The 72,089-nt window shown below is 35.5% G+C and overlaps 2 protein-coding genes across 4 annotated transcripts in view; both read left to right on the forward strand.

The window, feature by feature from the left end:
* Window positions 1–34,355: 34,355 nt before the first annotated feature.
* Window positions 34,356–52,420, forward strand: LOC142336775 (uncharacterized). 3 transcript variants are annotated; one of them, XM_075385692.1, is made up of 5 exons: window positions 34,356–34,469; window positions 37,614–37,986; window positions 44,326–44,475; window positions 49,643–49,974; window positions 52,083–52,420. In XM_075385692.1, the coding sequence occupies exons 2-5, from the start codon at window positions 37,737–37,739 to the stop codon at window positions 52,242–52,244; spliced, it is 894 nt and encodes a 297-aa protein (XP_075241807.1). In that variant the 5' UTR covers window positions 34,356–34,469; window positions 37,614–37,736; the 3' UTR covers window positions 52,245–52,420. The 3 variants fall into 3 exon arrangements, with proteins under 3 accessions (XP_075241807.1, XP_075241805.1, XP_075241806.1); XM_075385690.1 differs by lacking the exon at window positions 34,356–34,469 and adding an exon at window positions 37,044–37,301 and having other exon boundaries at window positions 37,564–37,986; XM_075385691.1 differs by lacking the exon at window positions 34,356–34,469 and adding an exon at window positions 37,044–37,186 and having other exon boundaries at window positions 37,564–37,986.
* Window positions 52,421–62,784: 10,364 nt separating this feature from the next.
* Window positions 62,785–72,089, forward strand: part of LOC142335830 (uncharacterized) — a 24,379-nt gene continuing 15,074 nt past the window's right edge. Inside the window, exons 1-4 of the mRNA XM_075384158.1 lie at window positions 62,785–62,953; window positions 66,451–66,611; window positions 68,844–69,238; window positions 71,225–71,449. Of these exons, the coding sequence (XP_075240273.1) occupies window positions 62,877–62,953; window positions 66,451–66,611; window positions 68,844–69,238; window positions 71,225–71,449 (858 nt within the window). The 5' untranslated portion in view covers window positions 62,785–62,876. The remainder of the gene's footprint in view (window positions 62,954–66,450; window positions 66,612–68,843; window positions 69,239–71,224; window positions 71,450–72,089) is intronic.

Below are 72,089 nucleotides of genomic sequence, written 5' to 3' on the forward strand. Positions count from 1 at the left end.
ACTGTCGCATTTTGAGTTGCAGACTTGAGTATACAGTTCGCGTTAACTGTGGATTTCGTATTGCCAACGTACATTGGTACGTACTAAGATGGGAATTTTTGGTGCTGATAACCATTTCTGACCAGGAAAACGCAGAGCAATTGACTAAATCATTTATTCAACTGAAAATGAGCGATTAAAATGAGAAAAAACTATTTACAGAATGTCAACAGCAATCATATCTGATAAATTTTTTTTGATAACACAACAGCAGAACCAACCTAAAAGGAAGTTGACGTGAAGAATTGTTTATAACGTGATCCGATCAATACTGCAGATTTTTTTGCAGTTAGGGATAAGGATGTCCAAAAAGGATGTCCGAAAACTAGAAGTTAAATTAAATTAGATTATACTGCATGAAATCAAGATTGAAAACATGACATCAATGAGAAGCCGTGTGAGAGTATGTGTTTTAAGTGAAAAAAGTAGATCATTTCTAGAATTAGAGTATTATTGCACTAAATCAAGAAACATAGTCTTCCAAGATTTGTTGACGTTTTGCATTAGAACTACTTTTGGAATTTTGTGAATTGTTTTGTATATAATAAGGAAGACAGCATCAACTAAAAGCCACATTGAGAAACTACTAATTTTTTCAGGTACGTTAAGTTTTCGAGGGGCATACCAAGCAGTAAAGAATCAAAATTCTACTGGCAGGTGTTGGATTCATTTTAATTTTTTCAAAATTTGTTATGTAGTACCTCTTTCAATTTCCGAATCTGGGTGTTTGCTAATAAAGATGCGTCTCCGTTCGGTACCGATTGTGAGACGCAGAACTGTCACGTTTCTTTTATCGCAGATCAACCAGAGATTGCTTCCGAAAAGGATTCAAATTTTATCTACTTTTTTCCTTTGTTTTTTCATGTGACCTTTAACTGAGCGTTTCGTTCGGATTGTTGTGTATAGTTGTTTACCTGTTCGTCGTAGACGGGCGCGTCCTGATAGACTACTCATGTTTTGTAGAAATTCGTTTAGATCAACATTTTCTTTCGTAGGATGGGACAATTTCCATTTGACAAACCCCTGTTCCAACAACAATGGGGGAGTAGCTTTATGTTTTTCCCAGAATGCATTTATAAGCAATAGAGCTTTTTGTAATTTTTTTTTGCTTACTGCGTCATGTGAAGTGCTGTTAGTTTTTAGTGGATTTCGTGTTGCCAACGTACTTTGATATGTACTAAGACGGGGAATTTTTGGCGAGAATAACCAATTAGGACTTGGAAAAAGCAATGCAATAGACTAATTAAATTGGTCTACTGAAATTGAGCAATATAAATGAGAAGTAAAAATTTTTACAGATTGTTCACAGCAATTTAATCTGATCACAATTTTTGATAACGCTAATTGAGAATTTAAATGGAAGTTGACTGAAGATTTGTTAATTACGTGATCTGACAAATCCTGCTGAAATTTTTTTCCAGTTAGGGATATTGATGTCCAAATGAGGCGTGAAACTTAAAAATTAAACTGAACTAGCTTATACTGCGTTTGAAATTAAGATTAGAAACATGACATTAAGGAATTGCCGGGTGACAGGATTTATTTTAAGTGTAACAAAGTAGAGTTTTTCTAGAAATAAACTATTATTGCACTAAGTCAAGAGGCACTTTCTCTCATAACTGCTTCATAGAACAACTTCTGAGTTTTGTGAATTGTTCTGTACATAATGTAGAAGATAGCTTAAGCTATTAGTCACATTGAAAATTTATTAATTTTTTTAAGTACGTAAAATTTAGAAGGGGCATACCAATCAGTAAGGAATCAAAAGTCTACTGGCAGGTGTTGGATTCGTTTTAAATTTTTCGATATTTCTTTTGTAGTATATCTTTCAATTTCCAAATCCGGGTGTTTGCTAATAAAGATGCGTCTCACTTCGGTACTGATTGCAAGACGCAGCATTGTCATGTTTTTTTTATCGCAGATCAACCAGAGTTTGCTTCCGAAGAAGATTTCAATTTCATCTATTTTTTGCATTGTTTTCTCCAAAGGACCTTTAATTGAGCGCTTCGTGTACTTTTTCACGTTGGGATTGTTGGGTATAGCCTTCTACCTGCTCGTCGAAAACGGGCGTGTCCGGGTAGACAACTGATGTTTGTGGGTTTTGTAGAAGTTCATCCATATTGACGCTTTTTTCCCAGGAGGGAACAATTTCTTTTGGACAAACCGCTGATCCAACAACAATTGAACAGTAGCTGTATGTTGGACAGTAGCTGTATATGAGTGCATTTCAATGCAATACAGCTTTTCGTGGTTTTTTTGCTGACTGAGCCATGTGATGTTCTCTTAGTTAGATATAGTAGATTTCGTGATGGGATTGCTTACTTTGTTGTTTAAGTTGGAAATCGTTGTGCTCATAACGACACATTCGCACTACAAAAAAGCAGTGCAAGTGACTAATTCAATTAGCAACTGAAATTGAGCAAGTAAAATGAGAAGAAAAAATTGTTTATTGGATGTTAACAGCAATATAATCTGATCACAGTTTTTGATTACGCAAAATGACTACTCAAAAGGAAGGTTGACGTGAACATTTGTTTATAACGTTATAACGTGAACTGACAAGTCCTGTAGAGTTTTTATCCAGTTAGTGATAAGGGTGTCCAAATAAAGTGTGAGAATTAAAAGCTAAATTGAATAAGATTATAATGCGTTTAAAATCAAGATTAGAATAATGACATCGAAGACTAGCCGTGTGAGAAGATGTATTTTAATTGTAAAAATATAGTATTTACAGAATTAGAATATTATTGCACTAAATTTAGAGGCACGGTCTTCAATGATATGTTGACTTTATACATTAGAACGACTTTTGCAACTTTGTGAATTGTTTTGCATACAATGTTGAAGATAGCATAAGCTATCACCCACATTGACAATTTATTAATTTCCTTAAAAACGTAAATTTGTCGAGGAGCATACCAAACATTCAGGCCTCAAAATTCTTCTTCTTCCAAATCCAGGTGTTTGCTATTAAAGATGCATCTACTTTCGGTACCAATTGAGAGGCGCAGAATTGTGACGTTTGCTCTATCGCAAATCAAACTGAGTCTGCTTCCGAGGAAAATTCCAAGTTCATCTATCTTTCTTCACTGCTTTTTACAAGTGACCTTTAAATGAGCGTTTCGTGTTAATCTTTCACGTTCGGATTGTTGGGTAATGCCTTCTTCCTGTTCCTAGTAGACGGGCGCTTCCGGGTAGACAACTAATATTGCCAGGTTTTGTATAAGTTCAACCAAATCGTAATTTTCTTTCGCAAGAAGGAACAAATTTCCTTGGACAAACATCTGCTCCAACAAAAATGGGGCAGTAGCTGTATTTTTTTCGGGAAGGCATTTTAATACAATACAGCTTTTCGTGGTTTTTTTTGGCTGACTGAGCCATGTGATGTTCTGTTAGTTAGATATAGTAGATTTTGTGATGGGATCGCTGACTTTGTTGTTAAAGTTGGAATTCGCTGTACCCATAACCAATTCTCACTACGAAAATGCAGCGCAATGGACTATTTCAAATGGCAACTTAAATTGGCAACTTTGTTGTTCAAGTTGGAATTAGCGGTGCTCATAACCAACTCTGACTAGAAAAACCTACCACAATTGACTAATTAAACTTGTCGTCTGAAATTGAGCAATTAAAATGAGAAGAGGGAAATTATTTACAAGAAATTAGAAGCAATTTAATCTGATCGCAATTTTCGATTACGCAACATCAGAAATTAAATGAAGTTGACGTGAAAATTTTTTTATAGCGTGGTCTGACAATTTTTGCAGTTTTTTTCCAAGTTACGGATAAGGATGTCCAAATAAAGCGTAAAATTTATATATTTATACATTAAAACTAAATTTGGAATTTTATGAGTTTTTTCTGTATACAATGTGGAAGAAAGCAGAAGCTATTAGCCACATTGACAAAATATTAATTTCTTTAAAAAAGTAAAATTTTTTAGGGCATACCAAACAGTCAGGTCTCAAAAGTCTCATTTCAGATGTTGGTTTTACTTTAATTTTTTCAATATTTGTTTTGTAGTGTACCTTTCGATTTCCAAATCTGGGTATTTGCTATTAAAGATGCGTATCCTTTGGGTACCGATTGAGAGACTCAGCATTGTGACGGTTATTATATCGCAGATCAACCAGAGCTTGCTTCGGAAGAGGATTCCAAGTTTTTCTATCCTTTTGCATTTTTTTCCAAGTGACCTTGAACTGAGCATTTCGTGTCAATCTTTCACGTTCGGATTGCTGGGTATAGCCTTCTACATGTTCTTCTTATACGGGCTCATCCGGGTAGACAAATGATGTCGGTGGGTTTAGTAGAAATTAATCCAAGTCGACCTTTTTTCGCAGGAAGGGCCAATTTCTATTGAACAATCCTTTGTTCCAACGATAATTGGGGATCGGATGTATGTTTTTCCCAGAATGCATTTCTATGCAAAAGAGCTTTTCATAATATTTTTTGCTGACTGCGCCATGTGATGGTCTGAAAGTAAGATTTAGTAGATTTCGTGTTGGGATCGGTTATTTTTTTGTTCAAGTTGGAATTAGCTGTGGTCATAACCAATTCTGACTAGAATAACGCACCGCAATTGAATAACGCACCGCAATTGATTAACGCACCCCGAGTAAACTAGTCATCTGAAAATGAGCGATTATTTTGAGAAGAGAAAAAATATTTACAGGAAGTTAACAGCAGTTTGATCTGATCGCAATTTTTGATTAGGCAACATCAGAACTTAAAATGAAGTTGACGTGAAGATTTGTTTATAGCGTGATCTGACAAATTGTGCAGTGTTTTTTTTCCAGTTAGGGATAAAGATGTCCAAATAAAGCGTGAAAATTAGATGTTGAATTGAACTAGATTATACTGTATTTCAAATCAAGATTAGAAACATGAACATGACATCGAGGACTGGCAGCGTGACAGGATGTGTTTCAATTGAAAAAAAATAGGGTATTTCTGGACTTAAAGTATTTTTGCACTAAATTTAGAGGCACCGTCTTCAATGATTTGTTGACTTTTAACATTAGAACGACTTTTGAAACTTTGTGAATTGTTTTGTATACAATGTGGAAGATAACATAAGCTATTAGCCGCATTGAAAATTTATTAATTTCTTTAAGTACGTAAATTTTTGGAGGGGCAAACAGTCAGGACTCAAAAGTCTACTGGCAGGTGTTGGATTCAATTTAATTTTTTCAATATTTGTTTTGTAGTACACCTTTCAATTTCCAAATCTGGGTGTTTGCTAATAGAGATGCGTCTCCCTTCGGTACCATTGGTAACAAGTTTTTGCTCTAGCTTTGATATCATCTAGTAAGTGGAACATCAATATATCCCGAGTTGTTTAAATCATTTTCCATTAGACGTGATAAGGCTATGTAAATGCTTCAAGTGCTTCAAAAATAATGGCTTGCGCTCGTTATCCATCACTGGTATAGGCTTATCTTGGGTATATTTGACCAAATATTGAGGGGGGTGGGGGTTGGGATTCTACAATGCTGCCGATGACTTTGCAGACTTAGTCTTTGTTTGTGACTCTATGGATGCAACTCAGACCAAATTCAGGGCAGCAGTTTTTCCTGTTTCCTACCTTTTCCGATGTCATGATGATGAAACGTCATGTTCTCCCAGAGACATGACTAATATGACCTTCTAAATCTTTTGCATATATTTTGCTTTTGCAAACTGAGTGATAACAAACTGAGTTTTGCAAACTGAGTGATAACAAACTGAGATTCGCAAACTGAGTTTTGTAACTGCACCATCATCATGTTGATTGACCCGCTATCGCAGAAGGGGACGACTAGGGGACGTTCATTATTTAACTACAAAGAAACTGTGTTCTTGGTGATTTTATGTGTATATTCAGTACCTGAGCTGCATTTCTCCACTAATAATTTGGTTTTTCATTTATGAATTGAGCTGCTTGTTTAGAAGGGCCAATGGGCTTAGTGTTTTGTGCTATGATTGTGCGTGACGTCATCAGCATTATGTCTTAATTATATTTTTTGAATACGCATGTTTCCTGTGGCTCAATTGTTGAAATACGGAATCATTTTTGTCTGAGTAAGTAATGAAATTTGGAGAAGACAATTCAGTCATTAATAGTTGAGTCAAGGAATGTTCTGGAACATTATCACGGGATAAGTAGTTGATGACAATGAACAATAACAAAATATGGATAATCAACAATAACAAACATAGCTGGCAGATTGCCAGAAAATAGCCGCAATAGATTCGTAGATCGGCAGTCTAAAGAAAAACAGTAAAAAAGACACCAAAAAAATTTGTCTTTTCATTGAAGGCTGATCTGTTATATTTTGATTAAAAATCTATAAGTTATTGCTGCCTCTATTAGCTGATCTCAAATAACCTTCATTTAGAGTGACACACACCCATTTGACCTTATCTCTTTGAATTAAAGTAAATAAAAGTCAATTTCAAAGTGAGGAAGTCATTTTTGAGAGTGAGGTAAGTCAAGTGTGACCAAAAATTTAATCACGCGAATGAACAAAAAAACTCGCTCCACTAAGAGCAAAAAATGACGTCACGCATGCAATTCAGTTGAAATTGCATGAACGAATGAACAAAAAGTGGCTGTGACGTCATATGGTCGTAACAAAAATCATGACGACGAAATAAAAAACATAGCCGGAAGAATTCCGGAAGCGACTCGAAGCGTCAGAACTTCACTAACAAAACCGTAATTGCAACGGAAGCCACTACCTTTTGTATTAAACCATTAACTCACTACCTCCCCAGGTCTGCTCTAAAAATTGGTGAAACTTAAACCACTGTCAACAAGAGAAACAAAATGCAGCAAAATTTTATATTATTGAAAACGTTTGGTAACGTTAAAAAATCCAAAATAATTAAGGCGGTCGAAAAACCTGATGGTCTGAAAAATCCTACAAGGTTATCAATAGCCCTCAAATAATTCAATATTCTAATCTGAAAAAGATCGTGAAAGCAAACGGCAGATAATAATCTTAGAAACTAATTTTAATATTTTCACAAAAGAAAGCTCAAATTTAAGAATCAGAAAACACCTATAATTACACTTCTAATCACTGCGATTAAGACAAAAAACAACACACCTGTTCCTTCTTGTACATAAGCTAGACAACATGATTTCATACTAAATCAAAAATAAAATTGATCACAGAAAAGACACAAGCAGCATAATATTCAAAGGCAAAAAATCGTTTTAATTAATACCAAGGCCGAAAGAAAGCTGTAGTAATTAGTCAGAAGTGGAAATTTTGGAAAAAGCGTGCTATCAAACTCTCAGTACTGCCTTATGTTGAATGAAATCAATTGCAAACCAAAGAAATGACGAAAATCTAAAGAAAAGCTGAAATCATTGATTTTTTACAACTGAAAAAATCAATATACCGAAAATAAATGTAGGTGCCAGGACAAAGCTAGAACGATACTAACTAGAATAATAATATGGGCACAATGTAATGAACACCGTAACAAAAAGTCATTCTTGATTTTTGAAAGTTGAAAGTCAATTTAAAAAACTCAAGAAAAACGAATACATTTCATTGTTCAGCATTCAAGACATAGAAAAGATAACTAGTCATCCGATACAAAGATCTATCCTCCTGAAGAGAACAAAAAGCAGGAAAAAGCAGAATTCATGAACACGAAACATTGAAACATTTTGCAAAAAAATGGTCAAAGAACTTTTAAGTTAAGACTGCATTTATGAAAAAGTTTTAACTGTTTTTTCAAAACTTAACGCCAAAAAATGAATGAATTTTTATTGAAACGAAATTAAAGTCCCTCATATTGCACAAAAAAAAACTATTTCTAGCAATTACAACCAAAATACAAACGAAAAACTGACGAAAATCGGAAAAAAAACTACCAAAATCGGATTAGCATATGTACAATTTTATGAAACAATATTACATCGAGGTAAAAAGTGGCATCGAGTATATGAATTGTCAACGAAAAGTTGTCATATTGACTGATTTTTGACAAAAAGACGGCTAAAATATCCAAAAATGAAGAAAATAATAGGAAAAAAGCCAAAAATTAATTAAAAAATCAAGAAATTTATGCCAATTTTGAACTTGAAACGCGTTTTCAGGCTCTGCAAAGCGCTGTGTTATTAATTTCCAAGGTTTACATTTCAATATAGCATCAAATAAAAATCATTGCTTCAAAAAACCAAATTACAAGCAAAAAATCGGCCACTTAGACGAAAAAACGGCTAAAAACGGTTATCTATATGTGCCATTCAGTCAAAAACTACTTTTCAAAGTCAAAAGTCATTCACTAAACGCAGCGCATGATCAAAAAACTTCTCTCGCTCAGAAAAAATTAGTTCACACGGCAATTTTTCTCACTTTCGCTTTTAGGTCAAAACAGCGTCTGAACGAATAGTACTTCCGGTAAAAAAAAAAACCTTAAGAAAACCAATACTCCTCTTCGAGTCGTAAAAAACCAAGAGAAGGCCAATAATAGCCCCAGCTATCGCTGTGCGGCTATTAATAAATGAATTGATGAGCACTTATTTAGACTTCAGCAAATTCTGCACTTTGATGAAAATTGTGATAATAGCAATTGTAAAATTGTTAAAAATTCGTTACCAGGAAAAAAAAACTAACAAAACATTCACGGACTGACTTGTTTAGCTACCATATCACAGAAATATATTGAGAAAAGTCTTTAGCAAGATCTTCATAACTAATCAAGGAAAACTACCAGATTTGATCCTGGACATGGTAGCCAAATTCCATCAACAGATCATGAGCACTAGGAAATGAAGAAAAAAGATGATAAGCGTAAACATCTTGTCACCTTGATGCAGATATCGTTCAGTTGAGAGTTCAATTTGCAATGTAATCATTCTCTTCAGGTCTCAAATTATTGCTCTGGGCATGATTCCTGCTTTCGTTGTACCCTCCCTTGAGCTGACTGTACTCACTGCCCCCTCTCCTGCCCCCTTGCCCCCCTTCGTATGTGACTGCTCCATTGTGGTGTCTGGAGTAGTCGTGTTCGGGGGAGGTGGCCTGTATGACCACCCGGATGACAGCGAGTAGAAGAGCCAGACAGGAGAATGAGAAGGAGATCCATGCCATGTGGTGAGAGTGACCGAGTCTCTCGTATCTGAAGGTGTGTTTGAAGTAGTTCAACACCACTGTTGTCGCCGTCAGTAACATCACAGCTGAAACACATGCACCCTTTGTCATGCGGATTGGGACCTTTTGAAGATTCTCAAATAATTAAACTAGGAATCCATTTTTCGAGGAAAGTCACTGTGCTGTGCGTCAGATTGCAGTGTTCTGATCAATACGTCCCAGACCTAAGTCCATTTAAATTCTAATGTGGCGGGCAATTTATTCGCGAAAACTTAATTACCACACTAGCGCTAAAAATATATAATTTAGGCGACCTTATTTGAGTGCTAGAATAAGTCTCACTATTTGCTCACCATATACTTACTAATAGCCAAACCTTTCTGTCATATGATAAGATTAAAATGATTAGGTAAAAAGATGAATTAAGACAAAATTGAGAGATGATAGAGCACAATTTGGATCTGATAACTACCTGAAAACACGGTGCCAATAATTAGATCCATCTTACTGCTGGATGTTGTTATAATTTTCAGTTTAGTTGCTGATGAACGGCTGACTTACAATTGCTGCTTGAATTCCCGCTAAGCGGAGATTGCAGAAGAGGCTTCTTTAGAGCAAAAAAGTTAGTGAAAATTAAGCGGCTTAGAATCGTGCTAGCTTGAGACGTCTAATTTCCTTCAATAGCAACTTCTAGACTCGTACGTGTACTAAACTTAGTCAGCAGGAATATTAATCACGAGTCTTATGTCCAGCTTCGAATCAAATCCTAGGTCATTCGTGGAGCCGACTGATTTTCGCGTTTTAGTCATCTCTTCGTTTTGTTGCTTTTGTGAAGAGAGGCCTGGATAGCTGCATTATCTTTCACTTAGCTACGCATATTAATAGCGGCAGTGAACTAACCGCCATGGCCTAGTCAACAGTGTTTTAAATAATAAACAGCAGCATTGCAAATGAATAATATTTTCTGTTGCTCTAATATGTTACGCAGCACAGTTTGCTTTTAATATTCCCGTCATTTTGGACTAGGTTTAAAGTGTTCACAAAGTTGAGGTGTTAATAATTATATTGATTCTGCAGTATCAGTAATTGCGTGCGGCGGCAATCATCCAATTAGCAATAAATCATCATCTAAGATCGAATATCGGCATTTTGAGTTTTGAAATAATCTCTGGACATAACTGACTAACATCAGACGAATTACTTTCAAATGCTGAACGGGAGTAATGGGACATAAAAAATCAAGATATCAAACCTGAAAAAGTTGCCTTATTTCAATTCAAGGCACGATGAAAAAGACTACATTTTGTTGCAACAGGAGAGATGCTGGTCAACAATGAAGAAAATAGTAAGATATTTTCCAGACTGCAACATGCTAGTCTTCAAATAATATTGCATTTCAGTTTTCAACAAAATTTCTTAATTTCTTTCACCTGATTCTCATAGTGCCCTCATAATGAAAAACACGGCCGTTAAAATTGTAGGACTGCTTTTATTTATACTTCAAATACTTCAAGACGTCATAATGCTGTAATACACAAATAGAGAGACAAATGCAAGAAGTCATGAAGATTCAGGAAAACATTATATGAAAAGTAAGGAATTTAAATAAAAACAAAAAAAATCAAACTAACATTTCAAAAGCCATATCAGAATTTTGTATTCGTATTTTAAGTAGTTGTTTACCTTGGAAGAAAACAGTCCAGAAAGCGGCGAGAGCGACAACCGGAGCTGCTAATCTGTGATGTTTCGTAACGCCAAACATCTGGTAAGACACCAGAACAATACACAGACAACCGAACACCAAAGCCAGAGTGAAGCATGTAGTCCCAATTAACACTTCCGGGTCTGAAACCGAATTTCAGTGGAAAATACCTCAAAAATGCGCATCCCATGAACTTGTAAGAGGACGGGGTAATAGTGGGTTATCTAGGGTAACATTTTTAGAAATCAGTTCTAGCCCAAATAAAACCATTCTATCATTTACTACAAGAATATTTAGGTGAAAGGAGATGGGCGGGTTTATGAAACTAGTTGGGGTAATAAATTTACCTCTCAAATTAAACCACAAAATATTTAAGGGTAAATACATTCTACATTTTCTACAGAGCAGCTATAACGAGATTTCTCCACTTTGAAAATGGAACTGAAAATTAAGAGCCAAGTAGATTTTTGCAGAATTTCACAAGATTGATTTGCACCCCCGTCGAGACCGAAGCGTTATCTTACAAGATCTTACAAGAGTCTGGCGAAAAATGGTTTACTTACAAGATAACTCGCATGATAACTATCTATGCAATTTTGGCCTGGGCATTTAGTTATATCTAGGTGTAGCTTCATTCATGTAGACTATTTGTAATTTTTTAGAGAATGTGCTATGCTATCAATTTTTGAATAAAGGTCTCGATATAATGACACGAATTTCTGCAATGATGGCGCAGCAACAGACTAATAAGTTTCTATTCTCTTTTAAATACCAAATACTTTTTTATATAGCGAGTCTAATGGATATTTAGATACCATGTGTGTACCCTAGACTCCAGCGACATATATACTTATTATAGTTACAATGTAAGTTTATCTTCAGTGTTTTAATTGAGTCAGGTAGCCTTTTAGAAAAAATTACACTGTATTTCTCTAATTATCTCTAAAATTACAGTCATAGCAAAATTCACAGAGATAGAAATTGTAGATAACCAATTAATTATAAACAAAGAAAACAGTTATAAAATATACAAATTGAGAGATGACATTTAACGGGCTGGAGGGAGGGCAATTCTTGCTTAGAGATAGGAAAGTTTACTTCGCGCGAAAAAATATAAAACTCTCTCTATAGATTCCTTAAGGCTATGAAATCAGCACACATCGGGTGTGCCCTAATGGCCTGTTCACATTGAGGTTGAATAAAAAAAACATAACAGGACAAACCCTGAAATACAATTCAAAGAATTGTATTAATTAATTGTAATAATTGTATTGTTGACAAACCCTGAAATACAATTCAAAGAATTGTATTAATTGAATTGACCTGACAATCATTTAGTCCGCTTTAAAATGCAAACGAGAGCTGTTAGTAATCAAGTAATGAGACTAAGCAATAAAACAACAAGAAAAACAAAAACAAGCCGTACTAAAAATTCAACTTTTGTTTTTTGAAAAGACAGAATCAACATCAAAAAACAACCGCTATGAACTCATGCTGACAACTATATTCGTCTATTTCCCATTAGCAATTTGTCTTTAAATGCGATGAGTCCTCTCACTAATAATGTTAAATGATAAAAAAATAATAACCAAAAACCGCAACAGAACTCGCTGAAACTTTTTAAAAACACATAAAAGTCACTGAACACAACAGCTACTGAAGGATACAATAACATCTATAAATTGAGTTCAGCGGTGAAACCTGTCATCAATGAGCTTAGGTGATAAAACAGCAATGAGCACAACAAAAACTATCAAAACTAAAAGAAGGCATTAAGAATTTTTTTAAAACAAACAAGCGTATAAGTCACAAAAACCAAAACTAAGAATTGAAATCACTCGCTTTAGTTGAAGCTTTTTTAGCAACCAAAGAGTCTTTTCAATAATGAGTCTAAGAGTTAAAATGACAAAGTTGAAACGAAAAACTCAAAAAAGTTTGATAATTTTTATTGAAAACAATTAGTGTCAAAGTCATATAGAAAGCACTAATTTTGAAAAAAAAGCGATTATATCGATAAACTGAACCCCTACTAGCAGCATGAGACACCTTTCTCTAATCAGATTAAATGAAATGGCATCAGGAAGTACAATTACTATTTGCCGAACTCAAATATTCACTCAAAATTGCAAAAAATTAGCGTCAAAGTCATGAAAACCACTAGCTTTTAACTGAAGCTGTTAATAAGGTTTTTAATGCCTCATTATAAACTGATCAGACTTGTTATTGATGAAGCTAAGTGATAAGAGAACAGTTATTTTTTAAAAAAAGGAGGCAAAAACTAAAATTCACTAATATTTTATTACAATAAATAGTGGCAAAGTCATAAAAAGTTTCAGCTATCCCTTGATGAAATCAGGCAAAAGCAAATAGGCATAATTATAACTCATAAGTACCGTCCTAAAAGCACTGAATTAGAGGAAACACTGAAAACAGAAGTCAAACTGACGCACCTGAAAAAAATTCATCTCAAAAGCTGCCAAATTCTTCAAACACGAATTTCTCACTTCATTTTAAAGGTGTTTTGAAAAAAGTCAGGCAACAAACCTACTCCATTTTTCGCTCCCTTAACTGTTTCGGTGTGACCACAATCACCACTCTAATTTGACTCCTCACTGACGTGAAAAAGCCGAAAAGAGCGTGAACAGATCTTAAAAAAAAGACAGCGCACCAATACAATTCAGTTTCTTTGAATTGTAATCAAAAATATCACTTGTAGTTCAAGTCGAAGCACAAACAAATTTTGTTTCATACACATTTTTTCAACAGGACACCTTCACAACCTGTCGTTATGATCTTGCAGTGATTACTTTTGTAAGTTATAGTCTTTGCACAATTACTAGAACTTCATAATTATTAGAACTAGATGTTAGAAATGAAGTTCTACTAAAAACTCTGCTCGCTTTAAAAAACATTTACATTGTTAATTTTTAATTTTATGATGGGTTGCTTCTTTATGGTAACTTTAAACAAAAACACAATAAAATCGTCTTCCTTATTTTTTATTGCAGAAAACCAGGATAAAAATAAACTAATTGTTTGCTTCGCAGTATTTATTCAATTGCTGCATAAACGCTGTTTGATTGTTTTGGCTGATGATAAATGCTATTACTGCAAAGGTTACATGACAATTTATCCAAATCCATTTTAGCCAATGCCATTTTGCCCTACGCCATTTTATCCAACCTGCCATTTTACCCAATACCAACTTACCCAATGCTCTTTGATCTTTTCGTTCAATTATCGGATTACAAATAAACAATCGCTATTACAAGGATGATTCAAAATATTTGTGGACAATATAATCCCATGTTCAGTTGTGATAGTTTCATATCAAGTCCCACGGGCCATTTATTTTATAGTCGGCTAAATAGTCGTTCTGGTTAATTTAGGGTAAATTGGTTAGGTTGGCATTGATTAAATGGCAGGTAGGGTAAAATGGAATTGGGTAAATTGTCCTGACACTACTGCGAAAAATAACAGCCAAATTGTTCATTTCAGAATCCTATTTCAGAATCCGAAAATATTCATAAGCACAGAAAGGTAGGACTAAGAGATATGTAGGAGCTTCCACTGATTTGAAACTGATTTTTTGGGAGATTGATGAAAATTAAATATATTTTAACTGTTATTAGTCCGACAAACCGCGCTATAGGGGGTAATGATGGAAAAGATTCCTAATTGAGATATGCTATCTGACTATAGGAAAATTGCAAGAACGTACCTCTAATGGGAAGAGGACTTGAACCGCGTCCTGAATTTCCCACATACCTCCATAACCCAAAACTCTGGCACTGAGGCCCTGGGTTAAAGTAGCCACTGTAACCCTTGCTGTACTGCACTCTTGTGAAGAAGCTGCCCTTAAAACATAAGAACAAATTAGCTGACAGGGTAATCGGATCTGTTTTCTACTGAGCTCCGACAACCCACCACCAACAAAAATTGTTTTTTTTTCTGCCAAAACGTGTGAAAAAACAAATCTGTGCGTTTTGCATTGATGATGATTTGTGTATAGTATTAAGAGGTTATTTAAAATGTACAACAATATTTATAAAAATAACTAACTATTACCGAGAGGTCCCATTCTAACGGTGGGGGGGGGGGGGGTGAGTTTTAAATTTCCAAATTGGACATTATATGTATTTGTATGCTTCTTATGATTTACGAACATGATTGTAGGTAAGTAACATCTTGAGAACGTATTGGTTAAAATAGCGGGCAAAAATAAAATTTTTATTGTGAAATTGTTTATTAAGAACTATAGAAAACTTAGTGACTGATTTTTGTTTGATTATACTACTGTGCCAATTTGGGGCACAATGCAATGTCAACATTTAGCCAGCTAATGATAAAAACAGACTCAACTAACTTCAAAATAAAACAGTTTTGAGTCTGAAGGAAAAACTTTGCACTTCACGTTCTTTGACTATAAATAATGTATGTTTACTTGCTTTGAGCTATGAACTAATAGAATAATTTGAAAACTAAAGGAGAGGTAACTTTAGAATTATTTACCTTAGTCGCGACCGGATAGTTATCTTGTAAGATTTGTAAGATCTTACAAGATTCATGCAAGAAATGGTTATCCTTCAAAATTCTTGCAATACAAATGGATTTCTTGCACGATCGTTCGGAAGGAAATGTAGCTGAGAAGTAAAACAGTCTACCGTTTTGGAGTTTCAATTCAATCTTTTCGTATTATGTAGCAAACGATCAAAATCGACTATAAATCATCATGAAGCAACGTTTAAGTATTGGCGAACACAGCCACGTATAAGTATCGTACGTACATAGCAACGTAATAACATTGGTACGATAATAGCCACAAGTGAGAGTTTAGACGGCAAAGTCTTTTTGCTCATTTAACTGGTATCAGTCTGTTTTTGATAATTGTGATCAACGCTGGTCACCATTCTATTCGAAACCGTGCAAAAAACCGAAAACTATTAAGTTCAAACGATTCTTACTTGATAGGTTTATTTATTAGGTTTAACGAAATTATGTTATTTGCACTTTTTCCGAGCTTTGTACGTAAATTGGAACGATTTCTATGCGTATTTAAATACTCGATTCTGATTGGCTAATAAAATGACGCATTTTGATATATTACACGCTTTAAATCTATTTAGTTACTAACATCCGCCGGCCCAGAAGAAGATGCTGGGAGAACGGGTACTAATTTTACAAGCGGGCGAACGAGCGATCCAGAGGACGTGCGCAATACGGCGGAGCGTGCGACGCTGTCGGAACCGTAACGGAGTTCAGTGATCCGAGCAGTGGGGTAGTAACCCCTCGGGTTGGTTTCTTCAACTACCCAAACCAAATCACCGGTCTTAAGGTGATGGTCGGCAGGCGTCTGCCACTTGGAACGTCGGTTCAGCGCCGGAACGTATTCTTTGATCCAACGAGACCAAATAGCGTTAGCGTAGGACTGCGCGCGGGCGTAACGTTTACGGTGATCAAACTCGTCTACGCCAATGATGGAAGGGAGACTACGTGCTTGGTTACCGAGGAGAAAGTGATTAGGTGTTAATGCGCCTAGGTCGGACGGGTCGGCGCTTACGGGCGTTAACGGGCGTGAATTAAGGGCATGTTCGACTAGACAAAAGGTGGTACTTAAAACTTCATCTGTGAGGCGACGTGTTCCAAGGATTGTGTAAAGTACGCGCTTGAAACTACGCACTAGCCTCTCCCAGATGCCACCTTGGTGTGGCGCACTGGGCGGGTTGAACCTCCACTTAATGCCTTTGTGGGCAAGTTCCACGGCGATGTTGATGGTGTTCCACTTCTCGATATTCTCGCGTAGCTCTTTTTCCGCGCCAACAAAGTTAGTGCCATTGTCTGACCAAATAAAGGCCGGTGTACCTCGACGTGAGACGAAATGCTCCACTCCCATTACACACGAACTGGCGTCCATGGACGGAACAATTTCAACATGAACGGCACGAGTGGTTAAGCATGTGAAGAGGAAACCCCACCTCTTCTCGGTTGTCCTACGCACAGTAACGTAAAACGGGCCAAAGTAGTCGACCCCAGTGTTCGCGAAGGGAGGAGACTGGTATGCGAGTCTTCCTACTGGGAGGTCAGCCATGATTGGTTGGATAGTGGCAGCTCGAAATTTTCTGCACGTAAGGCAGTTAGATTTAATGGAACGTAGTGAGGAACGTAATTTAAGGATGGTATAACGTTCTTGTACTTTAGCCCGCAGGTAGTCAATACCTCGATGATGATGTTTAACGTGGGTGTGCCTAAGGAACAACTTTACAAAGAAATGGCGCGCGTCGAGAACGATAGGGTGTTTTACATCAAAATCAACTTCAACCAACCGTTTGATGCGGCCAGCCGAACGAATTAGACCATTTGGTCCGACGAAGGGTGAAAACGGGGCAATACGGCTACTCCGTTTAACGTGTTTGTTTTCCAGGAGATCTTTCCTTTCGGAAGTAAAAGATTCTCCTTGAACGAGATACTGAAGATGACGCTCGGCTTCGTCAAGCTCAGTGGGATCTATGATGCTACCATCGGCATTACGGTAACATTCGTGTGAGGGTAACAGCCGGAGTATGTATGCTGTTATTCGAAGCAACTTCTGATAAGAACTGTACTTATCGAAGTGAATTAAATGCGGGGTGGTTCCTTAGTTGACTTGGTTACGGATGCGGCCAATGATGTATTGGTTTCGTCAGTTTCCTTAGTTACTATACCAAGTTTGATGTTTTTAACTACTTCGATGCTTGGTTCGAACGGCAATTCCTTGGTTCTTAAGAAATCTGGACCCCTCACCCAGCTACTTGATTGCAAAACCTCAGCGGACATACCACGAGTACCGGCATCTGCTGGATTATCGTTTGAGGTGACGTGGTTCCATTCGTCAACGCTAGTGTGTTCTAAAATCTCGCATACGCGGTTTGCAACAAATATTGGCTGCTTGCTTGTGGAGTTGAGCCACTGCAAGACAGTAGTGCTGTCAGTCCACATATAAACTTTGTTGACATGCACCGTAAGGGCTCGACAGATATCTTGTTTCAACCGAGCGGCCAGTAAAGCAGCTTGCAGCTCTAGCTTTGGAATTGTCATCACCTTCATAGGTGCTACGCGAGCTTTACCCAGGACAAATGCAAGCTCTGTTTTTTGGCCCACTAGAAGTGTTTACTTGAGCTCGGAGGAATGCAACAGCGCTGAAGACCTCTTGGGAACTATCGCCAAACATGTGTAGTTCCAGGTGTTTAAAGTTTCCCGAAAAGTAGCTCCTTGGTATAGTGATTTCTGCAAGCTTGGGTAGTTCTACACTCCATTCGAGGAACCTTTCAACAGTGTCTTTTGGTAATTCTTCATCTCAGTGCTGCCCGCTGACACGCCAGATGTCCTTTAGTAACAATCGGGCACCAACAGTAAATGGTGCCACTAGGCCGATGGGATCAAACACCTTAGACACTAGGCTCAAAACCAAGCGTTGTGTTAAAGACTTAGTTACAGTACTGGAGGTACCCCGACTCACAACTAGAGTATCATTGTTGTGATCCCATTTCAACCCAAGCACGTGCGAAGAATCCTCCTTAGATGAGGCAATTACTTTTGGTTCGGTAGACTGAGTTGACCCATCAATTCGATCAGCCAGATTTGGTACATTGCTTACAAACTTAGTAAGCTTGAACCCACCTAGATGGAGAAGTTGCACCAACTCCTTCGATCTTTTGAGAGCCCTCTCAGGTGACTCCACCGAATCCAAGTAATCGTCCATGTAGAAGTTTTCTAGGACGGCTTTGGTTGCTTCCGGGTACTGAATAAAATTGTCTCGGGCCGTGCGTTGCAGTGCATAGTTAGCGCATGTGGGCGAGTCTTTAGCCCCGAATATATGGCGCGTGTATTGATACACTACAACATTTGTTGTGGGGTCCTCCCGCCACAAAAAACGCAGTGATGGCTGGTCACAGTCAGGGACACCCACTTGGAGGAACATACCCTCAACATCTGCGGACACGGCGAATTGATGTTGACGGAACCTAAGTAGTACGTGGATTAGGTTTTGGAGCAGGTCGGGGCCAGTGAGCAAAGAGTTATTCAAAGAAGTACCGTGGAACTTTGCTGCACCATTTAATACCCTACGCACTTTCCCCGGTTTGTTCGGATTGATTACGGGATGATGTGGTAGGTACCACTCTTTATTCGACCGCTGCTCAACTTTGTGAGAATCAGGGACTGTAATCAAGTAACCTTTTTCCAAGTCTTCACGGATGGTACTAGCATAATTTTCTTTCAATGATGTATCTCTCGAGAGCCGCTTTTCGAGAGACTTGAGTTGTACCAGTGATGAAAAGTAGTTATTCGGGAGTTGGATGTTGTCATCAGCCCATAACATACCGACATCGTATCTTTGGCCGTTATGGAAGGTTGTTGTTTCAAGTATTTCCTGCGCGCGAGCATCCGCTGCGGATCGTGGGTCAACTTGCTTGAACGCGCCGTACGATTCCATATCATACCAAGATTTAACCTGACAAGCTAATTCAAAATCCTGTTCAATACTGGCTTAGAAACACAACGAGACTAAACTTGAACTTGACGGGAGTGGGCCACTTAAAACCCAACCTATGGGTAAGCGGACGGCGAACGGTGAGCACTTTTCGTCGGCTGAAAAATACTCTAACGGGCGGATGGCATGGTAGACATCCTGTCCAAGTATCATCTCAATTTCTCCATAGCTATATCTTACTGGATCTAGAACTGCCAAATGTGGGTAAGTTTCTTGCATGGACTTGACGTCAATGATGTCGGAACCTACGTTTAATGTTTCCCTCACGTAGGGACGCACAGTGAATGCTTCGAAGTCTTGGTCTTTATGAGGTGTCACAGTCAATTGAACCACCTTTGTGTCTATGAGTTCTTCCGTGTTTATACCCTTGACGGTCAGTTTTAATGCGGTACCCTGCAAACCGAGTCTAGCTGCGAGACTATCGGACACCCAAGAGTTACTGCAAGCGGTATCGCATAAAACCAACGCCGTAGTACTAGTACCAGAAGGATTAGTAACTTTCAGTTCCGTGACCTGAAGGAGGCCTTTGACATCCGTCACGGAAGACAAAGTGGTTGTTTTGCTTGGTTGCTGTTGACCAGTAGATGGCCTACTTGTACCTGCGTTCGACTTCGAAGTATCGAAGTTGTTTTTTGTTGAGGGTTTAGCTGGAAAAACCCTTTCAGCTCCATGAAGTAAGGTGTTATGGGAGCTGTTGCAACCATCTTTTCTACATTTACGGGGACTTGGGCATTGCCTAAACATGTGTTTATCACGCAAACAAGAGAAACAGAGCTTTGCCTCAGCCACGACCTTGGTTCTCTGCGTGGGGGTCTTTTCCTTAAAGACACGGCATTCCCACAACCGGTGGCTGCCTTTGCATACAATGCAACTAGAAATTGGTGTTGACGGAGATCTCTGTTGCCGCTTAGGGTTACTCTTCTGTTGCGTATTTGCAGCAAATGCCTTTGAAGCAACTTTTGATCTTTTTCTGAGTTGTTGGTATCCTCAGTCCTTGCTTTAGTTGCGGTATTCTTCATTAAATCGTGCGCTTCGGCCTTCTCTTTCAACCAATCGTTGAAATCGAGAAGGTTAGGTTTCACCCAATGCTTTTTGACCGTGAAGAGTGACCATGACTCCTTCATGTTGGGTGGTAGCTTCTGTACGGCAGTGTTGAGAAGCGCAGCACTCTTTAAATCCGAATCATATGACAGCGATTTAAATACCCCGACAAGTCTTGAAATGCACCCCGAGTAGTTAATGATGTTATCGCTATTATGCATCTTCAGTGGTGGAAAGCTGTTGAGTTTGTCCAAATGTGCACTTACAACCGCCTGTGGTTGGCCAAATTTACGTTCTAAGGTCCTCAGTGCGTCTTTGTACATTGCGCCGCAGTAGGCGAACTCAGCTATAGCTGTTTTAGCATTACCTGTTACGAGGGTCTTAAGTATGTCAATTTTACATCATCAGTTAAGGACTGAGAGTCAATTGCGCTTTTAAACTGACCATACCATTCGTGCCACTGTAGAGGATCCCCACTGTATTGTGACAACTTCCATTCGGGTAGTGGGTCATTCCTCTTGCTAGATAAGGCGTCAGTGAAAGCCTTAATCAAGCTTGCATTTTCAGATGCTGGCGCTGGAGGCGTGGGATGCGGTGGGCCACCCCAACACAATGGTATCGGAGCTGTATGCCCGTATGTTGGATGTATAACCGGCGTGACGAAAGGTGGCGCGATGTTAGTAGTTGTACTAAAGGGGTTAACGGGGATGCTACAGTTAGCTGCGTAGTTGCTTTTTGGATTATGTTGTGCACTCATTTGCAAGATGGGATGGCTGATGGTGGGGTTAGCTGTGCTTGGGGGTAAGTTAGATTGAACGTTGTTATAGACGGTTGCATTATTTTTCGCCTGGTTTACGTTTGGGAGAATATTCTGAGGGAAACGCCACAAATTTAAATCGGGGTTACGGTTAAGGGGAAGTTTGGGTGCGGAAGGGCATGGTAACAGGCGGGCTTGAGGTGAACGGACAATGTTTTGTTGTGGAATGTTGGGGACGGGTAAGTATGTTGCTGTGCTCGCTGGAGAGGGCGACGGAATCACGGGAGGTTGAGGAATAAATAGATTTTGAGATGGGAACACGGGAGGCGGGTTCACGAGTGGGTTTAGAGGTGGAGGGACCTTATGCGGGGAATGGGCAATAGGGACTTGTGTTTGGTGTGGAATGTTACTTTGAGTTAGATTCTGTCGTTGTTGAACATGAGGCATTGACATATGTAATTGGCGAGGCACACTGGAGCTTTTCGGACCCAGGAACTGATTTACTTGTGGGTTTGTTGAAAAATTAGGTACAAAGATGGAGTTCGTTGGTGCCATAACGGGTGTCGGTGGCCGGGGAGGTTGCATAGGTGGTTGAGGTGGTGGGAGTGCGACATTTTGTACGTCGACTGGTACTTGGTTCACTTCACCACTGCCTGAGGGACTATGTGCCCTTTGATCAATGGGTGATTGCTGCAGTTGAGCCTGGAGATATTCTCGATACAAAGCTTCCTGCTGGGCAACAGAAATTGCAACTCCTGGCCGTGTGTACTGAGAAAACATTTCAAGATTATGTAAGTTATCGGCAACATTACTTGGGTTTTCTGGAGGATTACTAGGGGAAGTATCTTTAACAGGAGGGTCGGCGGTTGCTGAACCAGGACGAGAAAAGTTTAACTCACTTGAATTACCTGCTGGAAACGAATTTACCCAATCCTGAACAAGTCCCTGACTTCTATCTGATCCCCTATCTTTAAACAAATTCAGTTCACTTGAGTGGTGACTAAACAATGAATGACTATCCATTAAATCAGCCTCATCTAATTTAGCTGCTGCAACACGCTGGCGGTGGTCTTCCTCCAATTCTTGAAGTGCCAACTGTTCCATTTGTATTTCAAGCTCCTTTTTTCTCATGGCAATTTCGTGTTTTTGTTTAGCGAGGCGCATGGCAGCTTGTTCTTGTTTCTCGGCTTCTTCGCGTTTTAGTTTTGCCATGAGAAATTCATGTTTACGCTGGCTAGACATTGATGATGTTGTTCGGCGTGAACTTTTCTTAGATTGGCCTTGAGGATTAACGCCCTCACATACGGTGTCTCGGTCAGCAACTGAGTCAATATAGTTTCTAGCCGCAAGCAAGAATTTATCATTGTTCTTGGTTTTATCATCCAACCATTGCTCAAGGACAGGGTAAATTGAATCTGGGTTCTCCGCTTTACTGGCTAAGTCAAATAGTTCTTCATTTTTCTGCACCAGTTTACTGAAGACATCCTTCAACTTAGAAACCAAGCGTTCAACTTTAACCTTCCTGTCTTGACGATCTATGGCATCTCTGATGTCCTTATGGATGTTACATAACTCATATTCTAGATTAGATCTTGCATTAAAGAGCTTTTTCAATTTTTCTTGATGTTCGGCCATGATTTTGAAATGGCTAATTTATCAATGTAGAGTAACTTTCAACCAAACACGTGGAATGAGGGTTATACCGAACCCAAATGACAACGACTTGATAATCAAGACGTCGAAGAGCAGAAAAGAAGTTACCGAGTAATGAATTACTCGGCGAAAGTGAGTAAGAAATTATAGAGTGCGTCTAACGTGCTTGAAAGCAACGTGAGACTAAACAGGAACACAGGCAACCGGGGGAAGAGGACTGGGTGGACGAAGCACGACGAAACGGGAAACGAAGCGGACGGGGCGGGAAGGACGGGCGAACGGCGCGCAACGCAACAGGGAACGGAACGGAACTGGCGAAAACGCGGGTAGTAAACGGGCGACGCAACGGACGGGACGGAAACGCTGAACAAGCGACGCACGAAGAAACGAGACGGGCAGAACGGAGGCGTTGAGCGAGTAACGCGCAACGAAGCGGGAAGGCGGTACGGAACGGGCGGGAGACGATTAAACAGCGAACGGGGAGGTCGGGAAACACTATGCTAGCAGACCCCAGCAGCAGACTCAACCAAACAAACTAGCCGTAACTCCAGAACAAACTTAAGTCACACCCTAGGGAGGAGGAGAGATGCTACTGCAAGAGACAAACTAGCACAAGTCATTATGGATCTTAATATAAACAAATAACGAACTAATTTACGGCAAATGGTAATATACTAAAAGGATGAAAAGAGCAAGAAAATTACTAGCCGTATTTCCAGAACAAACTTAAGTCACACCCTAGCAATAATCAAACCTAAACAACCGATCAGCATACCAACAATATTAAACAAACTACAGCAAATGTTAAGTAATATGCAGTGCTTTTGTAGTCAATGAAAGCTGGAAAAGTTAAGAAACAATCTAGCCGTAACTCCAGAATAAACTTAAGTCACACCCTAGAAGGCAAAAACCTAAACCAACTAACAATCACACAGTTACACGCAAACATACAGCAGCAAAAATCAATATAATACAACAGGGGTGCTAGTAAATTAGTAAATTGGAGAAGTCCAGAAACCAACTAGCCGTAACTCTAGAACAAACTTAAGTCACACCCTAGAAAGCAACAAGACCAAAGCAACTAACCAGCATGCTAGCTTAATCAACATACTGCAACAAAACAACAACATACTTCATCACATATAACATACTACATCGAAAATGGGAAAAGTAGCGAAGAAAACGAAAAGCGAAGTTTTGGGAGAGCGACGTTATTGAAAAAAAAAACGGAACACGGAGAATTGGAAACTTAAAGAACGAAAAGAACGCGGACGAAAAACGGTATATAAACGATTGACGAGAAAATTTATGGGGATTCGATAATTTTTTGTAGGCCGGAGGTTGTGAAAATTTTCACAACTTTTTGTGTTTAATGAGTTTCACTCAATTAACGAACCTTCTATTTGAAAATAATAATTTTGACGAGTTTGTCAAAATTTTATGCTTTTTGTCAGTTTTTTCAAAATTTTGGTCATTTTTTTTGAAAATTCTTAGGTACGGAACGGTAATCCAGTAAACTGGACGGATTTAAGCTCGAAAATACGGTTTATCAATATTCGGTATTGATTTTCTAAATTTTTTTAGAATTGCATCAAAATTGACCAAAATTTTTCAAAATTGAACAATTTAGCATAATGTTTTCACATTTTTATCTCATATCTGAGGTCGAATTTTTGCTATGCAGCCATAATGGACCAATTTATCTGAATTTCCCAACTTTCGACAAAAAATTTTCAAAATCGATGTTTTTTTTTCTCTTAAAAAAGTTTCTCAGCTCCCTTCTCCAAAAATGTTTGTATTTCGGTGAGACTTGTCAAGATAGTACAACTTGCTTTTCTTTACAATCTGGCGGAAAAATATTTGTAATACTTTCAGTCTAAGTATATATAAAGGTTTCTCAGCTCCCTTTTCTAAAAAATATTCTATTTCGCTGAGACTTGTCAAGATAGTACTACTTGCTTTTCTTTACAATCTGGCGGAAAAAGATATGTGATTTTCAGAGGCTTTGCTCTAACTCTGAGCCTCAGGGTTTTTAAACTCAAAAAAAAATCAACTGTGAGGGTTATTGGTGACCGATTATCCACAAATTAAGCCAATACCGTTAGAGATCTTGTTAACGCACTATATCTCTAAATATTTATCAAAGTTTCCGTTAGGGGTTGGGTTTCTTTTTTGCCGTCTGAATTCACATTAATTTACTGCAGAATTGAAACTAACAAACGTTTCATTTTTGTTCATCAAACTCTCATCAACTCTGCTGTACTTGACCTAGCTCTCTGGTCCAATGTAGGTATCATGGCCTCTGCTCATTCTCCGTGTTCTCTTTGGGCGATTTCGCTCTATCCTCGTTGCTCGATATCAGCACCCAATCTCCAGCTGCCAGCTTCTGTTGTTCCTCTCCTGATGCAGGCAACACTCCCCCACTGCGCCCCTGAGGAGTCTATTCTGCCACTGTCTCTCTCGTTGTGTTGGCGGCGCTCAATCGGTGAAAATGAGGAAAGATAAAATAATGAGGGACAACTTCGCTCGCTTCAGAACTGCTGGGATGAAAGTGCGCTTGTTTCAAATGGGATACGAGACCACAACGTCATTGTCTTGCACTCACTTTTCAACAATAAATCTCGACATCGTGTCGATAGCTTTGACTAGTAATTCGCTTTCGCTCTATAGACAGCAAGGAGATTAGCCGGTGTAGCCGCAGTTCGCTGTAGTATCTCTGTGTAGGTTGATTAACACACACAAACTTTGCTACGGTTTACAAATTGAACGGAAATCTTTGCACAAATGTTTAGTAGAAAGTGTTCGTAATCGGGAGCGGCACCAAAATGTAGCTGAGAAGTAAAACAGTCTACCGTTTTGGAGATTCAATTCAATCTTTTCGTATTATGTAGCAAACGATCAAAATCGACTATAAATCATCATGAAGCAACGTTTAAGTATTGGCGAACACAGCCACGTATAAGTATCGTACGTACATAGCAACGTAATAACATTGGTACGATAATAGCCACAAGTGAGAGTTTAGACGGCAAAGTCTTTTTGCTCATTTAACTGGTATCAGTCTGTTTTTGATAATTGTGATCAACGCTGGTCACCATTCTATTCGAAACCGTGCAAAAAACCGAAAACTATTAAGTTCAAACGATTCTTACTTGATAGGTTTATTTATTAGGTTTAACGAAATTATGTTATTTGCACTTTTTCCGAGCTTTGTACGTAAATTGGAACGATTTCTATGCGTATTTAAATACTCGATTCCGATTGGCTAATAAAATGACGCATTTTGAAATATTACACGCTTTAAATCTATTTAGTTACTAACAGGAAATCTTGCAAGATAACAATTCAGAGCCGACTAGGGTATCTTCTTCAGTTTTTTGTATATTGCTCGGGAAGTTTGTTCGGGGTCATCAACTTTTGATTGATTTATTGGATTCAATTGTAAATAAAAGTCACACTTCTTAATGTTTTATAAAGCTTAAACCTTCCTCGAGTACTTTGCGTTTTTCAACTCCCTTGAAACCTTTCAACCACTTTAAATAAAAATTCAGTTAAGCTTCGAACGCAAAAAAAACGAATTGATGAAAAGGCAATTTTGGATAAAAAATATTTACGAAAACATTTAGCAACAGCAATTTATTTTAATTTTGATTATTTTATTTGTGCATTTATACTAGCATACCAATTATTTTACCAGCAAGCATTGAGAGCATGATGTGTAGTCCTTCAGCACGTCTTGTCAATATAAAAATGGAGCTAATTCACAAATAGAATTAAAATCTGAACAAGGATTATGAAATTAACAGTTAGAAAAACTTTTAATTTTTAATTCAGCTTAGACCAGTTCTCAGTTCCTCCATTTCCGATCAATATGAAAAATTTCGCAGAAATGAAAACTTTGTTGAGAATAATTGATTATTTTATTGTTTGAGAATATTATGTCAAAAGTCAAAACCATCGTAAACTGGACCGAAATTTCGAACATCAATAATTGCACAAAAAATGCAGAACTCTGAGTTTTGTTACTGATATTAAAGTATTCGACTCTTTTTACTCAGTAGATTAACCAGTCAAGATTTTATGCAGGAAAATATTAACTGGTCGAAACTGAAAACCTAAAACAAAATTTTCTGACCAACCAATGTAAACAACAAAAAACAACAACAGTCAATATGTTCTGAGAAAGACATTGATTGAAGTACAAAAGAGTTTGCAAGCAACGAAACCAATATGATTACAGCAGAAAAACAAAGTGAAAGATTTTTCAAAAGCCATTGATAATTTTATTTCCATTGCTCCTTCCAAAACCCAAAATTTGAACTTCTAAAAGTCCAATGGTTATGAAAAGATGTGTGTGTTACCAGCAAGCAATTGCACGTTTGCACGGATTGAACATCAAGGTTTTTGGCTAAGATAAAAAGGAAATTAGTCACTTTAAAAAGTCCAGAAAAAGAAAAGATAACAGCTACCGTTTTAAGAACTTTTAGACCAATTTTTGGATTTGTCCCAGAAAAAGAAAAGTACTTGCTTGCGAACTAATGATTACCATCACCAGGAAAAAAAGTAAAAGAAGATATAATCTCCCGACAAGATTTAAAAAGAAAAAAGGCAATCCAAGTGTATGTGGGAAAAATTGTATTGTTTTTTTTTCGTTCATGATCGAAGTTAAGATATTGATAAGTAAAACTTGATTTTTTTTCATGGTTTAACACTGCAACATTTTGGCTTCGATGTATAACATCCAAACCTGCTAAATGTCTAAACGAGATTAAATAGGTCAAAAGGGTTGTTGAACGAACTGCGTGCAGAATTGCAAAACAAAATATTAAACTAAAACATTGTTTTTTTTGCTACTGTTATCGTACAAAATTGGATTAAATGTTGGTATGCAATTATGGTTAAAACTAGCTTCAGCAACATAGTGGAAGTGCTTTTGAATTTAAGACGAAACTCTGAAGAAGTCTCGGGAAATGACGAAAATAATTGTTTGATTTTATCATTCATTTTATTTCATTTATCAATTGAGTCGGTCAATTTGAACAGATAAAACAATGTTTTGTGAAAACTGAATTGTCGGTTTGAATGCTAAACTATAAAGCCTGCTTTTAATCATTTTTTTTGCAGTTGCTCAATTTAGCAGTTGAGAGAATCAAAGTTCTAAAAAAAGTAGAAATGCAAAAGTATTGGACGTTCATTAGACCAAAATGTTTTGAAGACGAGTTTTGGTTGAAAATAAAGAGTTTTGAAGTGTGGTTGATGTGTCCCATAAAAAAGAAGAAATTACTGGTCAGAATTGTTTTGGGACCAAGTTCGAACGTACAGAAGATCACAAGGGTTTTTGGGAATTTTTGGGAGAGAGAATATAATTTGTTTGCAATATGAACGTCTGAAAAGTCTTTACCACACACCCCACCGGTGTTTAATGGTACTTCCTATATTCTAATTACCATCAAAATTGAACGTGATGTTCATCAGACAATTGGATACGCAACAAGAAAATTACCAAATATTTTCGGGTATCCAAAGCTGTTTAGTTCCCTTCTAAGTAACAATGAAAAAACGGTAGCTTTCTTCCACACTCATGAAAGAAACAATTTGTTGTAGAGGCCTTGGGCACATTGGAAAATGTGTTAGGTTTTTAATGCTTCAAACTGCGCAGCATTTTGCAACGGACGTGTTAATAATTGTTAAAAACATACAAAAAACGTGTGTTCTGATATTCTCCCATCTTTTTCTGACTTCCCAATAATTGTAGTTTTTCAAAAAATTGTTCAGAAAAATCGAAAAATAGCCATGGTTCAATCCTAAGGTTCTAAAAACGTAAAAATTGGATCAATCAGATAAGATCCCCTATTTGGGGAGCAGAAGAATTGAAAAACAAGCAACTAATTTTAAAAGAATGGTTGAGAATGAAATTTTGCAGAGTCTTGAAATTACCAAACGATGTTGTCCTGAAAATTCCAGTAATTTCGATAAATTTTTAAATAAGACTAATGGCTTATTTTTGGCAACCTTGTACGCCTTCTATTACACGTATACGTTAAATCCGAATGTTCTAAACGGAACAACACTTCGCAATTCGAAAGAACAGCAGTTTTGTCAGTTATTTTTTTGACAGACCAACCGCATTAAGTTGTATTATGTTCTATTTGTTTTTAGTTTTGAGTAGCGAAACAATATTTCATTGCTTTCACTGTTTCTCTGATTCGTAATGAGGTATTCCGAGATAACCTTCAAATACATTTTTTTGACATAAAGTACCTACATATTATTGGTTGTCTTGATAATTATACTTCCATGAATAGTTTATTCATAACTTGGTGAAAAAATTAATTATTACGTGCATCGAATATGTTTTTTCGTACAATCATGAGAGAGCATTGGGGATAATCGCTTATACTTAAATGTGAGACGAACTCACGTTTCTTAACCGAACCTTTCAAATTTGATAGTTTTTTGTGTTAGCCAATTTCATGCTAGAAGCCTTCTAACAACAAAAATACAAACTTCTACATATAGCCTATTATATAGAGACTTAAAACCGGGATGAAACAATAAAGGGAAGACAAGATGGGAGGTAAATAATAGAGGGTAAAAATAATAGGGGTGAAAAAGTGGGACACAGTTACTAACTTCCTGATAGACTCCTTCAATCCAAGTTGTCCCACTCAGTGCCAGAGAAGCCAAAACAATTGCAACTATCTGGATAAGAATCACCAAACAGTCCAGAGTAATATTTGTCGCTGAATTAGACATAAATTTTTGCCTTGTAACTCAAAATAACAAAAAGTAACGAATTTTAAATAAATTATGGAGATTTTTAAAAAACAAAAAATTAGCAAAACTGTAATTTATAGTTGTTGCTCAAAATTTGAGATTATTTTATTTGCAAGGCTAACTTCCGAAGCGGCTTCTGCTATAAAACTGAGTATGAAATTACAAGCTGAAACGGTGAAGATGGAATGTGAATGGTGGTTTGATGTTAAACTCAGGGCAACACAAACATCTATTTCTTACCGGTACTAAAAACAGTACAAACAGGTACTATAGCAGTAACATTCTTACTATCAACGTTTAATACGAACGAAAAATGCAGCAACAGTTCTTTATAGCTTGAAAACATCGCCAAACATACCCCTCAGTTCAGGAAATGAAAACTGAAAGCTAAGCGGTTTATACATACCATATTATCGTTCTCAGAACAGCTATACATTATTGTTCCAACATTTTTTCGAAAATGGGGGAATATAAATGCGAGACTGGCATTTTTCTCTTCAGTTAAATTTTCTCTTTTTCTCTACGCATTGTGAAGAGAAAAAAAACGTTATATTGTAGCCCTCAGGATTTAGTTTTCATATTTATCAAAAACTATCAGAAGTCGGAAAGAGTGGGAGCTGTAAAACTTTCAAAGGAAAAATTGAGAAGGAAAAGAACGACCGCTCAGGAGCGGGGCGGATGTGTGTGTGTGTGTGTGTGTGTGTGTGTGTGTGTGTGTGTGGGGGGGGGGGGATGACAGGTCTTATTTAAATTGAAATTTAAATTTAGTTAGGTTGATTGGAAATTTTCACAGTTCCAAACAATACTTCTCAATACTTCACAGTTTTCAAGCCTATAAAAAACAAAACAAACTATAGGACCAAAAATTTCCAAAAAAAAACGAATAATTTGTTTTTTTTTCTCAAAATTTTGTTTAAAAACATTTCTATACATCTCTCTGTTTTCTGCTGATTACAATCTGATGTACGAACTATTTTTCCTCCAATAAAACACTTGTTGGGAAATTAAAGACTTTCGGCAAATTAGAGCTCTCAAAAGAGCAACAATCACCTTTGATAATGTAAAACCAAAAGCAGAAAAATGTATTCTTTTCTAAATTCTAAATAGTTCTGTTTGCAGAAAATTCTTCTCATTTAATCAAAAATAACATTTTTAATAATTTGAGAACTTTGACAATATGAACAATTATATTTTTACGTTCATAGTATCATGAAATGAACATCGAATCAACCAAATTCATTAATGAAAAAAGAAGGAAATTTTGTCTTATCTTTTTTATTTGCTTTCTCTATATTGTATCTGCAAATAATTTGAACTAATATTCATTAATATATTCCAACAAAGATAAATAGGAAAATTAGATAGTTTTTGGATTGTCAGATTGGGAAATTTAAAAAATATTTACAATTTGAAATGAGAAAATAGTTTTTTACTTCTCTGTTTTTGAAATTGATCTTGGGAGTGATCATTTCCAGTTTTTGTGCGCTTCTGTAAACAGAAGAACAGAATTTCAATGATTGCGAATTTCCTCATATGAAAACGAAAAATCTTTTCGAAAGAAAAATCTAATTTTTTTTTGTGTCTGCTTAAAAAATTTATTTGATTTTCCTATTTCTTTAAAAGTACTCTTACTTAAAGGAGGGATAAGGCCAAAACAATAATAATACTGATAACCAAAAATCCACAAAACTGGTATTTAGGAAATTATACGAACAACTTCTAACGTTCCTCTACCTGTTAAAAACAACTTGAGGCAGAAAACAAAAATTATAAAAATTATCAGATGTAATAAAAAGTTAGAAAAATCCTTACATTACAATTTTTATCAAAAAATTGCCTTTTTAAATTTAATCAGAACCAAAACTTCTTTCCTCACAAGTAAAATTTAACACGATTGCGTAATTTTTGAAAAGAAAAAAGCAGGATGATGCTCATGAAATATCAAAGTGACAAAATGTTTTGAAATAAATCAACAAGATCGTTTCCATTTTACTGCCATTTTCACGATAACTGATAAAATTACCATTGGAAATCCAGACCTAATTTTTTAGAAAAACAACCAAGACACAAATGAATGGTGAGAGGTTTGGTCTAAAGATCAGATGCCAATAAAAATTTTCTTTGGTGGCGAGGTTTCTATTTGTGTGTGTGTGTTTGTTTATGTGTTTATGTGCGCGTGGGCGCCTGTGTGTGCATATGTATGATTGTGGGTATTTTCAGTTTGTGTGGTATGTGTGAGAGAGAGAGATGGAGACAGAGAAAAAAGGTTATTTGAGAGAAATAGTTGCTACAAGTGATAGATGCAAATAGAGGCCAAGAACAAAACCTGGCTTAAATCAGGAAAAACTAGAAAAACTACATAACGTTTGCTACAAATTTAAGACTGAAAAATTTCCAATGCCATGGTTGCGTTTTTTATATCCCGTTATCGAGATTTTGAAAAGTTAATTGCCCCAATGCTCATGAAACGTCAAAAACGACAAAAAATTGAAAAGCTTCAAAACATCATTTCAGATTTTACAGCCAATTTTATACGATTACCAAAACAATTGCCTATGAAAGTTCATACATACTTTTCTATGAAAATTTGTCAAACAATATATAAACGATATATATATTTTAAATTTTGAGTAATGATTACATGCCAAAACATAATTTTAAAAAAATTTGTTTTGGTGGTGATGTTTGTATGTGTTTGCGTGTGCGCGCTTGTGTGGGTGTTTTTACGGTTATGCGTTTTCTTATATATATGGTATGTTTAATGACGAAACTACAGCTACTTTTACACATTGCCTCAAAAAGTCCAAACCTAGTTTTAATAAAAAAAGACCGAAATGAACAGTGATGATCTTTGAGTAGTGACCAATTGACAAATTTTTTTTGTTGTTGGGCTTTGTATTTGTGTGTTGGTGTTCAGCAAATTTCAGGAGTTCACGTAAATGATCTCTATTGTAGGTGGTTGAGAAACTTGTTGAACGATGATTAGATTTTAAATGTTTTTCAACCCACTGATTCCTCTTGATTCTGTATGATTAGTCTGTTCTTGTATAATTATTTTTTTTTAATTTTATATATCACAAGTTGTGTTCACAAAAACGAGCAAGTATTTTTTTCCTTTAGAAGATTTTTTTCATTTTTCGGTTCATGGAGCATAGTTAAAAACATCTTTTGTAAAAGAAGTGATTTTTGGTCAACGTTTATTGAATAATTTTTTTCTATTTTCCTCATTTCTCGTGGATAATTGTGTTCAACATCAGCAAAATCTTAAAGGAGAAATCTGAAAAATTTCATAACGAAAAAGGGGGAACTGCTGAAGCTTTCTTTGCTCCGCTTAAATTCAAATCAAACTCATAAAATTAATTTAGACAGTGTTTTCTTAGTTGATTTTGTTATTTGCTTTTTTGAAATGATTGGTCTTACAGTCACAGAAACAGGTTATTATGTTTTTTTTTTAACTTTTAGCAATTATAAATTTTTTAATTTTTTAAATTTTTTAAATTAATTTAATTTTTTAATTATAAAAAGTGAATGATCTTCAATAAGCTTTCACGACACGAAAAGGAGTGCTGGTATTGTAAAGGTTGCTACGACTCTAAAAGGCGTATTGGCATTCTACAAGGTCTTAGCTAAAGCAAGTTTGTTCAAGAATTGAACTTATGACTTTTTGTAGCAATGGACTTTAACAGTAGCTTAATTACTTATACATCATAATTAGGAAACTTTACTAATGTCCAATGGCATTTTGATTATTTTTCGTCCCATAGCAGTTACTCCTCTCTAGCCAAAATATGGTCGCCTCCAAATACCTACACCCTTTTTACCTCCCCGCACCTCTCTGCCTAGCTACTTTCCTTGCATTAAATTGGATCTGGAGCGATGGATGTAGGTAACATATCAATGTTTTATAATGGAGGGTTTTTGCAGAAATCATAACTACTTGATTGTCATTTGCAATTGAGTTCAGATAACTTTCTTAGGAAAAATATGTCACAGAATGCCAGGAGAGGCACAGTCTCACATAACAAACGGATAAGCAAACTGACATGTAAAAAGGGCCCTACAGTACATCTTATACAACGTTGTACAAAAAATATAATATATCAAAAAACTATAATTGGTGTTAAACTTTACAATACCCTTGTCCCAAAATTCAACGATTTAGCGCAATATTACTTGAAAAATTTATTGAATGCAGTGCTGGCTCGTGATGAAATTTTAACGTAAAGATATCCCCGTTAAAATTGTGCTGGACGATTAGTTTTGAAACGCATTTGCTCCAAAGCATGCGTTTATCTTTCGGGCTTTTTTAGCAAGCAGATTTTTTTAGATGGGTGCAATTTCTTCTATTGATCAATTATTGATTCGCGTTGTGATCTGTAGAGGTCATTTAATTTCTCCAATAAAATATATTTTTTCAACATTACAAAACTATCCGCATGCGGGGAAAGTTATTACTCCTCTCTTATTGGTTCATAAATTGCTCGCTTTAAACTATATTCAGAAATAGCATCCCTTTTTGCAGTGAGGGGGGGGCAATTGTAAAAAAGATCCATTTTTTGATCTGAACTTTATGCTCTAATACTCCGTGTACTTGATAAACTGAAATCTAATTAGCAAACAATTGCGTGTTTATGAACAATTTAATAAGAGAAATTTAAGCGGTCAATCCGAGAGGGTGAAATCATTGTATAAAATAATTCTGATGGTGAATATTTGTCTTCACGTTAAGATTTTCAGTAATTTATCTACTTTAAATATTAATCTACTTCATCAAAACTATGCTTATTCATTACCAATTCTGGTCTAATGCAACAAAATTCTGCACTTAAAACTGGTCCAGATCTATTCACGGATTTAACGCAATCCGAACAAGAAATTTCTCACGTCGCTCACAATTTTCGTGAAAAATTTTATAAAGCAAATACATTTATTTATAGAGAGCCGTTTAATTACTTGAGCTGAAACTGCCTTGCCCTGACCGAGTTATAGCCGCAAACATATTATAGGATACATGGTACAAAACGAATTTATTTTCAACCCAAAAATTTAAAAATTTGCGGGGAAAATGCTAGGAAAATTATTAAATTAATTAATTTTTTCCTTGTTCTTATTTAGCATCTTAAAATAAAAAAAAACTGTTTGCGTGTGTTTGAGAAGTTTTGTACCTGCTCCGCATGTTAGACAACGCCCGCCCAGATTTTTTTCCAACAAAAATTTGGGGAAAAAATACTAAATTAAAACGTAAACAATTTAGCAAATTTATCACTGCATGCAAAAGCACTCTTACATTTATTAGCCCTAAAAGGCACTAAAAACTCAGTCTAAAAAACAAGTTTTACCAAATATCCAAGAAAAGGACAATTATTAGGCAATTTTCTTCTAGTTGTTGCGATTTCTCCGCGCAACGAGTTTGTAGACTTGTCCAACGAATGTTAGGTTTTAAAGTCAAAAACTTGGAATCAAATCATGTTTGAAGGTTGAGAAAGAACAATTTAATGTATATTGTGCAAAAAATTAGCTTGACTTAGCTGGACAAAGGACTCTACTTGTTCAAAGTATACTTGGCTAAAGAAAAAAACCTTTGAGGAACAAGAAAGAATGTAAGGACGGGTTATCAGAGACGCCCAAGTTGAAGAGTTTAAGAGTAGTTTGTGTAATTATTAGCAGACTAAGCTTGCCAAGAGAAAAAGCTGTTTCAAATCTAGTATTCATAAATTTTCACAGTAGATATTTCTGTATATAGCCTATATCAGGTTATGGGCCCAGGCCTTAGTCTCTGAGCTCGACCGCAGAAGCGAGACAAGATAGTTAGATACTGTGGATGTGGTGATGCGCAATTTAAAGGGGAGTGTTAGAAGGTTGAGAGAGAAAAAACGTGATGTAAATTGTGCGAGAGATAAGCTTGACATCGCTTGACAAGAAGCTCTAACTGTTCAATATACACTTGGCTAGGGAAAAAAACCTCGAGGAACAAGAAAGAACGTGAGAACAGGTTATAAGAGAAGCCCAAGTGAGGCTTGCAAGTAAGAAATGCTAGTTCAAATTTTAATACTGGTCCAATTTTACAATAGTTGTTCCGTTTTAGACCCTTTAACAAAACATAACTATGAAAATAATTAATTCTGTAAAAAAGAATGCATGAAAACAGAAGATTTGAGGAACCAAATGAAATTAGAAACTATCCTATATATATATATATATATATATATATATATATATATATATATATGTGTGTGTGTGTATGTATGTATATATTTATACATAGTTGTTTTTTCAGTACACTGAAGAATTAGTGTACTGAAAAAATTAGTGTACTACAAAGTTGTTTTTTCAGTATACTGAAAAATTAGTTGTTTTTTCAGTACACTCCTAATTTTCTCCGTTTTTGCCCCCCGTACGTTAGGCAACCACCAATCACAGCACACGTAAGCTGGGGGTCGGGGTGCAAAAACGGAAAAGACCCTGTAAAACTATGAATAAGAATGAAATTTTCAATAGAAATGATAAAAACACACACCAGGAAAAGACACATAAACGAGTTCTGAACTTATTTAACCTCAAACATGCTGAAGAAGACATCGTGCTTAGATAAAAAAAATAAAATTCTCGTCACTTTAAGGGAAGTTTTTGAAATCCGGGCTGAACGTTATATGTAGAAAACCCCGATTAGCGGATTCGAAATCAGAAAAATCTGTTGAAACAAAATAAATTGTTGAAAAATGCTGTTTGCTAATGCTTAAAAACGATTCAATAGGGTGAAAATTACTAATTAATGTCACAAAAGTTAGTATTAGAAATCTAGAACTATTGACCGAATACTAATCTTACAGAATCAACTTCATTTAGTTTTTTCGCAAGCATGTGATCTGTTTTCGAACTGTTTCTGAGTATTTTTGTTTCTTTTTTTTCCATTTTTTTTGCATTATAGCCGATTTCATTTAATGTACATGGCCGTTGTTTTGTTTTTCTTATTTTTTTCATCATTTTATAATATCCTATTCCATCTGATTTATGTTTGTTTATTTTTAGAATGACGTCTTGTAAACAATGATTCATAGTTAGTTATCCATTGAATAAAAACACAAGCCGTGGACAGAAACAAAACGCGTTCGGTTTACTTCTTATACTTCTTATTACACAGAATTACAATAAACATGTTCCTATAGTTTCACATAAAATAATGCCATCCAGGAGAAAAAAGGGAAAAGCTTTCGGTTTTTTCCATAGATTATACGTTTCAACCATTGAAATTTGTTCTTTTTACAAATAGCAGTAAAATGCACGTAAACGTACATTGTAAAAGAAAAACAAACAGAAATGGCTTAAAATGAGGATTATTTTTGCGTATACTTAAGCTTAAAAATATACTTTCCTGTTTCGTTTCGGTTTTTATAAGCGTGAGAAAAAGCTGCCGTAATAGCACGCGTTCTGTACCATAAAAACCAAAACGAAACAAAGTATTATTTTTCACGTGACTGTGAAAATGCGTTTACATTCGCATTAATTAAAGCGTAAAACCAAAAAAAAATTAAGCCTTACTGTCTATTTCGTTTCGCCTTTTCCCTTTTTTCCAACATTTAAAACATTAGACTATACTGAGTGTAAGTTTCGGTTCACTTAATCTGTTCTTAGCTCGGACATAAAGCACTTCTTTTTTCATCTTTATAGCAATACAGTTTTTCATTGCTACATGCATATGAGCAGCACCATGAAATAGTTATTTGTTTGCAAAATTTGGTTTTAAAAAATTTATGTCGGTATTTCTTTTTACCGTAATACAAGCTGATCTCGTTGAGGATAGTTTTGATCCAAAAGTTCTCCGAAAACTCTAGAGCCGTTTTATTTGTACAACAAAAAATAGCAATTAAATTTGTCAATAAATTTCAAAACCTTCAAAAATTGTCTGTTGTCCTTTTTATTTAAAAAACCGTTTTTGTTTAAGAAATTTAAGTTCTCATTAACAAAAAACTAATTTCAGGTTGCAGTTTCCTTGAATTTTCGGCCATAATTTTTCAATTTTTCATTCAGAAATTGTGAATTGTTAATTGCTCACATTGACTTTATTATCCAATCATTGCGTAATTTGTTCAAGTTTACTTGATAGACAGTTACGCAGCAACACAGTTACGCAATACACAGTTACGCAACAATATGGTTGATCCAATCAGAGCTGCGCTTGGTGGAATCATAATCCTATGTCAGATCGTAGTCCTGATTCTGGCAGCTCTGGCACTGGGTGGGGGTACTTGGATCGAAGACGTGGAGGACTCCGGTGATTACTTCACCCGGATCCAAAGTGGATATGGCCAGGGAGTCCAGTTCGCAACCGGTGACTTCCACAGTATTGGAATGTGGAGGTACTTCCACGAACCCGGACAGTCCAATCCCCTCCCCAGCAGAGGTAAGTTCAGCCGGGGTGTCTCCGAGGAGTTGAACTAGATTTAACCCCATTTTAGCCCCATATAATTTCTCTTAAACACCATATAATCTTGTTTCAGGAATTTGCACGAAGAAAATATATAGTTTAACTTGATAATGACTTAAACGGACTAAGGCGAAAACTCGATTAGGTGGTCAAAATAATGTTTGTAGACATTGAATAGGCAGAATTTTTCAACTCAGATACTGTGAAAATTAAGCAATTGCCATTTGCGACATTTAAAAGTGGTACTTCAATATCTACTTGAATGAGTTTAATTAGTACATTTAAAAATCACTATTTTATTGAATGTTTTGAGCTATTTTATTCCTCTTCGGTGGTACTTGGTCCCACAATTTGGGAAAAATACCAGGGAAAAAGACAGAACAGACAATATGCAGGAAGTATATTCTGTGCTTGAATGTAACTTATAGAGTTGTTTTGAAGCATTGTGAGAAAAAAAAAACGATTTAAGCTAACGAGAACACAATTACAAATGCGCAAAAGTTGAAGAAAAGAAAACTTATGATTGTGTTGATTGTTCGTAACTGATTTCATTGAGTAAACAAATGTTAGTAGAAGTAGACGTATTTGTACTTTCTAGTAGATTTTGAAGTCCGGCCTTTAAGCTTTTAATTTGTGTTTATAACTAAATTACGTCTAAGTTGCATAAAGATAATGTTGTGACCTTATGACCGGCATTACTCAAACAAACCACATTGCTCATCAAACTTAAAAGAAAGTTTATCTTCCTCCCGTGAAAAAAATTTTGATTTCAGTACAAGTGTAAAGAAAAGAATGCACTTTATCAAAAAAAAAATTAAAAGTGAACCATTTGAGGAGTCAGTGCAAGCAAAATGCTATACGAGATGGAAAAGTTTTAAATGTACAAAAGAAAGCGACTGATTTTTTTATTCCATTAGTCCTTAATTGGTATTAATATTGTCTAGCTAACTGTTAAAAAACTCAAAAAAAAAATTTTGCCTGACATGAAATTTTTGTTAGGTTAGATTTACCAGCAATCAACAGACAAACAGAAGTGCACAAGAGACTGAGTAAAAAACGCCAACGCACGATAAACTTTTTGGCATAATAACAACTACTCTTAGCACACAGATTCTCAGGTCTAGTGAAACGCAAGATCTTCAGTTCTAATCCGATGAAGATCATCGATGGCGTACAAGTAATTCTCAACAAAAATTTTTGCAACAAAACTGTCGTTTGAGTTATATCGAGTATAGATGACTTAGTTGGTTTCATTGACAGAAGTTAGGCAACTGAAGTAGCAACTGAAGTAGATAAATGAGCCGAACGAAATGTTTTTAAAATTTATCGAAATTTTTGAAAATATACTGAGTTGTCATGCACCCTTGAAGTTGGTAGAAAGTAGTACCAAAAAACAACAAAAGCAATGGTTGACAAAAGAATTACGTGGTCTCATAAATGAAAAACACCGTCTTTTTAATGCGTGGAAGAAAAACCCAAAATCAGAGATTTATAACATTTACAAATCTTTACGCAATTCAGTGAATAGAAAACTGAAAAAAGCTGCAGATGATTACACAAAGAATTTTTTCCAGCAGCTACCAACTTCAGGAGAACAATGGAAATTCATCAAAAACAGGATCAATTCCAACAGCCAAATAGAAAAAATTGACAAATTAAGGGAAGATAGTCATTTTGTTGAGGATGACAGAGAGATTGCTAATGTTCTTAATAATTGTTTTGCGAGACTAGGATTATACAAAGGCAAAGGCGTTGCTCCAAATTGTTCTTCCCTAACATTTGATGGACCGGAATTTAGCTTCCGACCAGTCACCAGAAAAGAATTGTATAATGTTATTGATAATCTACCTAAGCATAAATCTCCCGGACCGGGCTATATACCAGCATGGGCGCTAAAAGATAGTAAACTGTCTATTGGAACTCATTTACAATTTGTCGTCAACGAATGTATAAACAAAAACACGTTTCCTAATATTTTGAAAACAGCGCATGTTACACCTGTCTATAAGAAGGGAGACCGACTAGAACCAGAAAACTATCGACCCATATCAGTCACACCAACTCCTACAAAAATTTTTGAGCGATTACTACTTGAACAACTAACTCACCACCTAACTCTTAATGGTCTGATTAAAAAGAATCAATTCGGCTTTCAAAAGCAAAAGTCCTGTCTCGATACAATCATTTCATTAACTGAAAAGATAAACCAATGCGTTGACGAAAACGAAATTGTTGTCACACTCTTTTTAGACTTAGCAAAGGCTTTCAACTCAATATCTATAGATGTTTTTATGAACAAAATAAAAAGGTATGGAATTGGAGAAAATGCAAGAATCTTATTAAACTCTTTTTGCTTTGTGATAAAAAACAGTGTGTAAAAAATGGGATAGCAAAATCAGATTGGGTTGTCATGAATCACGGTGTTCCTCAGGGAACTGTCTTAGGGCCTCTAATTTTTATACTTTATGTCAACGATTTCAGTAAAGCTGTATCAACGAATTGTGATGTATTACAGTTTGCCGATGATACAGCAATTCTATGTCATGCAAAGAATGAAGCAAATTTGCAGCTAATAGCTGAAGATACCTTAAACAAGACAGATCAATATATGAAACAAAACAGGTTAACTTTGAATGAGAAAAAAATGAAGTTAATGATGTTCAGGAATGAAAAATTGCCGAACATTGAAGCTGTCGATTTCAAAGGACACCGATTGGAAGCATCTGAAAAATGTAGACATTTAGGTGTAATAATTGATAGGGAACTGACATACCAAAATCAACTAAATAAGGTTATCAGTAAAATGGCTTCAGCAATCAGATCATTATATTTGGTTCGTTATCAGGTACCGCTAAAAACAAGAATAAATCTTTTTAAATCACTAGTTTTGTCTCATTTAGATTTTAGCGCAATTTTTTTTCAAAATTTACCATCTTACTCTATTGACAGAACTAACAAACAGATAAACTGGGGAATAAAAGTTTGTTTTATGAAAACCAAATACGATACTGCCAGAGATCTACTTCTGGAGACTAAAATTCTTCCAGCAGAGCTCCAAATAACACGGGTGTCTTTAAATAGGTTTTTCAATATTCTCCAACAAACAAGAAATCGCTCTAATAAACATTTCAGATTTTTAGAAAACGTGCCTATTATTGTAAACAAACGAACCCATAACCTTTTCTTAGAACAAAAATGTAAGTCAAAATGGAGTTATGGTTCAATTGTTCGTAACTTTATTCGAAAATGGAACACACTTCCAATTACAATTAGAAAAGAAACGTCGAAGACCAAATTTAAACAAAAAGTTACAGCGGAAATGCTTAAACGACACGAAAGAGTTCCAATAGACAGAAGGGTTGCAGGATTTAAACATATTTTTTTAAATTATTTTACGAAAACCGAACCTTAGTTTGTTATAAATTAGAAAAAAATAATATTTGCTTAATAAATTTCTAACATGTAACATTAACCAAGTGGTTAGTTTAATTTACATGTTTGCAGATTTAAAAAAAAAGCAGTTCTGATATCAACGACCATATATTTAGTTTTTGAATTGTCTGTTCAGATAAGTTGTTGGTTCTCTTGATACTTCACCCCCAGCATCACATAAAAGATACTTTATCGCAAGGTAAAAGTTTTCAGCTCCAAATTTGCAGTGGAGATTTTTGAGATTTCATTTGGAGTGAAACAAACAAAGTTAGGTTTTTCGGCGGACAAAATGCCCAAATGAGGAGGACTGAAAGAAGGGAGTACCAATTTTCTATCCAATATTGAGTTTCTTTCACATTGTAGAAATTATACAAAAATTTCTCGTTCAAATTTTAAAAAAATTTTGCAAATACAAATTGCGAAACTTAATAGTGGTACTTCAAGATCCGCTTCGATGAGCTTATTTATTTTATGCAAACTTCACTATTACCTTAAAAGGAGAAAAAGATAGAAGGAAGTATATTCTGATTAAATTGTGCAAACAATTGATAGTACGAGTAGACCTCTTTGTATTTTCTAGTAGATTTTGAAGTAGGGCCTTTAAGTTTTTTATTCATGCCCAAATTGCGTCTAAATTGCATATAAATAATTCTTTGACATTCTGACTGCCATTACTCAAACCACATTGACCATCAAAATTAAAAGAGTGTTTCTCTTTCTTCCGTGCAAAAAAGCTTGATTTCATCCCAAGTGTAAAGAAAAGAATGCATTTTATCAAAAAAATTTAAGTTGATAAGCGTTTGAGGCGTCGGTGCAAGCAAAAAGCTATACGAGATGAAGAAGCATTAAAAAAGAAAGCGACGTAATTTGGTTCCAATACTCCATAATTTGTGTTAAGAATAGGAGCCAGCATGTTTGTACTTGCTTACCGATTACTGAGCCTCAAACATGAGATTGGCGAAAATCTAAAATTTCGAAATTATTAAGCCGAGATGAACACGAAACTTAGGTCAACTTGAGCAAACATTTGCATAGGATAAATTGCATCTTGTGCTCTATTTTGTACGATCACTTTTTTGCTTATGTTGGGTCAAAATGTTCTAAAAGAAGTGACACGATATTTATTGCTTATAAAACCTGATAACGCTGAATAGCATTACGCAGACAAAGAACCGTCCGAAAAACGCTAGCGAGCAAACAAATTAAGCATGAGAAACATAATGCTCGAATGGAGCACTTGGTTCAAAAGTGAGCGAAATTTGTAGTTATCTAGTGAGTTCCTGGTGAAAAAAAACTGTAGTTGCAGTGACTGAAACTGCAGAGTTAACCGAAATCGCTGGTTGAGAGAGTAGTAATTTTTGGGTCAGTAAGAGAGTTACTGCAAAGCAAAACCTAATAAATTTAATTGAGTGAAATCAATTGTATAAGCTTTGGATACTTGCGGATAGCGGGATTAAACTTGTTTGAGTAAGAATGAAACATTAATTAATTTTGATTTCTCGTTGGTTGTTGAAATTATTCCATTATATGTTTCTGGCTGTAGATTTACTGGTTGCTTGTAATACAATCATTGAGTATTAACTCAATTATCCAGAGTGCTTTTATAAACAGTCGTGAGAGGAACGTTTTAGAACACAACACTCCCTAAAAGTTGACGAACTACCAAACTAATTTTTTTCAATTTTTGATAGAGTTTTCAGAGATGGCCAGTCCCCAGCTAGAAGCCTTCTAACGCTCAAAATACAAAAGAGCAGTCCTTTATAGTATTAGAGAGCCACTGAGAACAGTTATGTTTGAAATTACTGTCATATTTTGACATTTCAGATCAAATTTTCTACAGAAGATTCTCAATTTGTTTTTTTATTGAATTTTCAATCCTATCCACGCCCAGCAGTTTGTTTTTGTTTAGCACCCACAGTGATCAATACTTGGATGATGTAGATTTTATTTAAACGTGTGAGAAAAAGGGTTGTTCCATTGATTGTTTAAAAGAACTGTTGTGCACTGTTTTATGTTAATAAGCTGTGTCAAGTAAGTGTGTCTCTCAGTTTGATTTTCTGACATAGTGGCATAATTTTTGCACTGATTTTGAAAAGGCTCATTGAATAAAATCTCAGTCCTGAAATTGTCCTGATAAACTGTTTTATTATATAAAACCAAAAAGGAACAATCTGCTCTAGGAAATTCACAATAACCTCAAATCAAGGAGAAACAAGGATCCAATGTGTTACATGCTTTCTATAGGGACCGTCAGCAGAGTAAAAAACCAGAAAAAAAGTTTCAAAAACTGGGGATAGTTAGAGAGGGTCACAAGATAATATCTTCTCTCTATTGATTATCTCTGTAAGCTGCTTTGTTGTTTTCTTGTTTTCAACCAAGCCACCTACGCGAAGTATTACACAGATTATCTCTGTGCTCATAAATTTTTTTTTTTACATATAAGTCCATCATAGCTTTTTTGATGACTTCATTTCCAAGCTGCCGTTATCGCCATTTTTAAAGGAGTAAACTTCTAAAGATGCCAATGAAATAACCCAACAGTGACATCAACTATCTGTTTCGACCCTTAAAATTTGCACTTCACAGGGCTTCACTGCATTTTCTCTTAGAACCACTACAATTCGTGCTAAAATTACGCAGATGTAAAAACATTGTAAGCTCTTTATTTAAAATTTGCCCAGAAACCATAAAATGACCATTCATTATGGCTCTTTTCAGAGCAAAACCCGTCAAAGGCCGTATTTTCGTTTGATTTGATCGATATTTACTGACCAGTGTTAAAACCTACGAAAAACTCGCTTTTGACCCCGATTTGAGTTACTAAACAATTTTGGGCATCATCTAATTTAGACTGACTAAATATTGTTCCTGGTTGTTATTTAGACCCGGAATTGACAACTGGGACTGCGTGCTATGTGTTGGCCCTGTCCCTTGGCTGTCTGTGCATTGTTCTTCTGTCTTATCAACTGATGGGAATCGGACACAACTCACTCACAGTCACTCTCTCCATATTCTGGGTCGTATTCTTCGAGTGTAAGTCTCATCACAATTACATTCTTCCAAAACCCCCACCCCCCCACCCCCCACCCGCACCCTTGAAAATTTGGTATTTCCAACCATCCTGGTTTTCTAGCAACTGCAGGTCATATTGTTCACATTGATCACAAGTCGTCAAATACAAAAAACTTATTTGAGTTAAACAAGAACTAGCAGTTCAATATACTTTTAAAAATTTCAGCCTTCGAGATGAGCTGAAAATTAAAAACAGCTAAGCTATCACCCTCCAGGTGAGACGAAGCAAATAAGAGATAAGAAAAATTTAAAGTTGTTTTTGCTTTTCAAACCTCGAAACTGGTGATAATCAGTTTCTTTACAACAAACACGTCAGAAGACATAGATACGCCGGTATAATAGAAAAACAGTTTATGATCTGAAAATTAATTGCCCTTAATAAAATCTGTGGGCAGTCTCTTAGGATAGTATAAATTGAAAATGATAGCAACCAATTTTGGGACAAATTGTAGAAAATTCTTGTTTTTTTTTTGTGTGTGTGAGTGCGTAAATATCCTAGTATGGAGTTACCCATCTTCGCTCTAAGATTGTTTTAGAGAAAAATTTTGAACGAGAAAAGGAATTGGACTCTCTTTAGTTGCGTTTTGAGATAATTCAAGGAAATGATTTTGGTTCTATTCGAATAGTTTGTGACTCGACCAAAATTTTTTTGTCATCTTGCTTTATTATTCCTGTTTTTTTGCAAATGTTAGAATGTTCTATACTATTCATGAAATATGAAAAAAATTTAGGTGTTGGGGGTACGCAGCATATATGATTAGTTTTTACCCACATCAACATCGGCTTTTTCCCCAGAAGTTTGGTCAATCTCTCTGTAGAAATCATAGAAATGAGCCAAGTTCAAAATAATTCTAATATCAAAAATGAACTAATGTTAACCATAAGGATGTCTCTTTATTTCGTTTTGTGGTCCGTAAAGTTTTTCTTCATATTGAAAATTGATGTATATTAAAGTTTGGTCACGCAGTACGTTTTTCTGTTTGCATTTTAAGAAAGTTTTCTTGAGTGCAACCACTTCAATCAGAAATGTTTTAACATCAGCAAATTTTTTGTCTGCTGTCTTATTATGTACAAATTGATTAACATTTGTTTATTTTTGAATTTTAAATCGTCCATGCAAATAATTGATCAACAATTAATAAATTAGTCAATCAATCCAGGCCAAAAACAGATCTGAAATAAAGAAAACGAAAAAACAATTTTACCTCAATGAGCGAAATACGTTTGTTATCAAACTTGCTGAGAATATTCTCTGCAAAAATTATATAAGTTGCATTGTGGCTTTATAAAAAGATTTTTAAGAACAATTTTACAAGTTTTTATTAAATATGCAATTTAAAATTTTGCTTTAGAAATAGTTGGATCACATTTTTCCTCATTTTTCAGACGTCGTTTTAAGTTTTCCTTGATGACAAATTTCAAAATATTTTTTTTGTGATTCAAACGTTGGAGAGGTTCCATGTTTCTGCCACGCAGAGTAATTTAAGCAGCACAAATTTGAAAACCGCCAGAAGCGGAATTTTGGATCGGTAGCAATTTTTTGTCCAAAAAGTTGTCCCTATGAGCAAAGTTTCGTTCCGAAAGCTAAAAGTTCAATGCCACAAAAACTTTTTTTTATTCACAGCTGTTTATTAAGTTTCATTGTAGCTGATGTTTGTAGTCAATCGTTTAACCCAATTTTACCTGTCAATTATTTGCATCAGATGTAAATTATAACAAAAATGGTAACGATCTCACTGACCTCATTCACCTTAAAGAGTTCGACCTTCACCTCTTTGACTTTAAAAAGGTGGCAAGACATTTACCAGCTCTATGTTAAAACTTAGAAAAATAGGAAGAAAAAGAGAAATTTATAGAGGATACAATTACAAAATTTACAAAGATGATGGAGTCTGTTTTGTATATGGCTAATCCTCAACTGGTAGGGGTGAGACGATACAAAGTGGGGTTCCAATTGCAAAAGAATATAAAAAAGTAGGTACCATGACGGACGCGAAAGAATTGGTTCGTGATGTCCCAAAAAAGAACTGTCACCAGAATGCGAAAATCTTGTTATTGGCAGTAGTAAAATAGGCAAGCTTGAAATCGACAAATCTATTCCAATCGACTGCGCAATTCATGCTTATCAAGGTCCACTACCAACGCGAAAATTAAAGTTTTGAACAAATACGACCCAAAAAATCCGAACATTAGTGATTCAAGACGGAACGAACAACGTACTTAAGTATAATAGTAAATCTGCCAATGAAAATTTCCTTGAACACAAAATACTAATTGAATTATGCATGGAAAAATTCAATCCAGATGTTTGCGTTGTTTGCGAAATACCACCATTGAAAAATGTTGAACAGTATCGGGATAAAATTGAAAAAATGGGTGAAATCAATAATCTTATTGCATCGTACTATTCCGATAAACCATCCTTCAAGATATACTTTCTTAATGCTAATATTGAAAATGTAAATAATGCAGTAAACAAGGATAACGGTAGGAATTCCATTGGATATAATTTCTTATATTTTGATAATGTGCATTTAAACTACCAGCATGGTCTGCCTCTTCTCAAAAACTGGCTACTTTCTCATCTTCTTTTGACATCTAATGGTAGCATCTGTCCCAAAGGACTATAACGAAACAAAAGCCTAATTAATAAAATTCCTACATGCGCTTACAGCTTTAACTATCGAAATAAACCATACAACTACCCCCAAATAGACAAAAAAAATTTCTTGACTTCTAATAACAACTATCAGCCTGTGAAAAATAATAATAATAATAATAATAATAATAATAATAAAAATAATAATAAAAGCAAAAATAATAAAAATAATAATAATAATAATAATAATAATAATAATAACAATAATGATAATAATAATAGTAATAATAATAATAAAAATAACAATAATAATGATAATAATAATAATAATAATAATAATAATAATAATAATAAAAATAATAATTTTAATAAAAATAATAATGAATTCAACCAAACATGGTTACAACCAGCTAGGTAGTCCCCAGATTAGGGGAGAAATCAGGTTTCAGCAATTAAGATTTCTCGCAAACTTTCCTTCCTGAAGTGTAACTTTTGTATTTGAATTTTTTCACTCCCTCCCCTTCCCAAACGCTCTTGACTTCTCTTCGCAACTCTATTAAAGTAAGTATCTTCAGAGCGTTTCCGAAAAGTTTTTCTGGCTTCAATGAAAAGTTTTTTACTTGATCTGGTCTTTGGACACCCAAAAGTTATTGCCCAGTGGTCTCAGGCAATCATAGAAATCAAGCCCACTAAAATCTTGTTAAGAAGAATTAGGTCGTTAAGAACTAGAAAATAACTGACTGGCAACAGACAATTTCGAATTAGGTTATGAACGTATTTTTTGGCACCCAAAACTGAACGGCAAGTTGTCCATTTTAAACATGATCTTTGCGGTTTTTCAATGCATTGAAGATACTGTGGTCCTGGGTTCCAGTCAGTTGACGCTTAAAAGACCTCAGAGAATATATATGTTTTCACCAATGTGCATTTGACAGTTTCTTTTGTGGTGCGGGGTATAACTCTTGTTAAATGATTCAGTTTTTGAAAGCCTTTCTTTATGACTATTTCGAGGTGACAATTCCAAGTCATGCTGGACGTAAAAATAAAATTGAGATCTTCGATTTGTTTTTCGTTTTTGCAAATAACTTTGTGCACGAATCATATTTATTTTTGTATGAGAACTCGAGAATGCTGAATTTGTCAAAATTGAAATTTAGTTTGTTTGAACCAGACCATTTGATCGCTCTATTAATATCAAACTGAAGATCTTCACGTTCTGAAATCTGTCTAATTAGTTTTGTATTATCGGCATAAAGAAATGTTTTTTTTAATAAGTTGATCAGGTAGGTCATTTATGAATACGGCGAACAAAAACACAGCAAATACTGATCCCTTGGGATCCCCGTTTGAGATTGTTGAGAAAAACGAGTAATTGTCTAGAACTTTAACTCTCCGCTGTCGATTAACTAGATATGAAGCAAAAAACTCAAAAACTTTTCATCAAATTCAAAACGAGCGAGCTTTTGAAGAACAATATTAAAATTAATCGTATCAAAAGTTTTAGCAATATCCATGTAAACTGTTATTGGGGATGAATTATCATCAAAAGCTTGACATAAGTTATCACAATATAGTAACAATTGGGTTACTGATGAATGCTTTTCCCGAAAACCATGTTGCTCAGTGCAAAGTTTCCTTTCGACTCTCTTCTTAATTTGTTTGTAAATTATTCTTTCAAAAACTATAGAAATTGCACAGAGCATTGCAATTGGTCTGTAATTTCTAATTTCCGTTTTGCTACCATTTTTGTGATGAGGACGCACGTGTATGTTTTTCCAGGATTTGGGAAATTGGCAAGCGTTAATAATGCAGCTAAATATATATAACATATTATTTATTTTGCAAAAGATACTTATTCAATTTTGCAAAAAAAATTCACTGTTTTAGTACTAAAAGTTGCATATGCCATTCAAAAAATTTAAAATTGAGTGCGAATGTAGGCTAATTTTTACACAGTCAAAATTAACGGAACAAAACTTAAAGAAATTATTTGATTTCGACAGCCATTCGAAATCAAACAAACGTTATTTTTGCCTTCTCTCATTCTTAATTCAATCTAAATGAAATACTTTTTCAACCTACAGCAAAAAATGTCGGTTTTGCGTTCTGCTGAAAAATAAAAAGATGACAAAGGTACTGAAATTTTTTGAAGCTATAAGTTTAATGATGAAGCGATATCGTACATTCAAAATGACAATATCGTGCGATTGTTTTCGTTATCAAGGAGTTATCTTGCTCCAAGACAAATCCGAATTGCTAAAAAAAATCGAGAGGGCGATAACAGTTGTGTGCTAATGTTTTCAGTCAACTCTCTTTTAATCTGTTGGATAACTTTATTGTGTAGGTGATTTGACTACTTTTTGGCCTTTCTTTATATAGCAACAGTGAGATAAAATGGCCGGAAAGAGATAATCTAACCTCAGAGCAGAGTTTGTAACAGTTGATTAAATAGTATGCAACCGCCCATTTGGATGAAAAAAACCGAAATGATTACTCGAAATCAGTATCATGCTGTGTTCGTTGTTTTAGTTGTGATGTTACTGACGGCGACAACTGTGGTGTTGAACTACTTCAAACACACATTCAGATACGAGAGACTCGGTCACTCTCACCACATGGCATGGATCTCGTTCTCATTCTCCTGTCTCGCTCTTCTACTCTCGGTCATCCGGGTGGTCATACAGGCCACCTCCCCCGAACACCAGTACTCCAGACACCACAATGGGGCAGGCACATACGGAGGGGGTCAAGGGGGCAGGGGAGGGGGCAGTGAGTACAGCCAGCCCAGGGGAGGATACCAGAGATCTATGAGCCAGACGAATCTGAATAGCAGCAATGGCAACGGCGGTGGAACTATGCCGGTAAAAAGCCTTTTTTCTTTATTTCGGACAACCTATGTTAATTATGGTTTCTAAGTTTAAGCTTAGAAGACCATTTTTTTCAAGTTCAAATTGTTTATTTTACCAAGCAGAGTTGGAACGAAGCCCGACAATAATCAATGAGGTTTTTAAAGTGGTTTTCTAATTAATTTTTGACATTCTATCCAAATAAGCAACACAAAATGACTCCTCAAGCATTTGCTTTCTCAGAAAAACAGTAGAACAAATTGCTTTCTCAGAAAAACAGTAGAACAAATCTGCATGTGAAAACCAAGTTTTTTTAAAAAAAATAGTTTTACATGTCATAAAATGCAGAGTTGGGAGGAGAACGGTTTTTTCAAATCAGTGAAAATGAACAAACTTTCAACCAATTAAAGAATTAGGTGAAAAATATAAACATTTCCATGTGAACAAAATGTTTTCTAGTCTGCTTGCACATGATATTACAAAGATCTCATGTTTTTGCCGAAAAGTTTTTATATCTTAAAAACAGCAAAATAAACAGTGTCTGAGTTTTAAAAGGTAAAATTGATTTTACTTCCCGTTCGGTTACCTCTAAGATGCAACCCGTACCTAACTCCAATTGCGTTTCAGTACTGGGCCAGTATAATTGCAATTTCTCATCATTACTGAATCATAGACTGTTTCATGTCACTTTTTTGACTTGTCAAACGTGCATTCAGTCTGATTTTACAATGGTCAGACTTGAGCCAAGTGTAAAACTAAAGTTTAGTACGGAGATTGAACCTACGCTCTCTCGCTCCGTAAACGTTTGTCCTCCTTTCTGCGCCAGCCGGACTGTTGAAATTTACAATTTTGAGCCTTGAAATATATTACATGCGCAAAGCTTCAAAAGGCCAGATCTCTGAGATTCGATAATTTCAGATTTTATTTGAAATATCGAGCGCAAGATTTCGAAATAAAGCTGGTTAACCAATCTAAATTTATTCCAAAAATCGGACTCACATCACAGAGTGTTTTGCGTTTCTAGATTAATGCCCTATTATTTGAGTTACTTCTTCATAGTCACGTAACCTATACGGCTCATCTTTCTGCTAAAGGGAAATAATACGCAAAATTAGCTTGCCTGCAAAATTTTACAGTAAAAACAGTAAAAATCAAGCTTTCAAGAAATCACTTAAAATTCACATTTTTCTCTGCGATCTTCATTGCAAATGAAAATTGCAATAGTGAAAAATTCAATTTTGATATTCGATGTAAGATATTATGATATTGATGTAATATAACGATCAGAAAACTGTATCAGATATTGATGTAATATAACGTCGGTGGTGGAATATTTAGTTACTATAGGATGCTATGCTAACATCCTAGTAATTTGATACAATAAATTGCTCTTATGGTACTTGCAGGATCTCGCGCCCTTAAGATGTGCTCCCAAGACTTAAAGCAAATTTTGGCAGACGCCGAACTTACGCAGTTGACTCCTTTTTAATTATGAAGCAGAAATTCGTGGGTCGTTTTGACTTTTAACAACAACAGGATTTTTTTCCTTACCTCCTTGAACTGTATGAAAATCTTTTTGGGCTCTTATCGTTCAAAGTTTTCTATACATTTTTAAACGTTTTGACACTGACCTTTACAGTTTTAAAAATTTAAATAGAAGCTTAAACTTTCAAAATTTTATAAAAATTTAAAATAATAATAATTATTGACACATGCAGCTGACCAAAAAAACTATAACACATTAGCGTCGATGTTCATTTGTTGGTAGGCGAACAAATGTTGAAAGATTAACAAATGAAAATCGGCTTTATTTTCTAATAGCATTTTTTGGTAAATTACATTTGTTCAGGAACTTTGAGTATTTTATATTTTTATGGAACTTTTAAAATATGAACTTTATATCTTTAATACGTTCAAAAATCAGGGTCAAAAACGTTTAAAAATAGAATTAGAAAACGTTGAAAGATAAGTGTTCAATAAGGTTTCAATAATGTTCAAGGAAGGAAGGAAAATAATCCTGTTTTGTTTCAAAATTTTATAAAGAACATCAGGATTTAGGCTCTTTATATTAATTCAAGCAACATTTGAAGACGTTCTTTTTGAAAATTCAGTTTTTTTTTCAGATGCGCCCAATATCTCCCAAGAGTGTTCACAGCCTCGGTGGGCCCTACCAGAGGGACAGCTATGTGCCCCCTCCCCCCAATGGGGGAGACTACCGCGGGGGGTACGACGCATACGACATGAGACCACCCCCACCAAAGGGATATTCCTCAGTACAAGCATAAACACATATTTGTATGACTCATTCCATCTAATACTTATTACAAACTGTTTTTTTTTCTATTTTTAAGTTCCTTGTTTCCTGCAATATTTGGAAAAAGTTGAAAAATGTTTAGAGACTTTTACAAAAGCTGTAACTGACTCCAAAAAACCGATGATGATCTGGATCTATTCTGTTTCGCCCCCCCCCCCCCTCCCCCCAGTGTTTTTTATGACCCCCAGTTACAAATTATATGTTATATAGAGAACGTTACTATGTAAGAAAATAGCACGTGCGCCTGGGGGTCATAAAAAATTTATGCTTACTAATCTGGGGGGGGGGGGGGGGGCAGAACAGATCTCAAATTCAAACAAATTAAAATCCTTGTTGATTATCAGTAACTTCGTGTGACTTGTATGACTGTCAACGTGGGGATATCAATACTTGCAAATGTTTTGTGAGAACGTTAATTTGATACTGAGAAACAAATTTCTGAAAGTCGACAGCTTTCCGATACCCCGAACCCCGATTTCCCCCATTTTCTCATTGCTTGTTTCGAACCCCATCCCCACCCTTCTCTGCCTTTCCTTGCCCTCCCGTTCATCGCCCTCAGCTCCCCCCCCCCCGCCCCCCGCAACTGCTACCATAAACACTTTTTCAATGGCAAAGATGTGAGAAGTCTGCCGGGAATGAGGCGATGAAGGTGGGGCGGGATTTCCTCTTACTCGGAACATCTACCATGGCTCTTTGATCAACAATTGCTAATTTTCAATTTCAATAATAATTATAAAAAATAAAAATTTTTCCATTTTCTTTTCCCTGTGATTTGATCATGTTCACATATCTATTCCATTGATTATTGATAGATTATTGACTTTCCTCTTATTTGTAGAATCCATTCATATCATTTCACAGACCAACCCTTACATAACAATGCAGCGCAGTAGAATACAGTGATATGTGAAAAAGTTAGTTATAAGTTTGTCCCTGAAAAGAAGCCATTTCTATCGATCAATTACTTAGAACGAGTTGAAGTTTTGTTTCATTTGGATAGATAATTTGAAGTTGCTACTGTTCGTGTTTTCTCAGAAACTTAGCCTTTTTCTTGAGATAACTATAGAATATTTTCCTGTGTTTATACTCCGACGCATAAAACTAAAATTTATGATTCAATAGATTATTGAGACTGTGGAAAAATCCAGGTCGGTTATTTTCTTAAGTGAACGAAGAAGTGTTTACACAGAGTATAAAATGTTTTTCTGAACTTTAAAAAAACAATTTTAAAAATGTCTTAGTTCTTAGTTTATTACGTAACACAGTCTGTCACTGTTCAAGCTTTATTATTCTGTAATAAAAATCAGATACAAAACAATTGGATATCTTTATTCAAGATCAATTTGTTTTACTCATGCGGTAATTTTTAATTAGCCTGATTTTATACGGGAAACAATTTTATTCGAAATTTAATTTAAAAACAATAGAAGGAAAAAAGCGGGACAATAACTGTTGGTTTTCTCTAGGCCAATATCGGTCAAATCAGTTCATACATGACGTAATCTAACCTCACTGAGGCTAAAGGTTCAATTGTTAAGTATGCCTAAACATATAATAATTTTCTGTACAGAACAAAATTACCCAAATCAGGACATATCAGCTCGGTTTTTTGCGCTCTGAACGTGATTGGTGACAAAAACTATTTCAATAAACAGTTAGTTTGTTTCCTGCGACTTGAAGGAGTTGAGTATTCAAACCCGCAAAGATATCAACAATTTGGTACCACTTCTGCTATCGGGGCGTGCAGCCTATTTTAATCAGCTCTCTTCAACTTGGTAGCGCCAGATGAAAGCAAAAAAAATGAAAACAGCGGTGAAACGGTGCTTTGGGAAAAACGCTATCTTTTTTGATACAGAAATACATTCTCCGCAACTTGCTCAATAAGCTATATTTGGAAAAAAAGTGGCGGAGAACGATAGTCTAGTCATTTGCAGTGCGGTGCAAGTTAGGCAACTATTAAAATTACGACGAGATTTGATTTTAAAGTTAAACACACTTTTTGTTATTGTCCTCGACTTGGTTTGATAATTTCTCGATAGCGCTAACAAATTAAGTATTTGGTTAAAAAAGCTCGCCTAATATGCTTTCCCAACACTTATATTTAATACTTACGACAATTTTCAACTACAAAATACAATCAACAGAAAATTAACTTTTGAAATAATTAATTTAAAAGCAAGAAAAATCAACTAGATTTATTGTTGTTTTGTTTTTGTAGAAATCAAATGTTCAGTCTTTTTTGAAACTAAACTCACACCTTTTAAAATTGGAATCAAAATGTTCAGCTGCGAATCAATTTTTACTTCAAATTTAATTCAGGATGAATGAGAAAAAATTTTAAAAATTGTTCCGAAGCAATTCACCGTGCCGAACTTTTCCCGAATAGCTGACCAAACTTTAATTCAAATGTTAATTTCAAACAACGTTATTTACGGTTGTTATCAAGGTCAATACAGAAAAAAACAAATGTGGATTTCTTGCAGCTCTGCTAATGAAAAAAGCATTTTTATTAATTTCAGTTACCCTGAGAGTTGTCTCAAACAACTAAAACAGATGATATTGAAAACGAATAAACATTTGTAGTCGGAGTCCAAAAGTTAGACAACTAAACATGCCAAAAATCATATAATTAATTTGAGGCTCCCAATGGAGTGTACTGGTCTAGTTGACACATTTTAGAAGTTGCGTAGTGAAACCCAAGAGTTTGGTTACTAAGCACGCCAGCATTTAATTCATGGCTCCCAATAAAACTTGATGGCTGAATATATTTAGTTACAGAAGGAACTTAATCTAGACTATTATCTGAGATGCTGTTTGCATAATCGCATTTTAATACTGCCTATTTTTTTCAAAAAAAGCGAACAAAGTTTAGTTGTTCTGCTTCGCAGTATTTTCTTTTTTTATTTATGTTTTTCACCAGACAAGTAAAATTGTAGCAATTCTTGAGTTTATTCGACTGTTTCATTTTTCTTCTGGTTTCTGTTGTCTCATTTGTTCAAACATAGTTTGATTTTTTACCTATTTGTTCCCACATCTTTTGGAAACAAATGGGAGAGCATTATGCTAATCCCAAGTTTTTTTGTTTCGACAATTTTTGTAAATTTTGAAATTATTCCAGGCTAACATTGGGAGTATAAAATTGAAGTTCTCTGTGCCTACAAGTTAACTAAAACTAGAAATTTTAGGAATTTTGATTTTTTTGGAAAAAAAACAATTTTGATACTTTCTACCCTGAATTAGAATCAATTTAGCCTAAGTTTTTATCAAATTTAGCTAAAAATTTGGTCAAAACTCAATCGTGTACAACAACCAGCAATTTTATAAGGCTTCTTTGAAATATAGGCTACTTAGCGTTTTGCCAAGTCTTCATTTTCAGCAAATTCTTGAAACTTTAATGAATTTGTAAACCGTCCCTCACCTGTGCCATCCTTATTTTGCATCCAAAATTAAGTCTGTTTTGTTTAAGCCCTGAAAGGCAGGGAAAAATGATCTGAGGTCAGTCTATTAATGGTTGTTAAAAATTTATTGAAAAATCAAAACGTTAAACAGATATTTCGAATCGAACCTAAAATCTAAAAGAAACTTTACGCTTTAGTGATAGCAAGCACGTTGTCCTCATGAACAGTTGAATGAACACATATCAACAACGACTAAATCAGCTTTCTGTACTTTTTTAAAGTGGAGGTGAGAAAAAGGAAGTGTGTTTTTACTTTAATTTTTTTTTATTTCTTACAAAATTATCCAAGTTCGCTTGTTTGAATAGGTACTCCAGGACCTGCCATTGTCTGCGACGTTCATGAATTGCTCAAACAGATTGAGTGGTTTCATCTGTATTTACCGTCTGTTCGTGTGGCTGCCTACATTAGTTTTGATTCTCCTACCTGTTATTTATCTCCACCGTTCTACCAAAACACCTTTTAGACAAATTCGGAAAACAAACGGGTCAGAAAAATAATGATCGCGTTTCAATACTGATTATTTTTTAAATAAGAGCAAACATAGTTCAGTTGTTCTGCTTCGCAGCAATTTTTTTATTTTTTTATGTTTTTCACCAGACAAGTAACATTGTAGAAAGAATTGATTTTGTTCGACTGTTTTGCTCACTTTCTGGTTTCTGTTGTCTCATTTGTTCAGACATAGTTTGACTTTACCTATTTGCTTACACATCTTATGAAAACAAATGGGAGAACATTATTCTAACCTCAAATTGTTTTGCTGAGACTTTTTTTGGCTTTTTGAATTTATCTGAGGCTAGCATTGGGAGTATAAAATTGAATTTTTCTGTGCCTACAAGCTTACAAAAAATACAATTCTCTGGAATTTTGTTTTTTTTGGAAAAAAGGATTTCGCTATTTTCTACTCAGAATTTCAATCACATTAGCGTAATTTTTAAAATCAATTTCAGCCAAGATTTGGGTCAAATTTCAATCGTGTACAACAACCAGCATCTTTCAGGGCTAGAGTTTTTTTGAAATATAAACTACTTTTGGTTTTTGTCAATAACTCTAGAAAGTATAGAAAAACAAACAACAGCGTATTTTGTAGAAAAACTTGCGTCTAGTTTTCAGCAAATTTTCAAAAAATTTAATGAATTTGTGACCCGTCGCTCACCTCTGCCATTCTAACTTTGCATCCAAAATTAGGTTTGTTTTGTTTAAGTCCTGATAGGCAGGGAATAATTATTTGGGTTCAGACTATTAATGGTTGCTAAAAAAACAGTTGAAAAATTGAAATGTTTTTGAAAACTAACAAGATATTTCGAATTAAACAAAAAAACAGAGAAAATGTTTACGCTTTAGTGATAGCATACACTTTGTCCGCATGAACAACTAAATGACCACTAATCAACAACGACTAAATCAGCTTTCTGTAGTCTTTTCTGACAAAACTGAGAAAGCTTGGTTACGTCTTAACCACTAATTAAACTTTTTTCTCATTTTTATGTTTTATATGAGTGCCAAAATAAAATTTCAAATTTTTAAAAAATTGCATCAAAATATTTCTATTTAAATTTTTGACAGGTACATGAGCTACCAAATTTTCTTACTAATTCAGTGCTCTTACTAAGTTACCAAAAACTCTTCGGACGAAAAGAAGAAAGATTTTCTTTACATTTTTCCTGAGCATTGTATAAAAGGAAGTGTGTTTTTCCTTTAAGTTTTTTTATTTCTTGCAAATTTATCCTAGTTCGCTTGTTTGAATAACTGAGGCCTTTTGTTCTCAATTGTGTCCAGATCAGTAGTCATAAATTCAATCAGTTAGTGAGGGTTGCAAATTCTTTGTTGTTTTTCTTTGCTTGAATTGTACTCCAGTGCTTGCGATTGTCTGCGACGTTTAAGAATTGCTCAAACATATCGAATCGTTTCAACTGTATTTAACGCCTATTCATACGACTGCCTACCTTAATTTTGACTCCTCTTACATGTTATTTAACTCCATCGTTTTACCAAAACACCATTATGAAGATTCTGAAAAAAACCGTCAGAAAAATAGAGATTTTTTTAAAGTTGTGATAATGTATACCGTTTAATTGAAAAAATTAGGGCAAGATTAGAAAAAGACTTTGTATTGCAGTATTTTGCATTTCTAAAACAAAATGTTACGGCTATGAATAGCCTGAAATGAGAATGGTTGGTCTGAAAAGGCTTGATGTGCAGCTGCAGTCTGGTTAACATTTTTTGGTCCATTTTTGATTATCGAGATGAAACGTGGAAACATTTTTGCTTTATTAAAGCAGAATTGTTAAAAAATCTTTTCATTTTTCCATAAAGTTATAAAAATGGACCGATAAAGCTCAACAAAAATCTTTTATAAAGCAATGGTTAAAACTTAAAGGGTTCGCGCTTAGTTATAACACGTAATAGAAAAAATTTCGGCAACATTTAGTAGAAATTATGTGCAACTGGTGTTGTTTCTGTTTCAACGTCCGGCAAAAAATGTCATTTTTTGTAGCAGCTTGATGAAAAACAATTTTGGTGCTAATAACAAATGTTTCTGAATTTTCATTTTCAAAAAATTGAAATGATTTGTTATGCTTTCAAATGTAAATATGTCCCACGTAAACGAATGTTGTTTGCAGTGTTCTTGCAGTACCAAAAATGGTCAGGTAATTGATTTTATCTTGATTAAGAACTGCATCTCAAAAACGCTTCTTTTGTTAAAAGTTTTAACAGCAATTTACAACTGCCGCTCTCGAGGAAACTAAAAGAAAAAAATAAAATTTTCTAAATTTTGGTTTTTGAACAACAAATCAAAAGTTCAGGAATAATTTCCACTAAGTTAAGTAAGAAAAATGTGTTGACCTTGCTTCATTTTTGTTTGTCAAGAAGGTCGAAAATTAAAAAAAAATTTTCCTAACGAAAACTCTCGATTCAAATTAATTAATTTTCTGTCGTATCATTTGCGTAGAACTTTCACAAAGCTTCAAAGGGGAGTCCAATATATTGAATGTTTTTCTAACTTTTCTCTCTGTCCCTACGCATTATAAAAATTAAGCGTTCGATTCTGATTTTTATCTTGTTAATGCTCCTAAATTAAGTAAACAGATAATGCCAGAAACTTTTATTAAGATAACAAAGATATTTCTGCTGAAAAAAAAAATAAACTTAAAATTGTGGTATCCAGAATATGTCGTACGTCTACAAAAACAAACGACAAATTCAGATAACCAAAATTTGTTTAAGCTATGCAAAAAACCGTTTGAAGCCATTAAAACCATAATCTATTCCGTATAAAAAATATTTAAGAAACGAGCCGTCTGGAACACCAACAATGAGATTTGTGACCTCTGAATAATGAGTCTAGGCAACAAGTAGTTAAAAAACAAAAATGATAAAGTTAAGAAATACATTTGGATATTTCGAAAAAAATAATTTCAAAGACATAAAGCATTAGTGATCTACAAAAAAGATTAAAAAAATTCATTCAACTCTAAAAACAATCGTTTGAGATCTGTCAAGGTTAGGAATTTGTTATACGTCTCCAAAAAGAACGATAAAAGAACAAAAATTGAAAATTAAATAACGATTTTGTAAAAAAAAACCGTAATCGAGGCAGTTAAAACAATAAGCATTGCACAAAAACCCTTAAATATGTTAAATTTTGCTTTTCTTCAACACCAATATTGTAATATGCGACCTGTAATTATTGAGACTTAGAAACAAGTAGACAAAAAGAAAGGCAAAGTGCAAATCAATAATATTTTTAAAAAAATACTTGATTTTAGAGCCTTGAAAAATTGAAGTCAGTCAATACGTTCCTTTATATATTTATACGAGGCCGCTAAAACCTCAAATTATCACAAAACGTATCATACGGTTAAAAAAACCGACAAAACAGAAAATTCGTTCAAATTCGGCTAGAAGACGATGTGGAAGCAGTTAAGGTCATAATTAATTCACTGAATAACTTATGTATTCATTAATGTGCTGTTTAATGCGTCAAGAATGCGTCATCTGGCCGTTCAATTTTGTGGCAAGTTATTATAAAAAACCTCGGCAATTTGAAATAAATGTCCAAAAATCACATTTTTTTGTAAAAACCCCGTAGCATCAAACCAGCAAAATCATTGATTAAAAGGTGAAACAGCAATTAAAATTAAAATTCAATCCAACAACAAGACGATGCAAACTCTTTTGCCAACTTTAAGCTACAAGTTGACCAAAAAAGAGAAAAAACCGGCAAAACTCAATTATCCATTGTTTATTTCGAAGAGAAGCATATATAAAATTCAAAACGACCATAAGCTTTCAACTAAAGAACTAGACATGTTTCCATGAAACTTTTTAGAAACCATTTTCACCTGTCATTAGTAGGCCTTGATTTGATTTAATCTTTTCTGTAACTAACGTAAAAAAATCGATTTATTTTAGAAGACATCAACGGAATAAAATTCATTTTTTTGGAATTTAAAAAAAACAATGATTATACATGATGTAGCCTTGCTATTGCTGTTTATCTATTGGGAAGAGGTCATTGCTCCAAAAAATATGTAAATTATTGATATGAATAGTTTGACATTAAATTATCGAGGTCAATATATCGATAATAAACTTTGCATTATTGTCGTTATCGAGCTAAATTGACAAAAAACCGACAAAATTTTAATTAAAGAACGCTCTCAAAAACACACACCACTAGCCTTCCTTGGAGTTGACAAAGATTGTTTCAGCAGTTTTTAGCTGTGTTTATCTGACAAATTTAAAGAAAGTGGAATAAAGAAGGTTATTTAATGCTACTTGTTGATGAAAAAAGGCTGAATTTTGAGAAATTTGACAAACATTTTAGCAAAAAAACTATCAAAAGTTTAACGACACTTTTTAAGAGATAAAACCAACACTACTGTTACCATCGTTAGCAATTTTAAAATATCTTATAGGAAAATTGGCAAAATATACGGAGAATAAGACCAATAACAACAAAAATAGTGAGAAAAGATACTCGGGGGTTTAGGTTGGTGATATCCATAGTTTGAATAGGGAGAAGAAACTGGTCTGATGAGAAAAATTCTCATAATGAACTTTTCACCTAGAGTTTTACCAGCAGTTCCTAATTTCTATGTATTAGTACCTAAGCTATTGCGAAAGTCCAATGTTCGAAAACAGAAGTCAATGTTCTAAGACAGCAGTCAAGTTTCGAAAACAAACATTAAAAGTTCAAATAATGACCAAATTTGCGTCAGCTAAAAAAACCAGTAGAATTTCAATACTCCTCTTCGAATCGTACAAACCCATTTGAGCATATAGTTCCTCCCCCTCTAAAGTGGGTTGGAATAATAATGGGAATGAAATTAAAGCAATCAATGTACATACTTCATAAACTGGACTCACTTACATTACTGACCATACTTTGAACCTTACTGAAGTACCACAGAGTTGAATCAGCAAAATTTAATTTGTTAAAGCATCCGGAAAATTTACGGATTCAATTAATTAAACTGCTCACCTGTCTATCCAATTTAACATTAATTCGCAATTTCCTGTCATTTTTTGTTTTGACTTTTCACTTATCTCAATTTTCAGATATCTGATAATCTCAAAACAGTCAGTATAAAAACTTTCCCTAATTAATAAATGTGGTTGCAACCAAACTTTCGCCAAATGCATCTCTTGTTAAACAGTTTAACTGTAATTTGCAATTGAATGCTTGATAATTTGCACTTTTCATAATTGTGGTCTTTTCGTTTTCTGTAGTCTTTTCGTTTTCAAAGCTAACTTTATTTTAAAGTTACGGTTTAACAAAAAGTTTCTGTTCATTCAATAAATTAGTTTTTTCTGCAAAATATATTCTTTAAAAATTGCGCGAAAATTTTTTTTCATTGAAACATAAGCAGTATTGATCAATTCAACGTTTTAATTTAATGAAAACAAGCAAAGTTATCCAGAACCTTTCAAAATTTTTTTCTTTGAAGCCATTTTGTTTGGGCGAAACTGCATCGAGTGGCCAAAACAAGATTGATTTAAGAACAGTTCAAATACTATAAAAGCAATTTATGACACATGCACTCTTCGGGGTCTGAATATGATTGAAGGCCGGATATAAACGTGGACGCCAGTTTTTTTTTCTGAGCCAGTTTTATTTCAATGATACAGAAATAAAATGGTATTAGGTTTTTTATCCGAAACGTTTCATTTTTCTCTGAATGTTTAGTCTGATTCTAATAAAAATCAGACTTGGAATAAAATTCGAAAAAAAAATTTTCCCTTGAGATTATTTTTCCGTTTCATTTTTAACCTTATCTCAAATCGGAAGGGTTTTTCCGTGTATTTTGGACGTTTTTTAAATTATTTTATGATGCTTGTTTGGCTATTTTTGATGTTTTTGCTGCTATTGTTGACATTTTTATGACCTCTTTTTGACTGTCAAGACTTGCCAAGTCTTGGCCAAGACATGCACAAGACTGACAAGTATTAAAAGTGACATGATCATAGCTCTATACCAGTATTGACATTAGACTCACAATTAGACTTGCCGCCCGGTACTGATACTGACTTGCCGTTAGGTCCAAGGGGTTTTCATGAAGATGGGAATTCAGAAATCATGACAGCAGAAAGTTCCCTCAATATTTACAAAAAACTAAGACAAAAAAACACACTTGGGTTTGATGGGTTTGCATTAATCTTCCAAGCTTTATAACCCAGCTAAACAAGTATATAAGACATTTAAATAAGTGAAAGAAAGTAAAAGCTATCATAGTACGTACTCGAGAAACTGGATTCGGATCTTTTCCGTTTGTGCCCCCCCCCCCCCCCCCCCCGGGTGAGCACGTACCATTACATAGTATATCATTATGTAAAAATATAGCACGTGCGTCGGTGGGGGGGGGGGGGCAAAACTGAAAAAGATCCCTGGATTCTTTTACTGTTTTTAGATGATACATTGACTTTTACTAAAGTACCACAAAATTGAATCAGCAGAATTCAGTTTTTGAAAGCATCCGGAAAAATTACGGATTCAAATAATTATACTGCTCACCTGTCTAATTAAACATTAATTCACAATTTCCGGTCAGTTTTCGGATTTGTGTTTCAGTGTTTTTTAAATCAACATTGCTGAATGAATGTAACAAATTATTTCACATCATTTATGTTTGTTTTGAGCCAAAATGTTTGTAGCTTCGTCTCCTCTTGAGACTAACAGCACGCTTTCGTTGTTTGGGCGGACCCTTCCAATCATTTTGGGGTGAGTTTCAAAGTATTTATGTTCATTCATTTGGGTTATTCATAGACATTAGAGGTCATGACCCGCTTTTATACTGTATTTAAAATCAAAACTCGATTCCAGCTGATAAATGAGAAAATTGAAGGAAAATAGTGTCTATTTATTGCAATAAATAAACAATATTTTCCCTAAATTTTCTCATTTCTACAGCTGGAATCGAGGTTTGATTTTAAATAGTGTAAAAGCGGGTCACACTTGATATGTTAGGAGCTTTTTCCTAGCATTGAACCAAGTTAAACAAACAAAGTCAATCCATAGATGTTTTAAATCCCAATAAACAAACTTAGAAATTATTCTACCTATGTTCCAAACAGTAGCGTTTTTTTGTGTTATAGTTACAAACTACAGATATAATGAAAACATCTAAAAGCTATACTTTTGTTAAACTTTGATCAACTTTCTAACTGAATTCCCAATTTGGTTCTGAATTGATCATATTGTATTTTTTTTAGTCCTTTTATATCAACATTTTTCCTGTCATAAAATATTTTTGGGTTCTTATGTTCAATATGTAGAGAACAAAGAATAAATTTCTTATGATGACATCAATAGAGCTTGAGAATGTTTGATAATGCCTCAAATCTTGACGCAAGCAGACAAATTACTCAAAGTGAAAAGTTACCGCGCAATAACACAGCGTAACAACATAGTTTCCTGGTGAAACTACTGGCAAGTTAAACCTATTGTTTCCCCCAATATTATTAAAGCAATATTTGCAAGAAAAAACTATTACAAAAACAACTGGAAAAAAAACATCAGTTGGGTTATAAAAAAAACAGTGATTTAAAAGATTCAGTGAAATTAATTACAGTTGAAATAAAACAAGAGCCAAGCAATTTTGTTGATATTTTAACATTATTCATGACCTCAACTTAGGGTTAAAATTTAATAAGTTCCTGGTGGCGATAAACACCATTTAGGAGTAAAAAAAATTACCACACTTGTTATCACCATAGAAATTCCATCGAATGTGAGACCAAGTTCTTGGTTATTAGTTTAAAACTAGTTTAAATTAGTTTAAAACTTAATTTATATATTTGGTTAAGAAAAGTAATAGCACAGAAAGATGAGCTTACATATCCAATGAATAAACGACTGCTTAACACTAGTCAAGATTGATCATGACAAGCGACTAATCTATGTCTTCATGAACTGTTATCAAATATGAATAGAGTTTGAGAACTTTTCGACTAAGTCTCAATGGCAAATGGCTTGGCCAATACTTGGGCATCACAAGCCCTGTTTTTTGTTGGCCAAACATCCTCATTGTTCGGTGAAACAATTGCAATATTCAACACTGGGCACGCCATCTTTCATTTGAACTTCGACTGATCGCGCTATATCGTCGGATCCATCAACCGTTTCTAAGATTCGGCCCATACCGTAGTGCGTGTGATTGTTATTGTCCACTAGGATCCAAACCAAGTAAACAACTATGGGGATTTCTAGATTTCCTGTCCACCTTTAGAAAGAATTCAGCAAACGTAGATTTTGTTTGCAAAACCTGTTCCATATAAGGTTTGCTTGTGCTTGAGATTATTGGAATGCTTCTTTGGAAAACATACTTCTGTCCTGCAGGAAAAGAATTGAAGTTGATACTTGAACTCACTGGAGTCAATGGTCTTCCGTTTAGTATGTGCACAACCAAACACGTCGTTGTCAATGAAACGTCTTAGGGGAGTGACCTTGAGCACAAAACCGAATACATGGCTCTCCTGCAGCTCATTAGCAAGCGTTCTCGCAGCACTCCAAAGCGAAATGATGAATATGGATTGACGGGCAAATTGATCGATGGACGTGCTAATTGATTTTCTAGAAAATTTTGTTTCCATTCATTGATACACTCTCACAGTTCTCGATCCGCACCCACAAAAATGATTTCGTTTGCAATTGTTATCAACAAGGGCTTGCCACATTAAGCTATGGATCGATAAATCTCATTCGAACAAGAGTCTGAGATCAAAATTCAAACCACTTTACGGTATACTGCTCGAGTTGAACAACATTTAAACAAGCACCATCTCTCCGTTCCGTCGACCAATTTTGATTAAAAACAGTCTGGAATAATTAACTCCTATTTTTGCAAAAGGATGAACAAATGCTGATCTGATGTCTGGCAGACCAGCCATTATTAGCACATTTCTGCTGACGTTGCTTTTTCGACAAACAAGGCATTTTGTTCGAATGGACCGCAATAATTTACTTATGCCAATTATCCACAATTACCTGCTGGATTTTGTTATTGAGCTACTCGTTGCCCTCGTGCTTCTGCTGCTGGTTTTCAAATGGACGAAACATCTCAACTGCTGGATGGTTCCAGTGGAGAAGGATTGGATGCTTCAGATCTTTGTCTAGTTTGCTTTTGGACACCCGTAACGAAGCGTTCTCGTCTAGAAACGGCGCTAACTCAAGTCCTCTGCTGCTTTTGGCAAATGATAGGACTGCTGGATTCCTTCCAATTTGTCAAAAACTGATCCTTTTGTTCTTCTCGGAACACAGTAAGCTTAGCCTGCCTTCTTCAGATCTTCAACGTTTAAGGAACGCTCCTGAAAAGTATTTAAAATCTTGCAAATTCGCTCACCAAGCGGTTGAATTAACTGAACCTGTCCCACTGGAAACTGGAAATTTTTTGTTGTTTGTTCCATCAGCTTGAGAGGACTGCATAGGCAGAGTTTCTTCATCTTGCGCAAATGTTAGATCTACCTGTTTAATCCAAAGATTTGAGTGTATACAGAGCCAGGTTGGTTCAACGTGTCAACGGCTTTCCTGGAGCTATTCCGTCGAAATATGTCATGATCCAAAATCAGCTGGGTTGCTGACCCCACTGAAAAGTAAAAGTCGCCAAAGCATTACATCAGTACATCATCCGTAGTGTCAAGGAATTCAAATGCAACTTCATCTGCATTCTCTCAACTGTGTGCGCGCAAGTGAAACGCAACACTCATTGGGTCCTCAACTGAAGCAAAAACGCGGAATCGTTACTTCTGCAAGAAGAGCTTAGTCTTGTTTTCATCGAATTAACTGCTGAACTTCATCAAAAAGACGTTCTTTATCTCGATTCGGGCCATTTTTGGTCCATATAGCCTTCAGCATTCTTCTCATTTCGACTGTGTAAGGAGCATACAAACGAATCAGGTCCAAGTTAGTGCTCCCTCGAGGAATTTGTGAATTAGGTTATTAAAGTCCGTCACTGTTTTCTGGCAACAAGCGACAGAAAAGGGTGACAAAAAGTGACCTCATCCAAAAGCTTTAAAGTACACTTTCGCCAGTCTCCGTATTTCAAATATTCCTTGAGGGCTAAAAAGTTGTTTCACCAATTGTTTATGCAACTGTTGTAATCACAACGAGAGATGAACAGTATCCATTAGGTCATGCAACTTATCAGTTTAAGCATGAATTCATTAAGATTATCAAACCCGTTCAGACATTCATATATGTAGATGTGCGCGTGATTTCAGGACTTTCGTAGTACAAGACCGATCGGAGTTCACGCCCTCTTTGATTTCTGATCAGACTTACTTGTACGAGTGGTATGTTCTGCAAGGTGATCCTGATCTACTGATTGAACTGAATTCAACTTACCATTTGGACTACAAAGGCAGCGGAACAGCAACTACTGGTACCTTTCTTCAAAAAATACTCTTCAAGAAAACTTGGATCTTTTTGGTTTGTGCCCCCCCCCCAGCTTAGAGGGTGCATATTATTTGGACCCCCAGAACCACGCGGCATATTCTTACATAATGAATTATTATGTAGTAATGATACGTGCTCTGTAACTTGGGGGTACAAAAGGTATTGGGGGAGGGGCAAAAAAGAAGAAGATACAAATTTGTATCTTCTTCTCTTTTGCCCCATCCCCAATACCTTACGTACCCCCAAATTACAGAGCACATATCATTACATAGAAAATCATCATGTAAAAATATAGCACGTGCGTCTGAGGGTGCAAATGCTACGCTGGGTGGCGCAAAAGAAAAAGATCCCTGGATTCTTTTATACAGTTTTTAGATGATACATTCACTTTTACTAAGATCAGGAGATTTCAAAAGATAAATTTAACACCGTGAAATATGACTTTAAAGCTAAAGTACAAAACTAAAACCATATTTCACAAAGTCTATATACTCAGCGTGATCGCTTTCTTCAGCACACATTTAGATCAAGAGAATAAGCGAGACTCAAACGCTGACATACATGTTCTAAGCTTTGCGTCAAGCTTTTGAGTAATTTAGTTTTGATTTGTTCAAATTTTGTCTGCAATGATTGTTCTGTCAAGGTTTTCAACAAATTTTGTTTTGAAAAGGTAAAGTCATATCAATTATTGTTAGTTATGTCAGGTAAAAAACAAAGCAAATAAGCTTGGTGGCGTAAAAAACATGCAGACTAAGATGGAAGCCGAAACAGAATAGATGCGATTGATTGTTTCCTTTTGTGCCCCAGTTTAACGGGTGCTCATTATTTGCACCTCTAGAAGCAGAAGAATCTGCATCTCAACGTCTTTGTTATGTAATGCCAATTTTTTGTCGCACGAAGGTCGCACGAAATTTGGTCGCTAGAAAATCGCACAAATTTTTGGGTCGCTCGAAGGTCGCACCAATTCTTGGGTCGCACTATGGTCTGATGGTTGCACTACGGTCTGATCAGAGGACTTTGGGTCGCACGATGGTCTGATCAGAGGTCTTTTGCGTCGCACCATGGTCGCACGATTTCTTGCGTCGCACTACCGTCTGATCAGAGGGACTTGGGTTGCACGATGGTCTGATCAGAGGGCAAAGTCTGGAAAATGGTCTGATCAGAGCAGTCTAGGGTCGTGCACCTAAACCTGAGAATACTTTTTCAAAAATGGTTTGTTTTAGAAAGTCAAATATCCGTTTTTATTTTTTTTTGTGAAATGGAGCAATGATTTGCCCTGCTTGTCGAACTTCAATCTCAGAAAACCAAGACATTATCCTTTAGGCTATCAAACTCAAACTTTTCCTCCAAACTTTGGCGATTAGCTCGATAACCGAACCATAAACCCGTTACGTGCTGGATAGCGCCAAATATTTTTCGCGCCAAAGTCGGGAATAATTTTTCGCGGCAAAGTCGGGAATAAGTAATAAAATCGAGCCCAAACATACCTAATATTCATACCCAATCCATACCTAATATTGATCGAGGACAATCTTTTCATAATTCGAGGCCTCTACTGGGGCACATGACTTGGGATTTGACGTGGCAATAATATCAAAATGTAATTCACATGGGGGTAATTAAGAACATGTCTAAACAGTGGCAGATTTTAAGTAACAACGCGCTAGTAACAAACAACAATTTTTTTTCTCAGATAGGATAGATTCGGGGGGGGGGGGGGGTACAAAATGTAAAAACAAGCAAGATCACCACTACCCAATCACAAAAGCAACTTTTGTACCAGGCAGCTCATTAAGGGTTTTTGGGTCTTTCCCATTATAGCCCTCTCCTAATTTGTTGTAACTATCATTATGGGGGGGGGGGGGGCTTAACTGCTACAAGTTATATGACCAGTATATTGGCGGGGTGCTATAACGAGAAAGACTGTTTTGAATCTTCGGCAACTTTTTTGAACGCGGAAAATTTTTTATTATACACACTATGACTCCACTTTATGAGTTTAGTAACTTCCTCTAAGGTGTATGTTTTTGAGGAGATATATCTTAGCTTCATCAATGGCTTTAAAATCACATATTTTGCACTTTGCTTCATTTGTGGCAGTTGGAAATGCCGGTAAGCCCTGGGAGAAAAAATCGAACTGCCAGAACAAATCCACAGATGAAATGAACAAATATATCCAAAATTTCTTCTCCCGAAGCTTCAAATCTGATATATTTAGGTGACCTTTTACTGTCAGAATGCCCTGAAAATGGAGACAATCTTCTTCATGTTTTTCACTTCATAAACAACACCTTCCAAAATGACTCGGACAACTTTGTGCCCTCAGCCCCCTCCACATTCCCAGATGACTCGGTTCTCTTGGACCCGTACACTCACAACTTGACTTTCGAACACTGGATTGTTCTGGACTGGGTCGGAGCTTCCCAATGTCACGTGACCTACATGCGGGACATTCGGGACAGTCTGTCTGGAGTTGTGGACAACATCATTTGGTTCTCAGATTACGATGAGTGGACTGGGAATGTGGAACATTTCCAAAGTGAAGCGGATTTGATTAATGAGAGGAAAGCCCAGTTGAGAGTTGCTGTGGAAACGAATCATAGTGGACCAGAGGTATTGTTTGGTCGAATTTTTAAGAAATCCCTAATCACACTGTTTTAACAAATGTTATGAACACAGGTTTAGACTTCGAGTTATGCAAAGGCCATGCTCGACCAAAAAATGGCACGAAAAGACCACGCTCGACTCAAACAGCCCATGAAACGACTTTCGCTGGACCTAATCGTTCAATTGGACTTGGGCTCGACCCAAATTTTTGATAGTGGACTTTAGCTCGACCCAAATATGATGCCCGACTTTAGCTCGACCTAAAATTCTCACGCTGGGCCCAAAAATATACACTGGCACTGAAAATTTACCAGTGCTTATACCGTACTCAGATGGTGTGACCGTTCAAATTTTTCAATGTTTCTGATATTTCATCGCAAAACGAACTGCGCTATTATGAATATATTTTAAAAAAACCAGTTTTAGAATCGAATGATAACCAAATTTGGAACTACAGCACACTAAACTTATTGTCGATGAATATTCGAATGTTAGATTTTGTTAACCAGGTGAATTCAGCGGAACGAATTCGCAAATTAGGTTTCTTGCGAAAACTAATTTATCTTAAAAACTCAAAGTTTCTTGAGATTTTTTTGGCAAAATTCCACCCGTTTTTGGAAGGTGGACTACTTGTTGCAACGCTATTGTGGTGTTGCCGGTAGATGTTACACGTCTACAGAAAGAAAAGTTAACTATTTTTAATCCCTGAAAAATGCAATCCTCGACTCATGAAAAGACTATTACTATTTTTAATCCCTGAAAAATGCAATCCTCTACTCATGAAAGACCATGCTCGACCTATCAAAAGACCATAATCGACCTTAATTTGTTATGAAAAGACTTTACCTTGACTTTAACTAGGAGCTGGACCGTGTATTTATGGTCAATATTGGACCCCCCTACTAGAACTATAAAATCTTTTCAAAAGTCGAGGTCTAAACCTGGGAAGTGATTGAGGAAAGACACAAAAAAATTCAATTTATCAAAAAATAAGTTATAAATGATTCTACCAACTGCTTAAGTGAATTAATTAACACAACATTTGATAGGTTTAGCTGGTCTGTGTTTGACTTGAAGCGCTTCCACAGTGAAACAAAAATTGATAGGCCTTGATATGTCCTGCAAGATATTGTTTTAACTATTGCAAAACTTGAAATATCTTGCCATGATCTTGCTAGGCTAAACTTTAGTGGAACACCTCATTAAGATCTTGAAAAGATCCTATCAAGTCATAGCAATTTAATTTTTTGACTTTCAAAGATCTTGATAAATCTTAGCTCATGAAAAACAATTTTTTTTGAATGACACAAAATTTTATTTTAGTTGTGCGTTTTTATGTTTCATTGGCCTCCTGAGAAGCCTATTAGTGACAAAATGATCGATAAATTACAACCTCAGATATTTTGTCACTGGCATCAATTACTGTGATTCTCTCTGAGATTTCGTCGCGAATGTGTTTCGGTCCCCTCCCCAGCATACCAGCTGTATGAATTTCATGGCCCCAGCCGGGAATGTTAATTTTTTCAAAGTATCAAGCAAACTAACAACGCATATTTTTTAATTCGGAGTCAAAAACAGCACATGAGAGTGGTCTGAAACACTGGAACAATTGGAACAATAGATTCAAATATTGTAATACCAATCGTAATAGTGATCCTCAGCACAAGTTCTAAGTTATCCCCTCCCCCTAAGTTATTCCTCCCCGTCACCCCCTTCCTACTCATCCCCATCCTATCCACTCCCACCCCCACCCGTACCCCTCATCCTATCCTCCCCCACCCACCCACCCACCACTCAGCCTCCTCCCGCAACCCCCCAGTGGAGATGAGGAGGGGAAGGGTGCGAGGGTGAGGAGGGATGGAGGGGGGGGGGGGGTATGGGTGGGAGGTGGGGTTGCGGGAGAGCTCTCCCGCATCCTCCCTCACCCCCTCTTCCCCCTCCTCCTCAACACAATAACAGGATAGTTTCTTTCCCATTGTAAGTAATTTTCAGAATGGCAATACAAACCACATTGAGTTTGTTCACGAAATGGACAGAATGATTGAAGAAATGGACGTGATCAACTGGGTGATCAAAGGACTGTTGCAAGACAACATTTCGGAGACTTACCACATTCTGGCCAAACTGTACCAAACTGAGCAGTTTAAGTGGTCCAATAAGCTGCTGGATGAGACTACCGAAGAACATTCTCAGATGACTCAGATTGTAGAATCTCAGGTACTAAAACACTAGCGTCTTTCACATCATAATGCCCACCCCCCCCCCCCCCCTCCTCCAAATGGGGAGATCATATATAATACGTATACCAAATATAATACAATCTATTATATACCATAATGGGAGATGTTGCAAACATTTTGCATCCATAGTCGGATCTAGAGTTGTATAGCGGGCTAGAAAAATCACATATTTTTCAAATCTTTTCTTACGAAAATGAGCAGTATGACTAATTTAAAGTTCGCCAATCATCACACACATTACTTAACGTTACCACAGTCAACCTGGCATATAGAGGGATACGAGAATTTAGTTAAAAAAGAGCACTAAATTGATTTTTAATTGCCTCATCGCTGGGATCTTTGCCTTATCCCTATTGCGTGGCAATCCCTTAAAAAACCAAAGGGCAACATTTTCATTTCAAGGTCCATGCAGTTTTCCACTTCTATTCTTTCAATGCTCTATAACATAACCCCTATTTTGATTAAAACCGCATTAATCAAGCTCCAAAATTGTTACAGATTTTTAGGATTTGTACAAGTCTGAGTCAAGTTTAATTTTTTTCTTTTCTTGGATATTAACAAAATGGCGCGCAATGGCTCAAGCGCGGAAATAAAACTAATACAGCTTTGTCAATTTA

The sequence above is a fragment of the Convolutriloba macropyga genome, chromosome 3 (assembly GCF_964194025.1).
Source record: "Convolutriloba macropyga chromosome 3, txConMacr16.3, whole genome shotgun sequence".
Lineage (NCBI taxonomy): Eukaryota > Metazoa > Xenacoelomorpha > Acoela > Convolutidae > Convolutriloba > Convolutriloba macropyga.

What these genes read in the sequence shown, in the direction of transcription:
- LOC142336775 (XM_075385692.1), top strand. Translation starts at nt 37,737, where the DNA reads ATGGTTGATCCAATCAGAGCTGCGCTTGGTGGAATCATAATCCTATGT. An exon ending in CTGGGTCGTATTCTTCGAGT is followed by an intron (nt 44,476 to 49,642) that starts GTAAGTCTCATC and finishes TCGTTGTTTTAG; the next exon opens with TTGTGATGTTACTGACGGCG. An exon ending in ACGGCGGTGGAACTATGCCG is followed by an intron (nt 49,975 to 52,082) that starts GTAAAAAGCCTT and finishes TTTTTTTTTCAG; the next exon opens with ATGCGCCCAATATCTCCCAA.